Genomic DNA, 70,560 nt, shown 5'->3' with positions numbered 1-70,560 from the left:
TAACTGGCATGCAAAAGAAAGGTTACAGATCTCTTCCAGATGCTCTTCTCTTGCTCTACGTTTAGGTCAGGACATTTGATAGCAATAGCAATGAGCAACTCTTTGGAAACAACCGTGTTTCAGTGCAGACGGATGTCAGATGAGATTGTGTGACAGACTGTGTGGAGTCATCATACCTTTCAGTCACTATTTAGAGTACGAAAGAAGACAAGTTATACTTGGTCCCTATTCCACCCCCTCCCCCTTTCCTGAAGAAACAGAGAGCAAGAAGGTGTGGAAGGAAGCAGGGGATTACAAAAGAGATACTAGATATTACTTATTTTGAAAACAAGAGATTCTCAAGGATTCCTAGTGCAAAAAGGCAAGTACTACTGAAAAGTACAAAGAATTGCTTTCAACATATGTATTTCATTTCATTTCATTTGATGGTTTAGCATTTGTGCAATAGAAGAGATGAGTTTGGCACATAGGTGTGACAGATGTTTGCAACAGGTCTGAGTGAATGTGGAATTTGCCAGGAATGGGGTGAAATAGCTCGCAGCCTCTTTAAAATCTTCTGTTCTGGAGAAAGAATCCTTTGGGAGTGTTTGAGAAATGTAGAAAGATGACAACAAATTCTCTGAGGACTCGAACTGAAATGTAAACCAGAAAAATCAGGGGGTGAGAAAGGCTTGAAGGACTCACTCTCTCTCTGTGCTCTATAGGAGGAAGACTGCAAGAAAGGAAAGAAGCAGAGAAGGAAGGATTCCTTTCATCCAGATGGTGAAATAATCACACTTGGGTTTTGCCATCTTCCTGTCTCGGCAGGATGAACTGAAATTCAGCATGGGAGCAGAAAATGAAACTGCAGTTACTGAGTTCATCCTAGAGGGTTTCTCAGGGCTTGATCAAAGCCTGCAGCTATTTCTCTCTCTGCTCCTTCTGCTCATATACCTGACAACAGTGATGGGGAACGCAACCATCATTTTCCTCGTGTGTGTGGATCACCGCCTGCAAACCCCCATGTACTTTTTCGTCAGCAATCTGGCCTTCCTGGAAATCTGGTTCACATCCTCCACAAGTGTCAAATTGTTTGTGATCCTGAGTTCTGGTAGGAGAACGATCTCACTAAGCAGCTGCTTTGCCCAGTCCTGTTTCTATTTTGCCCTGGGCTGTACAGAGTTGGTTCTACTTGTTGTCATGTCCTTTGACCGCTACGTTGCCATCTGCCAGCCTTTGCGTTATGCTGCCATCATGAAGCCTCAGCTCTGCATCCACCTGGTTGCTGCTGCTTGGGTCATAGGCATCACAGTCTTGAGTTACCGTCTGGTCCTCCTCTACAAGCTGACTTTCTGTGGCTCAAACAAGATCCACCATTTTTTTTGTGACAACTCCCCCTTGTTCACATTGTCCTGCTCTGACCCCAGCCTGCTTTGGAAAATAGACTCTGTTTTGTTATCGTTTGTCCTACTGCGTTCCTTATGTTTAACTCTGGCATTTTACATGGACATCCTTTTCTGTATTCTGCACCTGCCAGCAGCTGCTGGGAGGAAAAAAGCTTTTACTACATGTTCTTCCCATTTCACCACCTTGGCCATTGCATATGGGAGCTGCATTGCTCTCTATGTGTGTCCTTCCGGAGATGTTTCCTTGGAGACAAACAGAACTGTAGCTTTGCTGAACACTGTCCTGTACCCACTCTTAAATCCATTCATCTACAGTCTTAGAAACAAGACTGTGCTACTGGCCCTGAACGAAGCCATTGCCCGTGCAACAGCACAGCTTTTCCCCCAATCCTGATGCATTTCTGGACAGCAATTCCAATGAGCTGCTATGTTAAATATGCTAAATAATACCAGTGCATAGGTATGTAACCTGCAAATACAGCTGCCTCAGGAGATGCATGTTCTTGTTGCGTTGTGTTAGGTTAAGTGAGAAGAAGCTCATCTGCACACACAAAGAAGGCACTACCGATGGCAGGAGGAGTAACTCAGTTAACACCCTGCCCCAGCTGCTCCCAGACCTGTAACAGGGGAGCCACCAGCTCATCAAGAGCCCATCTCCACAAAGCGAAAAGAGCACAGAGGCACAGTGGCAGGTGGGAACCCAAATGACAGGCTCCTGAGGAAGGAACATCTTGTCCCAGCTCCTTCCAGGGCTGCCCTGGGAGAGCCGTCAGCCCCGTTGTCCAGGTGTGAAACCCACCAAGAGGAGTCACTGCGAGCAGCTCTCTGGATCACCATTTGGACTAAGGGAATTGTTGCCTAGGGGCGTAGGACACATTATGGGATGCAGGGGAAGAGCATTTTTGGATTGCACAGGACTTTTATTATGGGAAGTTTAGGGGAGGACCCTGACCAGTGCAGTCTGCCCTGTCTTCTCATTAAACTTAATTTCTAGCTCATTGCTGTGGGGGGGAATCTCTTTTCTGCGTGAACATGTGAGCACAGGGGGATGAGTGCAGCAACTAGAGAAGGACCAGGGGGTCAGACAGACCGTATGTCATTAGTGCCAGCAATTGAGAGACCGGAGTGACTGGACTTAAGAGTTTGTGTGTCTGTCTGTCTGTCTGTCTGTGTGTTTGTGTGACTGGGGTGGTCTGTAGCAGCATCTGGAATGGGGTTGCAACCTCAGAGGCTCGTGCACCTGGGGAGGCTGGTATCCAGGGCAGCTACTGAGGAGACTGAGCATCTGAGCCCAGCTGCTGGAGGGATCCACCCTGTATGGGTATATATAGAGAACAGAACAGAACATGACAGAACAGAATAGCATAGAATAGAATAGTTCAGTTGGAAGGGACCTACAAGGATCATCTTGTCCAAATCCCTGGCCACTTCAGGTCTGACCAAAAGATCAATCATGTTATTAAGGGCATTGTCCAAATGCCTCTTAAACACTGACACGCATGGGGCATCGACCACCTCTCTAGGAAGCCTGTTCCAGTGTTTGACCACCCTCTTGGTAAAGCAATGCTTCCTAATGTCCAGTCTAAACCTCCCCTGGCGCAGCTTTGAACCATTTCCCCACATCCTGTCCCTGGATCCCAGGGAGAAGCAATCAACACCTCCCTCTCCACTTCCCCTCCTCAGGAAGCTGTAGAGAGCAATGAGGTCACCCCTCCGCCTCCTTTTCTCCAAACTAGACAAGCCCAGTGTCCTCAGGAGCTCCTCAGAGGACATTTCTTCCAGCCCTTTCACCAGCTTTGTTGCCATCCTCTGGACGCATTCAAGTACATCCTTCTTCAGTTGTGGGGCCCAGAACTGCACACAGTACTCCGAGTGAGTCTGCACCAGTGCAAAAAACAGCGGGATAATCCCCTGTCCTGGTTTCAGCTGGGATAGAATTAATTTTCTTCCTAGCAGCTGGTACAGTGCTGTGTTTTGGATTTAGGATGAGAATAATGTTGATAACACACTGATGGTTTACTTGTTGCTAAGCAGTGGTTATACTAGTCAAGGATTTTACAGCTTCCCATGCTCTGCCAGGTGCACAAGAAGTTGGGAGGGAGCACAGCCAGGACAGCTGACCCAGGCTGGCCACAGGGCTATTCCATACCATGTGACGTCAGGCTCAGTATATAAGGTGGAGGGAGTTGGCCAGGGGAAAGCGATCGCTGCTCGGGGACGGTCTGGGCATCGGTCAGCAGGTGGTGATTGTGCATCACTTGTTTTGTGTATTATTATTTATTATTATTTATTATTAGTAGTAGTAGTATTACTATTATTACTATTATTACTATTATTACTATTATTATTATTATTATTATTATTATTATTATTATTTCCCCTTCCTCTGTGGTCATATTAAACTGTCTTTGTCTCAACCCATGGGTTTTACTTTCTTTTTCTGATTCTCTCCCCCATCCCACTGTGGGAGGGAGGGTGAGCGAGCGGCTGGGTGGTGCTTAGTTGCCGACTGGGGTTAAACCACAACATCCCCTCTTTTGAGCCCCTCGTTATACTGCACCCCAGGGTGCGGTTTGCCCTCTTGGCTGCCAGGGCACACTGCTGACTCCTGTTGAGCTCCCTGCCAGCCAGCACCCCCAGATCCCTCTCTGCAGGGCTGCTCTCCAGCCACTCCTCTCCCAGTCTATACTTGTGCCCAGCATTATTTCATCCTAGGTGAAGAATCCAGCATTTGTTCTTGCTGAACATGGTGAGAGTTGCCTCCTCTGGGTCATGGATACAGCTGTCAGGCTGCACAGGGCCCAGGAGTGTTCCCTGTGCTGCCCCATGATGCCCCAGCATGTCCCACTGGCCTTCAGGTAGGGTATGACCCCTTCACCACTGCTCTCTCAGCCCGATCATCCAACTGGTGTTTAACCCAGATGTTTATATACCTTTCCAGAACGTAATGTCCTAACTTGGGTACAAGAATAGTGAGGGAGAACACGTCACAAATCTTGCTGAAGTTGAGGTGACCAACATCCACTCTTGTCCCCTCATGCACAAATGCAGTTACTTCATCATGAAGGCGATCAGCATGGTGAGGCATGCTTTACCCTTTGAAAGTCCATGCTGACTGCTTTTGGACACATTCTTCTCTTTAAAGGTCCCAGAAATACCACCCAAGAGATATTGATGGCTTACTCCTCACCAAAGTGAGCTTGTACAGCCTGGGGTTCCCTGGGTTGCTCCTTCGGCTTCTTTCAGAGATGGGTGCAACATTGCTTTGTCCTCGCTCACAAGAGACCTCTACCAATCCCATGACCTTTCCAAAGGGATATTCCACAGAAATATCCGCCTTCCCCTGTAACTTCATTACCACTATTCTGCCTGTTATACGCTGTAATTTCTCTAATCGTTCGTGTATTTTCACCTGTTCTTATACAATAAGTAAGTCATCTTATTTACAATTTCCTGATACAATAAAGTCATCTTACCAGTAGACTGTCTAGACAAAGGCACTTTCCATTATTCTCCAGCTTTCTCCTGCCCTTACTTTTTGTTCATTCAGATACCTTTCAGCTATGCTGCTGCTTTGGGTTTCCGGGAGTTAAAGCTTTCATGTCTTTCAGTAGGACTATTGCCTTTGTAGCAAACTCTTCTGTTATGTTTATCTCTACCTTTCTGTAGCTATCTATGTAAAACATTTCTCATAAGATTATCCCTTGTAGAAAGGCAACCTCATTAGAGGTAGCTTGTAAGTAGCATATGCTTGAGGAGTGTATTGTATTGTTTATGAAACTTTATCATGCTTTTCTTTGCTTGCAAATAGGAAAAATCCTTCTGTGCCTGTGTGCAGCCGGTTGTCTAAGGAGATGAGGTGGGAGATGGCACAATGGAGCTGTAACATCGAGTTGCAGACTTCATTGGAGAAGTCTGATGTAAGGAAAAGTGATGCTCTTGCAGCCTTTCAGTACTTAAAGGTAAAGTACCAAAGCTCAAAGCTCAAAGCTCAAGGACAATAAAAAGGGATTTTTAAGCATCTAAATAGCAAAAGGCAGGTGGGAAATAACATTGGCCCATTACTTGATGAGCAGGGTCACCTCACAAACAGGGACATAGACAAAGCAGAGACGTTTCATGCTTTCTTTGCCTCCGTCTTCAACACTGATGAAGTGTTCTCTGGGCTAGAGAACCATGACTGCAAGAACGACAAACTCCCATCCAACCCCGAACTTGTGCGGGATTTGCTGGTCCAGCTGGATCCCTACAAGTCAATGGGGCCGGACGGGATTCATCCGAGGGTACTTAAAGAGCTGGCTGATGTCATAGCGAGACCTCTCTCAATGATTTATCAGTCCTCTTGGGAATGTGGGGAGGTCCCAGTTGACTGGAAGCTCGCAAACGTTGTCCCAGTCTTCAAGATGGGCAACAGGGATGACCCTGGTAACCACAGGCCTGTCAGTCTCACCTCTGTGCCTGGCAAAATGAGGGAGAAAATTCTTCTGGGAGTTATTGAAAAACACCTGAAAGACAACGCAGTCATTGGTCCCAGCCAGCACGGGTTCACAAGGAGAAAGCCCTGCTTGACAAACTTGATTTCCTCCTATGACAACGTTACCCACCTAGCTGACCAAGGAAAGCCAGTCGATGTCATCTTTTTGGACTTCAGTAAAGCCTTCGATACTGTCTCTCACAGTATCCTCCTGGACAAAATGTCCAGCATACAGCTGGATAAACACCTAGTGCAATGGGTGAGCAATTGGCTGATGGGTTCGGCTCAAAGGGTTATAGTAAATGGGGTTACATCGGGCTGGTGACCAGCCACTAGTGGGGTTCCCCAGGGATCCATGTTGCGGCCAGTGCTCTTTAATGTCTTCATAAATGATTTGGATGCAGGACTTGAAGGACTACTATCTAAGTTTGCCAATGACACAAGATTGGGAGGAGCCGTTGACATTCTCGAGGGCAGAGAGGCCCTGCAGAGGCATCTGGACAAATTAGAGAGCTGGGCAAGCACCAACTGTATGAAATTTATCAAGGGCAAGTGCTGGATTTTGCACCTGGGACATGGCAATCCTGGATGCACATATAGACTGGGGAACGAGAGGCTGGAGAGCAGCCCCGCGGAGAGGGATCTGAGGGTTTGGGTCGACAGTAAGTTGAACATGAGCCAACAGTGTGCCTTGGCAGCCAGGAGGGCCAACCGTGTCCTGGGGTGCATCAAGCACTGCATTGCCAGCCGGGCGAGGGAGGTGATTGTCCCACTCTACTCTGCACTGGTGCGGCCTCACCTTGAGTACTGTGTGCAGTGTTGGGTGCCACAGGACAAAAAGGATACAAAGCTACTGGAGAGTGTCCAGAGGAGAGCCACGAAGATGGTAAAGGGTTTAGAGGGGAAGGTGTATGAGGAGCGGCTGAAGTCACTTGGTCTGTTGAGCCTGGAGAAGAGGAGACTGAGGGGAGACCTCATCACGGTCTACAGCTTCCTCACAAGGGAAGGAGGAGGGGCAGGTGCTGATCTCTTCTCCCTGACGACCAATGATAAGACCCGAGGGAACATCAGGAATATATGCCAGGGGAGGTTTAGGTTGGACATTAGGAAAAGGTTCTTCACCCAAAGGGTAGTGGAGCATTGCAACAAGCTCCCCCGGGAGGTAGTCACGGCGCCAAGCCTGACAATATGCAGGTGAGAGCTACAGCTTTCTTTGCTGAGGTAAGGTGGGGTGGGGAAGGAAGGGTTCAGAGGAGTTTTACTGAGATACTGCTGCTTGGGATGTCTAGCTCACAAGATTCACCAGCGCGAGTGGCAGAGGAGCACGATTCTGCCATTGGAATGAATGTCCGTCTTCAAACCCAGCTGGAAGAGGCAGAGCACGAACTGAAAGCCATGAGAGAAAAGGCAGAAAGAAGTCAAAAGCTGGAGAAGGAAGACAAGGAGGCAAAGGTAGCACTCCAGAGGAAAGAAGAGGAAGGTGAATATTTGCAGAGGGCTCTGTCGCGGCTGGAGTGAGAGTGCACTTGTAAGAGCAATATGTTTATTGATAACAAAGTTTGATAATAAATGTGACAGTGGTTTAACAAGATTCGATGGGAAGATACACTTGATTATTTACTGCCTAGAGGACAGGGCCAGACAAGACTGTCAGGGAGACCCTCCCATTGAGTCATGAGGCTGAGAGAGGACCCCCTTGCTTTCTAAACTCCTTCTCAAAGAGGAGTCTAGGTGCGGCTGGATCCAGTCCTAGTCCCAGATTGGTCAATGGTTTATGTCTAAAGGATTATATATGTGCAATCAATCCTGTATATCACTTAGCTAAGATTTCAAAGTTTAGCATGCTGTTAGTCACTTACCGAGGATCTGTTGCAGCAAGGAATCTCTCAACCTTGAGGAGTAACCTTGAGAGGCGTCCCTGCTCAAGGGGAGATCCTGGCGTGCAGCCCACTGCCATGCAGGAATGCTCAAAGGGCTCTTGGGCTGCTCACTCTTTATGGGGGTAAGATGATTAACTCCTAGTCCTATTCACATACCAACTCCGTATGTTAGTTTCTTCCAAATCTAGCTTGAGCTGGACACTGACCAGCACTGTGGTGAGGTAGACACATTGCCATAAATTAGCCCTTGACTGTTGTGTTGTTATCTGTCTCCCTGGAGGATTCGTCCCCTCCAATCTTGACGGTCAGCCTGATGACATCAGAGTCTCTCTGGAGACAAGCAATTGGTAGCAGGACACAGATGATGTCTGTCCTGTCTTCTTATATCTTATTAAATCTTTTCTTAATGATCTCTCTGTGTGATCTCACTCTGTCCTCTGTATATGTGAACTGGAAGGACTATGTGCCAGCTACTGGGGGGCTGATGTGGGTGGGGTGGGTGCAAGCTACTGGAGTCAACCAGGGGGTGTAGGCACTGGTGTGGGTCCTAGTGCAGCTACTGGAGTGAGTGAGGGTTCTCAGTGCAGGTACTAGAGCAAGTAGGGGTCTTGGCCACCAGGCACCGGCAAGGTTTTGGTAGCAGGGGGGCTACAGAGGTGGCTTCTGTGAGAACCATGTCCAACAGAGGCAATGCCAGCCGGCTCCAAGACTGACCCGCTGCTGGCCAAGGCCGAGCCCAGCAGTGACGGTGGTAGCGCCTCTGGGATAACAGATTTAAGAAGGGGAAAAAAAAAACCCAAACTGCATAACTGCAGCCAGAGAGAGGAGTGAGAAAATGTGAGGGGAACAACCCTGAAGACACCAAGGTCAGTGAAGAAGGAGGGGAGGAGGTGCTCCAGGCACCAGAGCAGAGATTCCTCTGTGGCAAAGACCATGGTGAGGCAGGCTGTCCTCCTGCAGCCCATGGAGGTCCACGCTGGAGCAGATACTCACCTGTCCAAAGGAGGACGTGACCCCATGGGAAGCCCACGCTGGAGCAGTTCATGAAGAACTGTAGCCCGTGGGAAGAACCCACGTTGGAGAAGTTCATGGAGGACTGTCCGCCATGGGAGGGACCCCACGCTGGAGCAGAGGAGGAGTGTGAGGAGTCCTCCCCCTGAGGAGGAAGGAGTGGCAGAGACAACGTGTGATGAACTAAACACAACCCCCCTTCCCTGTGCCCCTGCGCCACTGGTGGGAGGAGGTGGAGAAATTGTGAGTGAAGTTGAGTCTGGGAAGAAGGGAGGGGTGGGGGTAAGTTGTTTCTGGATTTCTCCTTATTTCCCATTATCCTACTCTGATTTGATTGTCAAAGTCAATAAATTAAATTATTTTTTCCAAGACAAGCCTGTTTTGCCCGTGATGGTAGTTGCTGACTGATCTCCCTGTCCTTAGCTCAATCCATGCGCCTCTCATCACATTTTCTCTCCCCCGTTCAGCTGAGGAGGGGCAGTGATCGAGCAGCTTGGTGGGCACTGACATCCAGCCAAGGTCAACCCACCACAGCTGGCCATCTGGTAAATCCTTCCACGCATGTCTCGTGGGTCCCCAAAGTCATCGCTGTGATGGAGGGGTGGGGAAAAGTCCAGGGTCTGCCGGGGTCTGGGCATGTGTAAACCCAGCCAGGCTTGAGGAGGGAGCCCATGCGAACCTCATGAAGTTCAACAAGGCCAAGTGTGAGGTCAGGGCAATTCCCAACACCAATAAAGACTAAGGGATAAATGGATGGAAAGCAGCCCTGCCAACCAGCGCTTGGGGATATTGGTGGATGAAAAATTGGACGTTGAGCCAGTAATGTGCACTTGCAGCCCAGGAAGCCAAGCGTCGCCTGGGCTGCATCACAAGAAGCGTGGCCAGCAGGTTGAGGGAGGGGATTCTGCCCCTGTAGTCTGCTTTGGTGAGACCTCATCTGGAGCACTGCTTCCAACTGTGGGGCCCCCTGTGCAAGAAGGACATGGACCTGTTGGAGTGGGTCCAGCGGAGGCCACGGAAATGATCCGAGGGCTGGAGCACCTCTGCTAGGAAGAAAGGCTGAGAGAGTTGGGGTTGCTCAGCCTGGAGAAGAGAAGGCTCCGGGAAGACCATTTTGAGACCTTTCAATATATAAAGGGGGCTTATAAAGGAGATGGCAAGAAACTTTTTGCCAAGGCCTGTAGCAACAGGGGCAATGTTTTTAAACTGAAAGAGGGTAAATTTAGATTGAACATAAGGAAGACATTTTTTACAGTGAAGGTACTGAGACACTGGAACAGCTTACCCAGAGAAGCTGTGTCTGCCCCATCACTGGAAGCGTTCAAGGTCAGGTTGGACAGGACTTGGAGCAAGCTGATCATGTGGATGATGTCCCTGGTCGGTGTTGGACTCCCAGCAGGAGTGCTGGAGCTCGACGATCTTTAAAGGTCCCTTCCAACCCAATCCATTCTATAATTCTATGATTCCCCCAGGACAGACACAGATTCCGGCAGGAGGATGGGGCTGAGCAGATTTAAAAGCTCAGCTCACCCCTGGATGGTGGTGAATGGCCCTCCCGGTGCTCCCCACTGGCCCCGAGCTGCTGGTGTTTCTCTGCGGAACAAGTGGGCCGTGGTGCCCATGGGGCGACTCCACATGGCCATACTGGTCAAGGTGGGAAGCAGACCCAGCCAGCTGGGGATGACTGCTGCTAATCCCCCTCCCCGGGGTCTGTGGATGTGCTAGGTGTTTGTAGGGACGATGGTGCATTTCCAGTGACTGTAGATGTGTCCAGGTGTACCTCTAGATCCTGCTAAGTTCACTAACAGTGACTTGAATCCCTCCCCAGCTTCCCTTCCCTGTGCCTGGCGGGTTCCCACTGCCTCTCCTGGGAATACAGAGTCCTTGTCTGCCTGAAGATACCTGCATTTAATGCTTTTCTCTTGGGGGATTCCATCCTAGGAGATCTCCCACTTTGTGGGGCTCCAGTCACTTCACGCCCCAAGCACATGCTGTCCCTGGAGATCCCTCAGGCTCTCCAGTCAGCTTGAGATGCATCTCCTTAAGGACAGCATCTGCATGTCACCTGTGGGACAGCCTGGGTATGTAATGCCATGCCCATTGACCATCCAGGCCTTGGTCTCTGACACGTCGCAATGTCACAATGAGCTTTTTGCTCCTGAAACCAAAGAGAAACAGTCCCTTTTGGGAAGAAAATCTCTGGGGCTATTCTTTGCACCAGATTTAGAAGAGGCAGTGCACTAGGGTGATCCCATTTTATTACAGAGATGCTATAGGAGCATCCACGCTAACCCACTCTTAGACGGACATTTATAGGGGCTCCGTGAAAGAGAAGAGGTTAATTCCTCATTAGCAGTGGGAGGAATCCAAATATTTCTGTAGGCACATGAGAAGCGCAAACAGTAAAAATAATTACACTGTTGTGGTTTAACCCCAGCCTGCAACTGAGCACCACACAGCCGCTCGCTCACTCCCCCCCACTAGTGGGATGGGGGAGAGAATCAGAAGGGTAAAAGGGAGAAAACTCGTGGGTTGAGATAAGAACAGTTTAATAATTGAAGTAAAATAGAATAAAACAATTAAATAGGTAAAGCAAAAGCCGCGCACACAAGCAAAGCAAGGAATTCATTCACTCCTTCCCATTGGCAGGCAGGTGTCCAGCCATCTCCAGGAAAGCAGGGCTCCATCACGCATAACGGTTACTTGGGAAGACAAATGCCATCATGCTGAATGTCCCCCCTTTCCTTCTTCTTCCCCCAGTTTCTATACTGAGCATCACGTCATGTGGTATGGAATAGCCCTTTGGCCAGCCTGGGTCAGCCGTCCTGGCTGTGCTCCCTCCCAGCTTCTTGTGCACCTGGCAGAGCATGGGAAGCTGAAAAGTCCTTGACCAGCGTGAGCACCACTTAGCAATTACATAGCAACAACTTAGCACTACTTAGCAAGAACCAAAACACGAGTGTGTTATGGACATTGTTCTCATCCTAAACCCAAAACACAGCACTCTACCAGCTACTAACAAGAAAATTAACTCTATCCCAGCTGAAACAAGGACAGGGCTGCTCTCAATCCATTCACCTCCCAGTCTTTACTGACAGCAGGGATTGCCCTGACCCAGGTGAATGGCCTTGCACTTGGCCTTATTGAATTTCATGAGGTTTGCACGGACCTCCTACTCACACCTGTCCAGGTCCCTCTGGATGGCATCCCTCTCAAGTGAATCAACTAACCAACAACACCAAGTTGGGCAGGAGCGTTGATCTGATGGAGGGTAGGAAGGCCCTACAGAGAGATCTGGACAGGCTGGATTGATGGCCCGTGGCCAGTTGTATGAGGTTTAACAAGGCTCAGTGCCGAGTCCTGCACCTGGGTCACAACAACCCCCAGCAACGCTACAGGCTGGGGGAAGAGTGGCTGGAGAGCTGCCTGATGGAAAAGTACCCAGGTGTGTTGGTCAACAGCCAGCTGAAGATGAGCCAGCAGTGTGCCCAGGTGGCCAAGAAGGCCAATAGCATCCTGGCTTGCATCAGAAATAGTGTGGCCAGCAGGACTAAAACAGTGATTGTCCCCCCCGTACTCAGCACTGGTGAGGCCGAACCTCGAATCCTGTGTTCAGTTTTGGGCGCCTCACTACAACAAGGACATGGAGGTGCTGGAGCTTGTCCAAAGAAGGGCAACGAGGTTGGTGAAGGGTCTGGAGCACAAGTCCTGTGAGGAGCGGCTGAGGGAGCTGGGGTTGTTCAGCCTGGAGAAAAGGAGGCTGAGGGAAGACCTTATCACTCTCTACACCTACCTGAAAGGCAGTTGTAGTGAGATGGGTGTCAGTCTCTTTTCCCAAGTAACAAGTGATAAGATGAGAGGAAATGACCTCAAGTTGAGCCAGGGGATGTTTAGACTGGATAATAGGAAAAATTTCTTCCCTGGAACAGTAATCAGGCACTGGAACAGGCTTCCCAGGGAAGTGGTTGAGCCTCCATCCCTGGAGGTATTTAAAAGACGGGTAAATGTGGTGCTTAGGGACATGGTTTAGTGGTGGGCTTCGCAGTATTAGGTTAACGGCTGGACTTGATGATCTTAAAGGTCTTTTCCCACCTAAACAATTCTATGATTCTATGCTTCTATGATTTCAGGGTAATAACAGCCAAGACTTGCAATGATCTTCACATCTCTGATGAGCTCTTCCTTGCTGGCGAGTATCAGATCCAGGTTTGTGTTACCTTTGTTGGCCCATCTGGCGGCTGTGCTCAGAAGTTGTGCCAAGAAACTCCAGAAACTGCCTGGACTGTTTGCATGCTGCTGTGTTCCCCTTCCAGAAATTGCCAGGGTCATTAAAATCTCCAGTGAGGCCCAGGCTTCTCCATCCAGAGACTTCCTTGGGGTGCTTAGAAAAGACTATGCCCACTTCTTCACCTTGACCATAGGTTCCTCATCTCCCACCACAATGTCACTTTTACTGGGCCCTCCTCTGATCCTCACTCACAAGGACTCACCAGAGCTTTCACTGGCCCCATAGAGGAGCTCCATACATCCAAGTAGCTTCTTCACTTTGAGAGAAACCCCACTCCTGATCCTTCCAGCCTGTCTGTCCTGAAAAGCCTGTACCCATCCATTGCAGCACCCCAAGCTGCGTGACTTGTTCTACCACGCCTTGGCAGTTACTCCATCGATGTCAAAAAGCACAGGCTCCAGCTCGTCCTGGCTATGCCTCTGGCTGAGGGCATCGGTGCACCTTTGGGCTGTAGCACCTCAGGTGCAGCACCAGGCCAAGCTCTGACTTGTCTTAGGGAAACCTGGTACCAAGCGTCCAAGACCGCATGTGTGCAAAGGCTTCGCATCAGAGCAGAGACATGCCAGAGTGGACAGCAGATGGAAAAATAAAGCTGAAATTGGATGCCAAGAGAGTGAGCAAACCCTGCTGTCGCAGGGACATACAGGGCTGGGAAATGCAGCCCTGGAAAGAAATGGGTTTACTTCAGTGGTGCCTCTGCTGCCCCTGAGGGCCTTCAGTGGACGTGAAATTGATCTCCGTGAATGAGAAGGTGCTGCTGACAGGCCCACTGTGAAAACTGTTGGTCTGTTCCTTGGCTGTATCATCAAGGAGGGGAGTAAAGGTTGGTGCAGAGCAAAACCAGCAGCCTGAGAATGTAGGCACCCAAGTGGAGAGCCCAGTGTGATGTGCCCTGTGTTCCTGGACTGCCCTACATCTGCTGGATAGAGAAGGGACAGACCCTGCCACAGTGCAGTGGTGGCTGTCAGTGGCTTGCACAAAGGCACCGAACCTGTCTGCAGTGCTGTCCGGAATGTGATTGGGCAACGTGGGGGTGAAAACCATCATTATAGTCAATGGAGATCTAGTCAAGCCAGCTGATGGAAAAGACAGAGAAACGTAGCTCTCCCTGTGATACAGGACAGTATTTGGTCAGATGGCAGCGCAGGCTGCCAAGGAAATAGTAAATAGGGACAGGTGCAGCTGTGTTGCACATGCCTCGGACAACCTCTGGTACCTCAAACATCACCAGCTATTTCACCTGAACAGCCAACTCCTGACCTACACCTTCATCAATTACCATGGGAGCTGAGACAAGGAACTCACATGCAGGTGCCTATTTAACCCACGCCTGAACTGAGGCAAGAGGAATCCCACATCCCATGGTTTGTGACAGGCAAGGGAGGGAGCTCAGTCCCCTTCCAGCGCTAACAATAGAAATGCAGGATGAGATGCCTCGATTGACTCAGCTGAATCCCTTCTCTCAGCAGGAGTAAAGAAGATCCCTGCCTGTCTTTGTCTGGGTGTCCTGCCTAATAATAAGACAACAAAGGTGATTTTTAGACCTAACTCTGCCTCAGATAGGAGAAATGACACTGCAGGAAAGAAGTGTCTCTCCCCAGCTGAGGGAGGGAACATTCAGCTTGTTTCACAGCAGGTTCCCCTGGAGCCCCAGGGACACCTGGAGGGAGCCCAGAGCGTTGAGACAAAGTGCTGCCTTGGGGTGGTCCTCTGTTGCTCAGGTGGCCCAGGCTCCTGGGATGCAGGGAGCTCATGGCAGTGCTGAGAGACAGCTCTGCCCAGGAGTGGCTCCTCTACAAAGTGCAGCAGGGCTGAGGGCACTGCCCGCAGGCACCGAGGGGAGATGAGTGCAACGGAGAGAGGTTAAAGGCAGTCTGGGGTGGGAGGACAGAGCTGAGCTTGTTCCCAGAGAAATCTTCACAGCATCTGACACAGTAAGTCTCTGGCAGCAGGGCAATGCAGATGAGTATCCTGGACAGGTCTTCTAGAGCTGGCACATCCCATGACTGCTAGGACCTGTCAGGATGTCTGTCTTGGCTTCCCTGGTGTGAAGGAGGAGGACATACTCCAGGGCAGGGCTTCCCTGCTGCACAGTCAGAAGGACAGGGCATGATGGCTGCCTTCTCCTGGGGATGGCTGCAGAGGTGTGAAGCCCGTTGTGCAGCCAGGGTGCCCAGGTCTGTCATTCAGAGGAGGGTCCCTGCACCCCAGGGGGCTGTGTGCCAGGGCAGGGACTCTGCTGCGTGCCAGGATCAGCAGTCAGCCTGCCCAGGGAGCTTCCTTTGCCTGTCAGCACCCACAAGGTTTCACCTGGAGTGCAACAGGAATGCCAAAGCTTTCTACCTTAAAAACACTCCTCAGCTGCAGTGAGGCAACTAGAACAAAATACACAAACCAAAATCCCCACAGCTCTGCTCTGCTGTTGGGTGAAATGGGAGCAACAATGCTGAAAAGCTCACTGGCATCAAAAGTGGATTTAATCTGAGATCACCCTGTGTTCCTGTTTACCGGTTGCTGTAGGGCAGGAGTGACACTTCAAGAGTCCATAGCAGAGCTCCCTGCTCCCAATGGCAACTTCTGCCAACACCACGCAGAGCTCATAAAAGGGACATGACAAAGGTCTACCTGAAAGGGGCAAGGAAGCCTGGGGGGTTTCCATGAGAACTGGAGTAGGTTTTGCTCAGAGAACTCTGCCTTAACTTCTTACTGCCTTTTCCTCCCTGGACAGGTCCCCATGCTCAGAAGCAGCAAATGTCCAATGCCAGCTCCATCACCGAGTTCCTCCTCTTGGCATTTGCAGACACACGGGAGCTGCAGCTCTTGCACTTCTGGCTCTTCCTGGCCATCTACCTGGCTGCCCTCCTGGGCAATGGCCTCATCATCACCACCGTGGCCTGCAACCACCATCTCCACACCCCCATGTACTTCCTTCTCCTCAACCTCTCCCTCCTTGACCTGGGCTCCATCTCCATCATTCTCCCCAAAGCCATGGCCAATTCCCTCTGGAACACCAGGGCCATCTCCTACTCAGGATGTGCTGCACAGGTCTTTCTGTTTGTCTTTCTGATGGCAGCAGAGTTTTCTCTTCTCACCATCATGGCCTATGACCGCTATGTTGCCATCTGCAAACCCCTGCACTATGGGACCCTCCTGGGCAGCAGAGCTTGTGTCCACATGGCAGCAGCTGCCTGGGGCAGTGGGTTTCTCCATGCTGTGCTGCACACGGCCAATACATTTTCCCTCCCACTCTGCCAAGGCAATGCTGTGGACCAGTTCTGCTGTGGAATCCCCCAGATCCTCAAGCTCTCCTGCTCAGATGCCTACCTCAGGGAAGTTTGGGTTTTCGTGGTTAGTATCTTTGTGGAATTTGGGTGTTTTGTTTTCATTGTGCTGTCCTATGTGCAGATCTTCAGGGCTGTGCTGAAGATTCCTTCTGAGCAGGGACAGCACAAGGCCTTTTCCACGTGCCTCCCTCACCTGGCCGTGGTCTCCCTGTTTATCAGCACTGCCATGTTTGCCTACCTGAAGCCTCCCTCCATCTCCTCCCCATTGCTGGATGTGGTGATGGCAGTTCTTTACTCAGTGGTGCCTCCAGCAGTGAATCCCCTCATCTACAGCATGAGGAACCAGGAGCTCAAGGATGCAGTTTGGAAACTGATGACTGGATGCTTTTCTGAAGCAATAAACTGTCCATTTTCTTATGCATATCGCTCATAGTGTAGCTCATTACAGGCTCAGCCTGTCTTCTGGAGGTTTTGGTGGTGGTGGTGGAGGGTTTTTTGCTCTGTTTTACATGTGATAGTGTTGTGCAGAAATTAATGTCATTCTTCATACCATTTCTAATTCCTTATCTACCTTTCTAGTGTTACCCAGAGACTTTTGGAAAGACTGTTGAAATAAGAGCCATGTTCTTTGTGCAATAAAAAAAAAAAGCCTGCAGCAACTTCTTTATCTGAGATCCTTTTTCTGACACGTCTTCTGGTGCTGCAGTGGCACTGCCTGAGTGCAGAGGTGGAGGGGAAAAGAGTGCTGGCACTGCAGCACTGCCAGGGAGCACCAGCGCTTGGACTTTCTGGAGCCGTTCTCTTTTAAATTCCACACTCTCTTTCTGAGCCCCTGCGTTGCTGTAAGGAAGGATTGCTCTTGCAGCTTGGTCACAGGCCTTTTGTGTGGCAGTCCTGTGATTGCACGCAGTGACAGGCAATGGGCACTTCTTTGGCAGAGCTGACCTCCATAATCGAGCTTCCACCATACAAGGGGATCTCCTGATGGCAGTGCCTGAAAGCTCAGGTTTTCTTCCAAAGTTTCTCTCGAGAACAAGCCCAGGAAAGTGCCCTCAAGAGGAAAACACGTTTGAACAGCTAAATGGTTTGAGTATTCAGGGTGGGAGCATGTGGCAGTGTCCTTCCACAGGCAGACCTCCTGGGGGAGATAGGAAGGACCAGCAGAGCAGGCTCAGGTCTGTGCCTGTGTTCACTGGACACCCCAGGGAAGCTGCCCCAAGGCAACCGCCACAGACCAGCCAATAACAATCACCATTTCCAGCACTGCACTCCCACCCCTGCTCATACAGGTTGTTTATCCCTCCACAGTGGGACACCGAATGACTAGTTTGGAAGTCCATGTTTGCGTTGTACAGATGTAAGATCATGGAGCAGATCCTCCTGGAAGACATGTCAAAGCATATGGAAGAGAGGGAGGTGATTAGAGACAGGCAACATGGCTTCACAAAGGGCAAATTGGGCCTGACTAATCTCGTGTCCTTCTGCCATGGAGTAACTGCCTCAGTGGAGAAGGGAAGAGCTATGGATGTCATCTACCTAGACTTCTCTAGGTCCTTTGGTATGGTCCCCCACAACATTCTTGCTGCTACATTGGAGAGATACGGGTTTGATGGATGGACTGTTAGATGGATAAGGAAATGGCTAGATGACCGCATGCAAATAGTTACAGTCAATGGCTAATGCCCAAGTGGAAACAAATAACGGTCCCTCAAGGGTCCGTACTGGGACCAGTACTATTTAGTATCTTCATCAATGACAGAGAGAGTGGGATTGAGCGCACCCTCAGCCAGTTTGCAGAGGACACCAAGCTGAGTGGGACAGTTGATTCACTTGAGGGGAGGGATGCCATCCAGAGGGACCTGGACAGGCTTGAGTAGGAGGTCTGTGCAAACCTCATGAAGTTCAACAAGGCCAAGTGCAAGCCCATTCACGTGGGTCGGGGCAATCCCCGCTGTCAGTAAAGACTGGGAGGTGAATGGATTGAGAGCAGCCCTGCAGAGAAAGACTTGGGGATATTGGTGGGTGAAAAGTTGGACACGGGCCGGTAATGTGTTCTTGCAGCCCAGAAAGCCAGCTGTATGCTGGGTGGCCTAAATAAAAGCATGGCCAGCAGGTTGAGGGAGGTGATTCTCCCCCTCTACTCTACTCTTCTGAGACCCCACCTGGAGCACTGTGTCCAGCTCTGAGTTCCCCAGTACAAGAAAGATATGGACCTGTTGGAGCGAGTCCAGAGGAGAGCCTCGAAAATGATCTGAGGGCTGAAACACCTCTCCTATGAAGAGAAGCTGAGAGAGTTGGTGGTGTTCAGCCTGGAGAAGAGAAGGGTCTGAGGAGACCTCCTTGTGGCCTTTCAGTATATAAAAAGAGCTTATAGGAAAAATGGAGAGAGAATTTATATGAAGGCCTGTAGTGAGAGGCCACAGGGCAATGGTTTTAAACTGAAGTATGTTAGATTTAGATTGGACATGGGGAAGAAATTTATTTATGATGAGGGTGGTGAGACACTGGAAGAGGTTGCCTGAAGAAGTTGTGGCTGCCCCATCCCTGGAAGTGTGCAAAGTCAGGCTGGATGAGGCTTTGAGCTATTAGTGGAAGATGTTTCGGCCCATGGAAGTCTGTTTGGACTAGATGATCTTTAAAGGTGCCTTCTAGCCCAAATTGTTTTTTGATTCTATGGGATGAGTCTGAAGACATGGTGTGCATGTGGTGAGATGAACCTGAGCGAGCACAAGTGTCATCAGCTATTCTTGGGGTTGCTGTGGAGGCTTGTGGGAAAGACAGTGTCTTGAGATCACTTCACATTGAGAGGAATGTCCCCTGGGAAACCACCTGAATGCAGCACTGGGATGCGCTGCCTTGGCCCGAGGTTCCTGTGTCCATTCCTCATGCCTTGGGGCATCTCTAAGGCGTGCAAAGCAGGGTGATACACTGCAGTGCTTAGGTGCTTCCCAGCCTCTGGGAGTGGCAACAGGAGGCCAGGGAGGCACTACCACTCTTGCAATTCACTGCCTCTACGTCTGCAAAGGAAGGACTCCTGTCTCTGAACACCCATGTGTGTATGAGGAGTGCACGAGGCCAGCTCAGATGTGGACACCTGACAGACCCCTGAACTTTCTGTGTGTTACTCCAGGAACAACTCCCACTGTCCCAGTGAGATCCATCTCACCTGCCTCGGATAGGTTCATTGCAAATGTTCCTGGTCTTCTACGTTACCCTCCCTGGCCTTTCTGGACTGTGCCTTCAAATACACAGTATGAAAGAAGCTCGCCTGTGGAGTATCTCACCTGTGCAGTCAGAAGTATTCCTGCTAGCATAAGCAGCATTGCCATCTAGACGGTGGCATTTCTCACCTTTCAGAAGGCACAGAGCACATCTGGGGAGTACGAATACACTCAGAGGCACACACACCTTCAGGTTTCACCTCTCTGAAGTTCCTTCACAATTCCTTTAAGCAACTAGCATAGAAAAAGGAATGTTCTTCCTCCTAGGTGTCCTGCCAGGAGAGAGGGGATAGGAAGGACATAAAACCTTCAATGGAGAAAGGGGAAGGGGACAATCAAAGCTCATCAACGGAGTTACCTGTACTGCAAATAGGGAATGTCCCCAAGCCTTAGAGAAATCCTCCTCTCTCTCATGACCTGCCTTGTGACTGGTGTTGGGCACTTGTCATCATTGTGCTGTTGGTGCTCCACCACCATGCCCCAGACCTGACCACATTGCTGACCAGACTGGACACACCACCACCTCTGCTGACAGCGGTGTTAGTAGTACTTGCTGCACCTTTTGCATGTACTGAGTGTTTCCTGCTGGTGGCCACATCCTACGATCAGTACTGGGCTGTGTGCCACCTGCTTCTCTCTGCAAGACTCATGACCTGGAAGGTCTCTTTTGGGAAGGCAGCTACACCTTGGCTAGGGACATTTCTCTCATCTACAATAGTCACTTCATTCCTGTCCCAGATACAGGTCTGTGGCCCCAGTGCAGTGCGCCACTTCTTCTGTGATTTCACTGGAGCTCTCCTGCAGTGACACCGTGACACTTATGCTCTTTGCTCTCATAACCTGCTTTTTAGATCTGGGCCTCCCCTTCCTCTTCACAGGAGCATCCTGTGCGTGCACCAGAGCTGCAACCCTGGGGCACCTCTCCCACCCAGCATGGACAGGTGGGAGGCCGCCTCCACCTGCTGCTCTCACCTCACTCGTGAAACTGTTTTCTACAGCATCCTCATCCTTGTCTGTCAGATGCCCAGAAAAGCCCTCCCGAGATAGCTGGACAAAGCCCTTTTGCTACACCGTCCTCAGGCCCCTGCTCAATCCCCTCATCTGCAGCCTGAGGATCAGAAAGTTTGGAGGGGAGTGGGACACGGAGAGAAGTGCTCAGAAAAGCTGTGGGCTGCACAAAGAGCCAATTGGAGTTGTGGGCCTGCTGGGAGAAATGACTTCTGGTTCTCTTCTGAACAGGCCCAGAAAACCCAGACAGGTGTGTGCTGTGTCCTGGGCACTCTCCTGGAAGTGTGAGATGTGGAGAAGGTTTCTGGTGCAGAGAGGTGCAAGTGGGGCTGGCTGGTTTCATTGTGAGACCTCTGTAAAACGCCTTGTAAAGGCAAGAGCCATCAGAGAGGTTGCATAGCTGGACTTTAGCAAGGCCTTAACATGGCCTCCCATAGTCTCCTTCTAGCCAGATTGGTGATATCTGGACTAAAGAAGTAGACGATGAGGTGGACGGGAGGATGACTGCACGATCCGTCTCAGATGTCACCACTGGCAGAGTCCTCCTTGTAGCCAGTCATTATCGGCATGTCTCTCTTACCAGCACTTGGGCGAACACTGTTGAACATCTTTATTATCTCCCAGTACGATGGGATGGAGCTCACCTTCAGCTCCCTTGGCAAGCTGAGAGGAGCTCTGGAGCTACCTCATCTAGTTCACCCTGCCTCGAGCACAAGTGTTGGGAAAGATGACATTCAAATCTCTTCTAACCTGAGTTATTCTATGATTCAATCAGTCTTCCGCCTGGAGAGCTTTTTGATGACAGAATAAGCAGAGGAAGGAGAAAAGACAAAGATGCAGAAGCAGAGACATAGAGGGTTCCAACAGAAATAGAGTAGTTCTGAGCAATGTTTCTCCATTTGAATGATTGGTAAGAAAATTTATTTTGATAAGTGGCTGCATAAAGCTATCTGCACACAGCAAGGGAGCATAATCAGCTTGCCAGTACGTGCCCTTCCTGCTGTTAATAAAAAACAATGAAAAAAATAATGAAAATTCATAAAAAGCTAGCCATGCTAGAAATAAAGACTTTCTCAGCTATTACATTGAGTTCTTTTCTGCAGAGGTTTCAACTTTTTCCTAAAAATCTACATTCAGGGCTTCCTTCAGTCATCCACAAAGAGGTGGCCACTGCCCTGTGTAGCTGAAGCATGCATGTGGGAAACGTGTCACAGGACATATGGGAGCCCTTCCGGAGCCTGAGCTGGTAGGCAGGCAGGGTACCTCGGAGTGGTAGAAGGCATCACCTGCCTTCAAGGCTGCTGGGTAGGCTGTGAAGAGGCCTCTCCGGCACAGCAGCACACTGTGTCCCCTTGGATGCTGGCTGTGAGGTCATTTCTGACCAGGCAGCAGTGGGGAGAGAGATACTCTGAGGTCTTGAAAGCCATCACAATGCTCCCCCCAACAAGATGAAAGATGTGGGGAGGTCAGGGGTAGCTGGGGCAAGATTTGGTGGAGGGAAGAGAGCTTTGGCCAATAGAGATGAAAGATTTTGAAGAAGAAAGATGTGTTTGGGTAATTTTGATGCCACCGTGATACTGACTGAGAAAACATTCATGTTAGGCATCTACCCTATTTCTAACCAGGAAGCTTAAGCCCTAACCCTCCCCCTAAATGGCACCCTTCCGCCTGACAGGAATCCACTACTCCAATCCCTAACCTCAAACCTTACCTCTAAACCAAAGCCCCAAACCACAAACACTTACTCTCACCCTATTACTCACTCTAATTCCTAGCCTTTATCCCAAACACTAAAATGCTAGCCTTGACCCTAACCCTCACAACAGCCCTACACAAAACCTTAATCCACAAAGCAAGTCCATGCCCTGACACTAACTAGACAACCTCAGGAGAACACTAAACCCTCCCCCTAAACCCAACGGGACTGAGGCCTTTGTCCTCTTGGCTATGGCAGCAGCCTCTGCCACTGACACCTGCCTCAAAATTTCATTTTGAGGCTCTGGACTTTGTTTCTTCCTCATCCCTGCTTGGGGAGGCCGGGAGGTGTTGCACAGTTTTTCTGCACTTGGCATTGCTCATCCTCACATCCCACTGCCCCCAGGAAGAGCCCTGAGCCAGACGTGAGGGACAGGATCTGCCTTCCCAGGGCCTGCAGGCTAGGACTTGGCCTTGCTGCTTCATCAAACCAACCAAGGGTTTTCTCAGCATTACAGCCCCCTGCACAGTGCCTTTGCCTACCTGCAATCACAGCCTCCAGTTAGCTGCTCTAACGAGCCCTTGGGGAGGCTTTGTCAGTAATGGCCCTCAGGGGGGCCAATCAATGCTTCAAGGTTTTGCTTCTGCCTTTGACTTCTGGAGAGGTTTGTTCAGTCTCCTCTCAGTATCTGAGGTTCACGGACACAGGGCCAACTACAGCATGGGGGCTCATTAAAATACAGAAAGCCCTAACGACCTATTTCTCTTCCTGTAATTTTCTTCAACTCTTCAAGACTTGTCCAGCTAATTGTAGAGTCATTTCATAGTGTAGTTAAGGAGGAAGATTTCCGAGTGCACCTAATCAAAATCCTTTTTTTAAAGGTTATATTTTATTCATTTCAGTTGAGAGCAGAGGTGATAGCAGCATTCTCCAATTGATATGGATGCAGAGGGTCTCCTCGGGAGGTCTGCACAGCTAGGAAAAGCAGTCCCTTGAGGTCTGGCACTGTAGTGACAACCTTGCCCCTTGCTTCCTCCCTTCCTCAACCTCACCATTTCTCTCATTGCTCACCTGGGATTTACATCAGTTTCCTGACATCAGACTTCACTGACCTCTGGGAGCTGAATGTTACAGCTCCATTGCACCATCTCCCACCTGATCTCCTTAGACAACTGGCTGCACACAGGCACAGAAGGATTCTTCCTGTTGGCAAGCAAAGAAAATTAAGCATGATAAAGTTTCATAAACAACAAAATACACTCCTCGAGCATATGCTAAATACAAGCTACCTCTAATGAGGCTGCCTTTCTACAAGGGATAATCTTATGAGAAATGTTTTAGATACATAGCTACAGAAAGGTAGAGATAAACATAATTAAAGAATTGGCTAAACAGACACTTGTCCTGCTGAAGGACAGGCAAGCTTTTAGTCCCTGAAGCTCAAAGCAGCATCACAGGTGAGAAGGATCTGAATGAACAAAGAGTAAGGGCAGGAGAAAACTGCAGAATAAAGGAAAAGGGCTGTTGTCTGCACAACCTGCTGAAAAGATGACTTTAGAAATGGTCGTTGTATCCGGACAGGTGAAAATACAGGAAAGACTAGAGAAATTAAATACAGAACACCATCCAGCATTTATCCGCTTGATCCAGTGCGACCTGGCAGCAAAGGCGGCCAGCAGTGTCCTGAAGTGCATAAAGGGAACCCTCGCCGAAAGTGCGAGGGAAGAGATTGTCTCCCCTGCTCGTCACTCGTTAGGCCACCTGTAAGCAACTGTGTCCATTTTGGGGCCCCCATTTCAAGTGGACTGGGTCTGGCTGGGATGGGGTTAACTTCCTTCATAGCAGCCCATATGGTGCTATGTTTTGCATTTGCGCCTAAACCAGTGTTGATAACACACCCGTGTTTTGGCTATTGCTGAAGCGTGTTTGCACAGTGTCAAGCCTTCTCTGGTTAAACCCGAAAGGCAGCTAAACCCCGCACAGCCGTTCGCTCACTCCCTCGCAGTGGGATGAGGGAGAGAATCGAAAACAAAAGGTAAAACTCATGGGTTGAGATAAAGGCAATTTAATGGGATAGAAAAGAAAGGGAAAAGAATAACAATGATAAAAGAATATACAAAAGAAGTGATGCTGTCCAATGCCCAGCCAGTTCCTGGGCAGCAGACCCTCAGACAGCTTTTCCCCCACCTTTATGTGCTGAGCATGACATCACATGGTACAGAATACCCCTTTGGTGGGCTGGGGTCAGCTGTCCCAGCTGTGTCCCCTCCCAACTTCCTGTGTATCCCCAGCGTACTCGCTGGTGGGGCAGTGTGAGAAGCAGAAAAGGCCTTGACTCAGCGTAAGCACTGCTCAGCAGTAATGAAAACATCCCTGTGTCATCAACATTACTCTCATCCTAAATCCAAAACACAGTACGATACCAGCTACTAGAAAGAAAATTAAATCTATCCCAGCCTAAATCAGGACAATATTCACCCCTTATTCTATACCATCTATGCCATGCCCAGGTCTCACACTTTCCAATACATCCCAATTAATCACCACCATCTTTCCTGTCTTTTGATATAGACACACAGCTATCATCCCCTTAGTCTATGGACCATCCCTCTAAAATGTCCGTTGAGTTCATTCAGTCCATGACTTTAGACTCCATCTGTCATAACAGTCTTTCAGGGCAGGAGAGATGATGGGTGGTGTTGGATTGTTGCATGCGGAAGCCAGTTCTGGTTCCATCACCACTGCGCTTCTCCGGTTCTATCATCACTGCACTTTGCTTGGTTTCATCAAAATTCATTCTTCACTAATCTGGGTGATTCTTACTGTGATAGCCTTGATATGGCATATAGCAACCACAGCAGTGATGACATACAGTATTATGTAGCAATTAACATCATCCAATTCAAACCGTTGGCTATTCTCACCCAAAATCAAATCCCCTGGGACTACATCTTGGAATTCCCCATCCACCTGCATCACCCACCAAGTGCACCCAGGTCCTTGAGCAAAAGCAATCCCATGAATGGGTTTGCCTTTGCTCGAGGCAGGAATAACCCAGACTGTCTTCCCCAGCATATTTTTTATGTGGACTACAGGGGCTTTATCCCCCTCTACGGTACGTAAAAATTTTGACTGGGCAGGGCCAGCTCAATCACCACATCCCCTAGTGTTGACTAGCCAGATGGCCTTTGCTAAATGTGTGTCCCAATGTTTGAACATCCCAGCACCCATTGCTCTCGGTGTAGTCTTTAAGTCCATTGTACTGTTTGATTTTCCCAAAAGCTGCTGCATGATAATGGGATGTGATATATCCACTCAATGCCATGCTCTTGGGCCCAGGTGTCTATGAGGTTGTTTTGGAAATGAGTCCCGTTGTCTGACTCAATTCTTTCTGGGGTGCCATGTCACCGTAGGACTTGCTTTTCAAGACCCAGGACAGTGTTCCGGGCAGTGGCATGGGGCACAGGATATGTCTCCAGCCATCCGGTGGTTGCTTCCACCATTGTAAGCACATGGTGCTTGCCTTGGCGGGTTTGTGGGAGTGTGATATCATCAATCTGCCAGGCCTCCCCATATTTATATTTCAGCCATCGTCCTCCATACCAGAGAGGCTTGAAGTGCTTGGCTTGCTTGATTGCAGTGCATGTTTCACATCCATGGATAACCTGTGCAGTAGTGTGCATGGTCAAGTTCACCCCTCGATCACGGGCCCATCTATATGTTGCATCTCTTCCTTGATGGCCTGAGGTGTCATGGGCCCACCCAGCTAGAAATAATTCACCCTTCTGTTGCCAGTCCAGATCCACTTCAATCTTAGCAGCCTGATCCACCTGCTGGTTGTTTTGATGTTCTTCAGTGGCCCAGCTCTTGGCTACATGAGCATCTAAGTGACGTACTTTTACAGCCAGGTTTTCTACCCAGGCAGCAATATCTTGCCACAGTGCAGCAGCCCAGATGGGTTTGCCTCTGCGCTATTAGTTACTCTGCTTCCATTGCTGTAACCACGCCCACAGGCCATTTGCCACCATGCATGAGTCAGTATAGAGATCAAGTACCGGCCATTTTTCTCCTTCAGCAATATCCAAAGCCAGCTGGATGGCTTTCACCTCTGCAAATTGACTCGATTCACCTTCTCATAGAATCATAGAGTCATAGAATCCTGGAATGCTTTGGGTTGGAAGGGACCTTTAAAGGTCATCTAGTCCAACCCCCCTGCAAGGAGCAGGGACATCTTCAACTAGATCAGGTTGCTTAGAGCCCCATCCAACCTGTCCTTGAATGTTTCCAGAGATGGGGCATCTACCACCTCTCTGAGCAACCTGTTCCAGTGTCTCACCATGCTCATTGTAAAAAATTTCTTCCTTATATCTAGCCTAAATCTAGCCTCGTTTAGTTTAAAACCATTACCCCTTGTCCTATTGCAACAGGCTCTGCTAAAAAGTCTGTCCTCATCTACCTTATAAGAATCATAGAATCATAGAATCATAGAATGTCCTGAATTGGAAGGGACCCACGAGGATCATCGAGTCTGTCTCCTGTCCCTGCATTGGACAACCCCAAAATTCACACCCTATGTCTGAGGGCGTTGTCCAAATGCTTCTTGAATGTTGTCAGGCCTGGTGCCATGACTACCTCCCAGGGGAGCTTCTTCCAATGCTCCACTACCCTTTGGGTGAAGAACCTTTTCCTAACATCCAACCTAAACCTGTACAGGGTGGATCCCTCCAGCAGCTGGGCTCAGACGCTCAGTCTCCTCAGTAGCTGCCCTGGATACCAACATCCCCAGTTGCAGGCACCTGGATATATGAGCCCCCTGAAGCTGCAGCCCCATTCCAGATGCTGCTACAGACCACCCCACTCACACACACACACACACACAAACTCTTAAGTCCAGTCACTCTGGTCTCTCAGTTGCTGGCACTAATGACATACGGGCTGTCTGACCCCCTGGTCCTTCTCCAGTTCTCCAGAAAGCTGGAGAATAATGGAAAGTGCCTTTGTCTAGACAGTCTACTGGTAAGATGACTTTATTGTATCAGGAAATTGTAAATAAGATGACTTACTTATTGTATAAGAACAGGTGAAAATACACGAACGATTAGAAAAATTACAGCGTATAACAGGCAGAATAGTGGTAATGAAGTTACAGGGGAAGGCGGATATTTCTGTGGAATATCCCTTTGGAAAGGTCATGGGATTGGTAGAGGTCTCTTGTGAGCGAGGACAAAGCAATGTTGCACCCATCTCTGAAAGAAGCCGAAGGAGCAACCCAGGGAACCCCAGGCTGTACAAGCTCACTTTGGTGAGGAGTAAGCCATCAATATCTCTTGGGTGGTATTTCTGGGACCTTTAAAGAGAAGAATGTGTCCAAAAGCAGTCAGCATGGACTTTCAAAGGGTAAAGCATGCCTCACCATGCTGATCGCCTTCATGATGAAGTAACTGCATTTGTGCATGAGGGGACAAGAGTGGATGTTGGTCACCTCAACTTCAGCAAGATTTGTGACGTGTTCTCCCTCACTATTCTTGTACCCAAGTTAGGACATTACGTTCTGGAAAGGTATATAAACATCTGGGTTAAACACCAGTTGGATGATCGGGCTGAGAGAGCAGTGGTGAAGGGGTCATACCCTACCTGAAGGCCAGTGGGACATGCTGGGGCATCATGGGGCAGCACAGGGAACACTCCTGGGCCCTGTGCAGCCTGACAGCTGTATCCATGACCCAGAGGAGGCAACTCTCACCATGTTCAGCAAGAACAAATGCTGGATTCTTCACCTAGGATGAAATAATGCTGGGCACAAGTATAGACTGGGAGAGGAGTGGCTGGAGAGCAGCCCTGCAGAGAGGGATCTGGGGGTGCTGGCTGGCAGGGAGCTCAACAGGAGTCAGCAGTGTGCCCTGGCAGCCAAGAGGGCAAACCGCACCCTGGGGTGCAGTATAACGAGGGGCTCAAAAGAGGGGATGTTGTGGTTTAACCCCAGTCGGCAACTAAGCACCACCCAGCCGCTCGCTCACCCTCCCTCCCACAGTGGGATGGGGGAGAGAATCAGAAAAAGAAAGTAAAACCCATGGGTTGAGACAAAGACAGTTTAATATGACCACAGAGGAAGGGGAAATAATAATAATAATAATAATAATAATAATAATAATAGTAATAATAGTAATAATAGTAATAATAGTAATAATAGTAATACTACTACTACTAATAATAAATAATAATAAATAATAATACACAAAACAAGTGATGCACAATCACCACCTGCTGACCGATGCCCAGACCGTCCCCGAGCAGCGATCGCTTTCCCCTGGCCAACTCCCTCCACCTTATATACTGAGCCTGACGTCACATGGTATGGAATAGCCCTGTGGCCAGCCTGGGTCAGCTGTCCTGGCTGTGCTCCCTCCCAACTTCTTGTGCACCTGGCAGAGCATGGGAAGCTGTAAAATCCTTGACTAGTATAACCACTGCTTAGCAACAAGTAAACCATCAGTGTGTTATCAACATTATTCTCATCCTAAATCCAAAACACAGCACTGTACCAGCTGCTAGGAAGAAAATTAATTCTATCCCAGCTGAAACCAGGACAGGGGATTATCCCGCTGTTTTTTGCACTGGTGCAGACTCACTCGGAGTACTGTGTGCAGTTCTGGGCCCCACAACTGAAGAAGGATGTACTTGAATGCGTCCAGAGGATGGCAACAAAGCTGGTGAAAGGGCTGGAAGAAATGTCCTCTGAGGAGCTCCTGAGGACACTGGGCTTGTCTAGTTTGGAGAAAAGGAGGCGGAGGGGTGACCTCATTGCTCTCTACAGCTTCCTGAGGAGGGGAAGTGGAGAGGGAGGTGTTGATTGCTTCTCCCTGGGATCCAGGGACAGGATGTGGGGAAATGGTTCAAAGCTGCGCCAGGGGAGGTTTAGACTGGACATTAGGAAGCATTGCTTTACCAAGAGGGTGGTCAAACACTGGAACAGGCTTCCTAGAGAGGTGGTCGATGCCCCATGCGTGTCAGTGTTTAAGAGGCATTTGGACAATGCCCTTAATAACATGATTGATCTTTTGGTCAGACCTGAAGTGGCCAGGGATTTGGACAAGATGATCCTTGTAGGTCCCTTCCAACTGAACTATTCTATTCTATGCTATTCTGTTCTGTCATGTTCTGTTCTGTTCTCTATATATACCCATACAGGGTGGATCCCTCCAGCAGCTGGGCTCAGATGCTCAGTCTCCTCAGTAGCTGCCCTGGATACCAGCCTCCCCAGGTGCACGAGCCTCTGAGGTTGCAACCCCATTCCAGATGCTGCTACAGACCACCCCAGTCACACAAACACACAGACAGACAGACAGACAGACACACAAACTCTTAAGTCCAGTCACTCCGGTCTCTCAATTGCTGGCACTAATGACATACGGTCTGTCTGACCCCCTGGTCCTTCTCTAGTTGCTGCACTCATCCCCCTGTGCTCACATGTTCACGCAGAAAAGAGATTCCCCCCCACAGCAATGAGCTAGAAATTAAGTTTAATGAGAAGACAGGGCAGACTGCACTGGTCAGGGTCCTCCCCTAAACTTCCCATAATAAAAGTCCTGTGCAATCCAAAAATGCTCTTCCCCTGCATCCCATAATGTGTCCTACGCCCCTAGGCAACAATTCCCTTAGTCCAAATGGTGATCCAGAGAGCTGCTCGCAGTGACTCCTCTTGGTGGGTTTCACACCTGGACAACGGGGCTGACGGCTCTCCCAGGGCAGCCCTGGAAGGAGCTGGGACAAGATGTTCCTTCCTCAGGAGCCTGTCATTTGGGTTCCCACCTGCCACTGTGCCTCTGTGCTCTTTTCGCTTTGTGGAGATGGGCTCTTGATGAGCTGGTGGCTCCCCTGTTACAGGTCTGGGAGCAGCTGGGGCAGGGTGTTAACTGAGTTACTCCTCCTGCCATCGGTAGTGCCTTCTTTGTGTGTGCAGATGAGCTTCTTCTCACTTAACCTAACACAACGCAACAAGAACATGCATCTCCTGAGGCAGCTGTATTTGCAGGTTACATACCTATGCACTGGTATTATTTAGCATATTTAACATAGCAGCTCATTGGAATTGCTGTCCAGAAATGCATCAGGATTGGGGGAAAAGCTGTGCTGTTGCACGGGCAATGGCTTCGTTCAGGGCCAGTAGCACAGTCTTGTTTCTAAAGACTGTAGATGAATGGATTTAAGAGTGGGTACAGGACAGTGTTCAGCAAAGCCACAGTTCTGTTTGTCTCCAAGGAAACATCTCCGGAAGGACACACATAGAGAGCAATGCAGCTCCCATATGCAATGGCCAAGGTGGTGAAATGGGAAGAACATGTAGTAAAAGCTTTTTTCCTCCCAGCAGCTGCTGGCAGGTGCAGAATACAGAAAAGGATGTCCATGTAAAATGCCAGAGTTAAACATAAGGAACGCAGTAGGACAAACGATAACAAAACAGAGTCTATTTTCCAAAGCAGGCTGGGGTCAGAGCAGGACAATGTGAACAAGGGGGAGTTGTCACAAAAAAAATGGTGGATCTTGTTTGAGCCACAGAAAGTCAGCTTGTAGAGGAGGACCAGACGGTAACTCAAGACTGTGATGCCTATGACCCAAGCAGCAGCAACCAGGTGGATGCAGAGCTGAGGCTTCATGATGGCAGCATAACGCAAAGGCTGGCAGATGGCAACGTAGCGGTCAAAGGACATGACAACAAGTAGAACCAACTCTGTACAGCCCAGGGCAAAATAGAAACAGGACTGGGCAAAGCAGCTGCTTAGTGAGATCGTTCTCCTACCAGAACTCAGGATCACAAACAATTTGACACTTGTGGAGGATGTGAACCAGATTTCCAGGAAGGCCAGATTGCTGACGAAAAAGTACATGGGGGTTTGCAGGCGGTGATCCACACACACGAGGAAAATGATGGTTGCGTTCCCCATCACTGTTGTCAGGTATATGAGCAGAAGGAGCAGAGAGAGAAATAGCTGCAGGCTTTGATCAAGCCCTGAGAAACCCTCTAGGATGAACTCAGTAACTGCAGTTTCATTTTCTGCTCTCATGCTGAATTTCAGTTCATCCTGCCGAGACAGGAAGATGGCTGCTGACACGGAAGTCACGGACACAGCACACGATCAATATGATCAAGCAAAATGTCGGTTTATTACATACACAGCTTAGTTAATATAGTTTCTTGCCTTCCTAATCATGCATAAACTTATCGCTAATTGGTTAACTATGGTTGGCAATATGCTGTTCATGCGCTGCTAGCGATATTCTGATTCGTTCATAACAATAGTTCACACGCACCGCCCGCTTCTCCCATATCTTGTTTTCAACATTGCAAGCCAATAGTTTCTTCCTCTTAATCTGCTTGTTTCATGTCTTCCAAACCGCAGTCGACCTTCGCAGCATCCTTGAATTCCTCTTGCGTTAAATGCGGATTAAGTCCACATAGTCTGAGTCTGGGTTGCTCACTACATGTCCTTGGCTTTTCAGATATCCCACAAATCCCCCTTTTTGTTTTTGAGCAATCCAGACTCCATTCATCATACGCTCCACAGCTTTCATGAAATATTTAAAAACACATCTTAATATAAGTATAGTTAATAATAATAATCCCAAGAATAATATAAACCCATGGATAATTAGATCTTTTCCCCAACCTGAAATGCCTAACCCAGCTAACCATGAATTAAAACCTAAAGAGCTAGTCTTTCTGCAATTGTTTTATCTGTTGTCCAGAAATCTAAATCTGACTTTACAATCCTTTGAATATTTTTCAATACTTCTTCAAGATCTGTGGGTTTGGTTTTTAATATTCAGAATCATTGACGTCGTTAGCTATATCTCTGCATGCATGCCTCATGGTGGAGGAGTTACAAACATACTCCCACTCTTTACCGCCAATCGGAGTCCCCACTAAACATGTCATAAATGGGTTGCCTGCATTTGCTGCCGCTAAACAGATTGAATCTTGCCCTGTTTTATTAGCTAGACTTACCCAAACATTTGTACATGGTTGTACTGAAATCCATGAGTGACCACTACCAATGATGGAGAGGAATGACGTGAGAAAACCTATCATGGTAACTCCTGTTGTGGTCCCGACTCTTCTCTCCATGGTTTCACCCAGCGGCTAGGCACCCACCTCGGACCTTCGTCTGTCAAAACACAAACATATCCTCGACCTGTCATCTTAATTTCTGCAGGACCCTTCCATTCTCCAGTTTTTAAGTCACGACATCGTACTTTTACCGATACTGAATCGATCTTCTGTATTCCCGATTGAAATGACATATGGTGTATAACAATTGGAGGAGATTCACGGTCCCCTGTTAACCGTAAATAATTTAAAACGTAAATCGCTTTTGCAAGACGTTCAGCAGGGGCTATTTCTCCCCCCTTTTGTTTTTGCAACAGCGATTTTAACGTAGCATGTGCGCGTTCTACGATCGCCTGTCCTGTAGGAGAGTGTGGTATGCCTGTGATTCTGCGAATGCCCCACAAGTGGCAGAAATGTTCGAATGTTTTAGAGATATATGCAGGACCATTATCTGTTTTTATCTCTTGAGGAATCCCCAAAGCAGCGATGGCTGCACACATATATTTTACAACGTTTGGCTGTTTCCCCTGTTTGAGCAGTGGCCCAGATTGCATGCGAATAAGTATCAATGCTAACGTGTACATATTTTTGCCATCCAAACTCTGTGATGTGGGTGACATCCGTTTGCCATAATTGTAGGGCTCCCAGACCTCGAGGGTTGACCCCAAGACCTAAACCGAATCCTGATTTTTGGCAGGCAGGACAGGATTGGACGATGCCTCGGGCATCTGATAGTTTTAAATCAAATTGTTTCGCCAAGACTTTTGCAGATTGAGGTAAAAATTCATGAGATAAACGGGCCTGCTCAAACAGGTTAATATTTTCATTTTTCCAGATGGTAGCAACCAACTTGTCGGCTATGTTGTTTCCAATCGACAAGCCTTGGTCAAATTGATGGCTACGAATATGTGTCACAAAATAGTGTTTAGCGCGTTGATTCAATAAAAATAAAAGTTGCATTAATAACACATATAAGGTGTTATTCTTCAGTGATTTGATCATAGCGTGTTCTAGGCGCTGTACCGTTCCTACTACGTAGAGCGAATCTGAAATTACATTTAGAGGTTTGTCGGGCCAGCGTTGAAAGGCCCATAACACCGCTCTCAGCTCGAGGGTTTGTAAAGAGTCGGCGGTATGACCTGTAAGAAGTTGATGATTCCATTGATTATTGTCATACCAAGCAATAGCAGCTCGTTTCGATTTTCTACCAGCATCAGTAAATACTGTAAGCCCTTCAACTGGTACTTCTGATCTATAAGGGATGTCTTCAAAGTCCTGATTTTGTAAAAGCGGCAAAATTTTCGTGGAAGGATAGTTATTGGGTACAGTACCCGGATATTCGGCTAAAGCAATTTGAAACATTTCTGATGTTGCTAAAAGCCAATCTAAATAATTCTGTGCTATAGGTACAAACAGGGTTTCAGGTTCTTGTCCTGTCAGATCACAAATCCTTCTTCTACCTTTGATGATCATATTAGCTAATAGTTCAATCCGTGTACAGATGGTATTTTTTGGCTGATAGGATAAAAATACCCACTCTAAAATGTTGATGCGTGGGCTATCTATTTGGATTATCAGTCCTATTAAGTGTTTTCGGTTGGGTGATGAGTTAACAATTAAAAATTGCAAAGGCAAATCACTAATTTTTCTTTGTACAACTGTTGTCAAAACCTTTTTTAGAATGTGATCTAATGCCTGCTCTTGTTCCTTCGTCAGGCTTCGTCGTTCATTGGCTCTGGTTGAGGTTCCCAACAGAGGCATCAAGGGAGCTAGATCATCATTAGTTATTCCACGAACTGACCTTACCCACTGTAAATCTCCCATTAGTTTTTGAACATCTGAGAGCGTCTTAATGTCTGTTTTGAGTATGATCTTCTGTGGTCTGACTGTGCTCCCAGTAATTGTCCATCCTAAAGATTGCCATGGATTTTGTCGTTGTACCTTTTCTGGAGCAATTTTAAGACCTTTCGGGTCTAACGTTTCTATTAACCTTTGTAAAGTTCCTTCCACGTCCATTTTTTCTCCAGCAATTAAGATATCATCCATACAGTGAAAAACTAGTAAAAACGGATGTTTCATTCGGAATGGTTGTAAGGCCCATGCTACAAAATTTTGACACAGAGTAGGTGAGTTTTTCATTCCTTGAGGTAGTACCACCCAATGGTATCTTTTTGCCGGTTCCTGTTTATTGATTGATGGTACTGTAAATGCAAATTTTTCTGCATCTTCAGGATGCAAAGGAATAGTAAAAAAAACCCAATCCTTCAAATCAATGATGAGTAAGTCCCAATTTTCTGGGATCATCACAGGGGAGGGTAATCCTGGCTGTAATGCCCCCATATTTTGCATTACAGCATTCACCGCTCGTAAATCATGCAACAATCGCCATTTTCCAGATTTTTTTGGGATGGTAAAAACGGGTGTGTTCCTAGGGCTTGTGGAAGGCACAATGTGACCTGCTTCTAACTGTTCTTTAACTAAGTTTTGTAAAATATGCAGCCTCTCCTGTTTCAGCGGCCACTGGTCTACCCACACTGGCGTTGTCGTAGTCCAGGTGAGTTTTAAGATGGGCTGCTCAACCATGGCCGCTCCTAAAAATGCTGGGTTACAAGTTTGGCTCCCATTTGGGATAATATATCCCGACCTATAAGAGCTACAGGCAAGTGCATTACATATGGCCTTGTGGTAACAGTGGCACCGTCTTCAAAATTGAATGCTATCAGTAATTTGCTAATCATCGTGCATTGTGCCCCCCCGACTCCCACAACACTGGTAGCTGCAGGTACCAGTGGCCAATGATGAGGCCATTTTGTGATAGGGACAATAGTTACATCTGCCCCCGTGTCAATTAACATTGACAGTACTAAAGATTGTCCATTAGGATGTCTTAACGTTACCCTTTCTTCAGGTTTTCCCTTGGCAATATCTATTGCTAATAACACATTTGGTACTCCTGTGGATCCAAAACCTCCATGCCCACGTACAATTGAATGCGCTTTAGGGACACACGCATGAAATGGTATTAATTGAGCTATTTTAGACTGTGCTGGTATTGTAAGTGGTGGCGTTAAGGTATATACCATAATCTTTATGGTTCCACAGAAATCCGCATCGATGAGTCCTGGTACTCTAAATATACCTTTTCGTGATATTGAAGAACGGCCTGTGAGCAATGCACTCCACCCATGCCCTAGAGGTCCTTGTTGATCTGAATCAATTAATTTAACCTCAGACGTTGTTAAGGTTATGTCTACTGCTGTTGCCAGGTCCACTCCGGCGCTACCGACTGTGGCGGCTGCGCAGCGGTCCAAGCACCCTGCACTTGTGTCTTCACGCGTGGGTGTGGCGCGCTCCGCGCCGCGTTTCCCGATTTTCGACATTCGTGGGTGTCGTGATTATCTTTTTTACAAAAGATCTTTGGTACACCATTTTTCTTTCCAACCTTCAGTATTAATTGGACTCCTACATTCTTTTTTAAAATGGCCTAGTTTTCCACAATTAAAGCACTTCTTGTCCTTTTTTCCCCCTTGCTTTTTTGATACCAACGGCTTCACTGCTGCACCTACAGCTGCGGCCATAACCGTAGCCTTTTCTTGTTCTAACATTCGCTCAGCAGCCTCTAGCAATTGTCCTGTGTTGGATCCTCTTGGCAACACACTGAGTGCTCTTTTTGTTTTTTCATTAGCGTTATCAAAAGCAAGCATATCTAAGAACTTTACTTTCATTCCCTCATCCATATCTGGATGAGCCATAATTGCAGTGTGCAAACGATCAATAAACTTGCCGTACGATTCAGTGGGTCCCTGCCTTACAGAGGTAAAAGCAGGTCTAATTTTCTCATCATGCACGTTAATAAGAGCTTTATAAGCTAACTCCTGACTCAATTGCAATGCCTCGGTAGCAAACTGCGCTTGCCAATCAGGTCGCGTAAAAGGCCCTGCGCCCATTAACATTTGAGCCTGGATTCCGAATAACGGATCGCCTTGTTGTTGAGGTATTGAAGCTGCCCTATCACAGGCGGTTTGCCAATGTTGGAAAAATTGTAGTTGTTGCGATGGTGGTAATAGCATCTGGACAATCATTCTAGAATCATAAGGAGTTAATAACTGTGCTGAAAAAATGTGCTGTAATATAGATTGAGTATATGGTGATTTTAAACCATATTGAGTAACAGCGCTTTTCGCTTCTTTCAATATTTTCCAGTCCAGTGCTTCCCATACACCTCTCCCGTTATTACCAACTACAACAGGAAAAGCCATGGGTAAAACCTGTCCCTCTATCATGGCATCTCGGATAACACCTTTCCATCGCATTGACAGATCTCCAACTCCTCCCACCAACATCCCTTGCCCGAATACACACCCTCCCCCCCCGATGGTTGTTTTGGTGGCAAAGACGGAAAAGCACCAGTTTCCACCGATGTCCTAGTTGGAGCAAAAACGTTGGGTGCTGACCGTCCTGGGTATAATGCGGACAGTGACGTTGGTGGGTTTTCTGGTGGGGCCGCCAATCGCGCTTCTAAAGTCTCTAGTCTTTTTATCAATTCCTGTAATTCAGCTTTCTCCTCTAGAACACCATTGTTTTCCTCCTCCTCTTCGCCACCTGGTGGCAAAGGAGGGTAAAGTGAGGTGGTCGCCACCGGTGAGGGAGGTCGATTTGGTGGATCAGCCTCATCGTAACTCGGAGGCCGATCCGACTGTGGTACATCGGGCGATGGCGGAGTAGCCTCCGCAGCATTTTTTTCTGGTGACTGCACTTCGGTGGTGGTGGGAGCTGCAGTTGCAGTCCCTGCTAGGATCCGGACCCCTCCTGCAACGCGGGCTGGGGTCGCTGCAGGGATTGTCGGACCAGAAAACAACATACTGGTTGCAGAGGTGGGCCTGCCCCCTGGAGTCAAAGCCACGAATGCCGATGCAGCGACTTGCCGCTCCTCCCCCATGCTTTTTAAAGTTTCATTAATCAGTCTCCACACAGTGGGGAATTTGCTCGTCTCTTTGGATCCTTTATTTATTTCTTCCCACAGTTCTGCCCCTATTTTCTCCCATGTCATAGCATCAAAGGCGACTCCAACCGTGCGGATCAAATCCTTTCCTTTTGCCCAGAGCAATAATGCTTTCAGAGTAGACGAGTCATAACTTATACCTCTCGTTGAGAGGATATGTTGGAGGAGCTTAACCACCGCTGACTCTTCTTTTGTCATGGTAGCCCCCATCTCCTCCCTGGCCGCTCACCTGATCAGGGTGAGATTCCACCTTTCGCGCTAGTGTTTCCCGAGTGCCGGGGCAGCACTCACCTTCGGCCGGCTTCCGCCCCCTCCGTTCTCGGTTTCGTCAGAAAATCCAACTCCCTGTTCGGGCGCCACCTGCTGACGCGGAAGTCACGGACACAGCACACGATCAATATGATCAAGCAGAATGTCGGTTTATTACATACACAGCTTAGTTAATATAGTTTCTTGCCTTCCTAATCATGCATAAACTTATCGCTAATTGGTTAACTATGTTTGGCAATATGCTGTTCATGCGCTACTAGCAATATTCTGATTCGTTCATAACAATAGTTCACACGCACCGCCCGCTTCTCCCATATCTTGTTTTCAACATTGCAAGCCAATAGTTTCTTCCTCTTAATCTGCTTGTTTCATGTCTTCCGAACAGCAGTCGACCTTCGCAGCATCCTTGAATTCCTCTTGCGTTAAATGCAGATTAAGTCCACATAGTCTGAGTCTGGGTTGCTCACTACATGTCCTTGGCTTTTCAGATATCCCACATGTGAGTTCACAAAAACCACCTAGCTTCATAGATTTGCTATTTAGAAGCCTTACCCGTGTATGTAAGGAGGATGCCGATGCGAAAGCTCCCATAGGCTTGAGAGTTGCAGGGATGGGTAGCAAAAGCAAAATGAGCTGACAGAGGCTTAGAGGGTCATGCAGAATGAGTCACACTCTGCCTGGAGGCCTGGAACAAGTGGGCACTGCAGAGGTTTGCATCTTGAATGCATGCCTCAGCCTAGCAGATGGGGATTCCCCCTGATAGGGGTGCCTTGTGCTGGTCCATCCCCATGGGTCTCAATGGTGCAGACTCTGCTTGAAGACATTCCTGTAACCCAAATATGTTAGGATTAATGCAGAACTGGCTTTTCAAAATCAAGCATTTTATTCACATTGCCTCTTTGCTTTGACATCTTCTCACTTTGACCACACTCCTGAAATCTCTCTAGGAAGCCACATAAGAACTGACGACTAAAGGAAAATTATATCCAGGCTCTGCTCCTTCAAGTGCTTTGTGTGGCAATGAGCCCTCTGGTGCCGAGTTCCTGAACTGCAGCTCCTGAAAGACTGAGCAAGCCTCCAGAGGAGTAAAAGCAGCACAGCTGAAGGTTTGGGAGGGTGTTAGCAGGCCCTGCTGAAGGCCATCACTGAAGAGACCATGCAGGGAATGAGCAGACAAGGTTCCTGTCCCTGGGGGCTGGTGAAGCAGGGAGTCAGAGGCACTTGGCACAGGAGGACATTTCAATGTGGAATGTTTTCCCACTGTGAAAGCCCTTGATGTGCTTCACCAAACAGGATGGCCAAGCCCTGACCCCCCCATCCCCCGCAGAGGGGGATCCTTTCCCTCTTGTGATGCTCTGGGCTCTTCCTGGGGAAATTGTGGTGTGGGAGCGTGTGATGGCAGGCGCAGGTCAGTGGTAGGACACCTGCCAGGCTCTGTGGAGGGTGGGTGAGGAGGAGGCAACAAGGCGCTGGAGCTGTAAGGACCTCATGTCCTCTCGTGGGTCTCAGTGGAAGAGACAGAAGCCATAGCTGAGTGGACAAGGGCCTCAGTTCTGTTGGGGTGTCAAAGCCCCACCAAGGCCCTTGGCCATCCCCACCACAGCTACAATGACCTGTGCCTGTGCTTGCTTCCTTGCTTCCAGCACCAAGCTCCGTGTCTCTGGGCATTTGCCAATGCCTCTGAGTTCCCCACAACCCATCCCGTTTCTTCCAAAGCCTTGCTAATGCTGCTTTCTCACCCAAGAGTTCCAAGCCCCAGACATGCTAGAATCCTCTGTTTAGCTCCCCATCCCAGCACTCAACTGCCCATCCTCCTGCTTCTGCTGCCTCCAAATCAAGACTCAATGTATTTCACTTCAGCATGACAGCCCCTGACATGTGAAGTCTTCTTCCTGCCTTCAATGCACTCACTGCTGCACCTGCACTGCTCTCCCCCTGCATGCCCCTGTGTCTCACCAACCCTTCCTCTTCCCCTGCAGTGGTGGGACCTCACCCCAGGAGGGCTGTGCATCCTCCAGGCTCAGGGAGGTTTCCTGACACCCACCCAAGTGTGAGGAGTGGAGGAGGGGAGGAGAGCCAGGTCAGCTCACGGGGCACGACTGAGCACAGACACCCCAAGCAGTGGGCGTTCCCCATCTGTCAGGCTGAGCCATGCACATGCAATGGAAATGCCTGTATCATCCCTGATTTGCACAGGAGGGGCCTTCCTTCCTGAAATCTTCCCAGGACAATCTTCTTCTTCCTCCTCCACCATCAGACATCCACTGCTTTCCATTGCTGGCTTCAGACATGATTTTAAGGATTTGCTAACACCATCAGCCATCAGCTTGTTTCTCCCTGACTTCTCCCAACCCTCTTTCCCAGACACAAGGCCAATCACTGCTGCTCAGGGCCACTGACTCTTCAGAAGAGGCCTTGAGCATTTTGGATCTTCCTCATGCTTTTTATAATCTTCCTGCTTTTTAAAAAAAAAAAAAAAAAAAAAAGATCCTGCCGTTTTTAGGGAAATCACAGAAACATCCAAGGGAATGACGCTTTGGGCACTGTCATGGCATTTGGGAAACTGTACCATGCTCTCTTGTCCCTCTCTCCTGGACACTTAAAGAGGACTCACATTTCTGTGAACTTAAATTTTAGGTGTTGCCAGGAATCTCAGGAGGCATGGCATACAGATTCCAGGGCTCAGGGACCTGTCAAATGCCTCGTCTTTCTTTCCGCAATGATGGCTTCAATGCTCAGGTCATTTCTGGACTCTCTACCTGGATGCTGACATTCCTTGAGCAACTGGCTCTGAAAGGATTAACACTGTAGGCTCTTATTTTTGGAGGGTATAAAGACAGTAAAAGAGAAGAAGTTGGCTTTGGGCAAAGGAAAGGGGAAGCAAAGGATGTGGTCATGACTGTTTGGGGACACCTGTGAAGCAGCCCTCAACCTGATGTGAATGACTTCTGGGGTCAGGGAGAACCTGAGCGCTCTCTCTCTAATTGGAAACCATGAAAGGGAAGGAAGGACAGCATCATTCAGGCTGGAAGGGACCTCGGGAGGTGTCTGGACCAACCTCCTGCTCAAAGCAGGGTCAGACAGAGTACTCAGGCCTTTATCCAAGCACATCTTGATCACATTCAAGGATCCCAGTGCACGCTCCCTGGGAAACAGCTTTCACTGCTTGACTATCCTTATGCTGAGAAAGTTTCTCTCTCTAGCCTGACCCTCTCTTGTTTCAGCCCATGGCCTCTTGTCCTTGTGTCATGGACATGAGCCTGACTCCGTCTTTGTGGGAACTGTGTAATGCTGCTACATGTTTCTCACAAGATCTTCTCTACTCCTGTCTGAACAAGCCCAGCTCTCTAAGCCTCTTCTTACAATAAAAGTTCTCCTATCCTACTGACCTTGGTGGCCCTCCACTGACCTGGTTCCAGTACGTTGAGGTCTCTCTGGCATTGTGGCATGTCAAAACCTAGGAAAATATTCCAGATATGGTGTCAAAAGTGCTCAGCTGTGCTCTGGTTCATACAGCCCAGGATGCTGTTGGCCCTCTTTCCTGATTGCTCCTCTTTTGCCTAATGGAACCCAAGGACCACCAAAGGCTTTCCACAGAGCTGCTGCCCACCTGGGCAGTCCCTGGCCTATGTTGTGTCATGGGCTTAGTCGACCTCAAGAGCACAACTTACTGCCTATCCTGAGGTTCCTATTGGCCCATCACTCCAGCTTGTCTCTGTTCTTTGGGATGGCCACCCTGCCCTCCAGTGCAGTGTCTGCTCTCCTCAACGTGATGTCTTCTACAAATGTTATGAAAAAGCACTCTCTCATCTCCTCCGGGTCATTAAATACATGTTAAACAGGGCAGGTGGCAGCACAGAGCCCTGCAGGACCCTACTAGCTAGATGCCTCCAGGCAGAGTGCCACGCATTCACCACCTCCCTCTGAGCCTGACCATCCATCTGGTTATTTACCCATCTACTCATCCACCGAGGCAGACCAGAAAATCCTAACTTGGGCACAAGAATATTGTGGAGGGGTAATGTTGAAAAGTTCACTGACTTCCAGGTGAAAAGACAACCACTGCTCACCCTGGGTCCAGCAATCCTGTCCTTTCAGCACAGAAAGCAAAGAGGATGGGGAGAGACAAGCTCCCCTAGGTAGATCCAGTCCCGTTCTCTTTCAGACACCCAGAAATGGGATCCAGGTGAACATGACCTGGGGCACAGCCATTTGCTCCTCTGCACATCCTTTGGGCATTTTAGAAAGGTGCATGCAACGTTTGCATTTTCCCCATTGTCAAGGAGTTTGCACAGACTCCATGACCTTTAAAAGATGAAGGAGAGTGGCCTGGCTGTGCCATTGGCCTGCTCACTCGGCTCCCTGTGATGCTGCCCCTCCTGTCCCATACACTGGGAAGCATTTGCTCAAGTGATCCCTGACTCCATTTCCCATCCACTGCTGGTTGATCTCCTCCAGAGTCCTGCCCTGAGTCACAGAGGCCTGGGAGACCTTGCTGGGGAAGGCTGAGGCAAAGAGGACACACAGAATCTCACATCTATCTACACTTGCTCTTCCTAAATTCAGCAGTGGCCACACAGGATCTTTGTTTCTTCTTTAACTGTTCCTGAAGCAGAAAACACTCCTTCTGGTGCCCTTCAATTGCCTTTCAAGTTTAGACTGAGTTTCCATCTGGACCCTTGCAGAGCTTGGAGGATGCTGTCCTTGAAGAGCAGCTGTCCTGAGCTCTGCCACCATGTCACAGCTCTGTTTGCTCAGGAACAGCTCCAGCTCCTCCTGCCTGTGCCCCTGGCTGAGGGCACTGCTGCACATTTGGGCTGAAGCACTGCAGCTGTGGGACCAGGCAAGCTCTGACTCGCCATAATGAACCCTGGTACAAAGCATCCAAGACCCCGTGGGTGCAAAAGCAGAGACATGGTGTGGGCAAAACAGAGCTGCATGTCTTCCTAGCCCCAGGTGCCTATTTCATTGAACTGAGGATAAGTCCCCATCTTGAAGAAATTAGATCTTTCCTTGTCACCTTCCTGGGTGTCCTGCCTAATGATGGGACAAAAAAAGGGGATTCTCATGCCAAAGTCTTTTCCTAATATGAGAAATGACAGTGCTGGAAGTGTCTCTCTGCAGCTGAGGGAGGGAACATCCGTGATGCCTTCAGCCTGTTTCACAGCAGGTTCCCCTGGAGCCCCAGGGACACCTGGAGGGAGCCCAGAGGGGCAGAGAAAGTGGTGCCTTGGGCTGGGCCTCTGCTGCTGAGCTGGGCTGGGCTCCTGGGATGGAGGGAGCTCCTGGCAAGTGGGCAGCACTGCAGAGAGACAGCTCTGCCCAGGAGCAGCTCCTCTGCAAAGCACAGCAGGGCTGAGGGCACTGCCTGCAAGTGCTGAGAGGAGAAGAGTGAGGCAGAGAGACTGTAAAGGCAGTGTGGAGTGGGAGGATGCTGAGAGCTCACTGCATGGGAGAGATCTTCACAGCCCTCTACATGGTAAGTCTCTGGCTGCAGGACAATGTAGCTGGTGTTCCTGGAGGGATCTCCAAAGGCTGCCACATCCCACAGCCTATATGATTTTCAGGAGGATTCTCAGAGTTTCTCTAATGTAGAGGAGAAGGACGTGCTGCAGAAGAGGACTTCCCTGTGCGCTGTCAGAAGGCTAGGGCATGATGGCTCCCTTCTTCTGGGATTTTGAAGATCGGTGTGCACCTGTGGGTGCCCATGCTGTCCTTCAGAGCAGGGTCACCACGCCCCAGTGGGCTGTGCACCAGGGCAGGGACTCTGCTGTCTGACCGGGTCAGCACGCAGCCTGCCCAGGGAGTGCCCTTCAAAGCTGCGGGGAGAACCTGTGGGTGGAAGCAGGGCAGGATCCCTCTGCTGCCCAGAGGGTGCAGCGTGGGTCAGGGCTGCTCAGACTTCTACATCACCCAGCGGACATTTGCAGAGGGACATTTTAAAGAGGGATGTCAAGGTAGGAGATTGCCTGAAAGGGAAGAAATCTGTGCTTTGAGTTTTTCAACTCTTGGTTGTCTGGGTGGGCAGTGGGAGATGGGAATTTATTTCTCTGCTCTGCAGAAGGCAATGAGACCCCAGTTCTCACTAGGACTTGTCTGAGCTGCTCCTTAGCCCCTGCACACACAGAGATGCCCCTGGGCAATGCCCTGCTGCCAGGAGGTGCCTGCAGGGCGGAGCTGAGCACACAGCAGGTGGGATGGGCTCTGTGAGCATGGAGAGGGAGGAGATGTGGGGACAGAGAAAGGGATCGTGGCCAAGAAGAGCTCCAGGCAGCAGAGACATGGGCAGCTGAGAGCAGGGCTGAGGGACAGAGCAGCTGTCCTCACTCTGCACTAAGGGACAGTCCCTGTGCCCAATCTCAGCACCCACAAGGTTTCCCTTGCAGTGCAGCAGAAATGCCAGGCATTGCTGCATTCAAACCACTCCTCAGCTGTGCTGGGGCAACTAGAACAGAAGGCACAACCCAAACTCCCCACAGCTCTGCTGTGCAGTCAGGTGAATTGGGAGTGACAATGCTGAAAAGCTCTTTGATATCACAAGTAGATTTAATCTGAGATCACCCCGAGTTCCTATTTACCTGTTGCTGTATGGCAGGTCTGAGTCCTGCAGAGCCCCCAGCAGAGCCTCCTGCTCCCTGGGGCACCCTCAGCCACCACTAACCACAGCTCACCAAAGGTCTTTCTGAAAAGTGAAAAGCAGTTGGAGAGGTTTCTATAAGAAAGTCAGTAGATTTTTCTGAAAGCAGTCTGCCCTAACTTCTCCGTTCTTCTACCTCCTTGAACAGATCCCCATGTGCAGAGACAGCAGATGTCCAGTAACAGCTCAATCACCCACTTCCTTCTCCTGGCATTCGCAGACACGCGGGAGCTGCAGCTCTTGCACTTCTGGCTCTTCCTGGGCATCTACCTGGCTGCCCTCCTGGGCAATGGCCTCATCATCACCACCGTAGCCTGCGACCACCGCCTCCACACCCCCATGTACTTCTTCCTCCTCAACCTTTCTTTACTTGACCTGGGCTCCATCTCCACCACTGTCCCCAAATCCATGGCCAATTCCCTCTGGAACACCAGGGACATCTCCTACATGAGATGTGCTGTCCAGGTCTTTCTGTTTGCCTTCTTGGTAGGAGCAGAGTATTATATTCTCACCATCATGGCCTATGACCGCTACGTGGCCATCTGCAAACCCCTGCACTATGGGACCCTCCTGGGCAGCAGAGCTTGTGTCCACATGGCAGCAGCTGCCTGGGGCTATGCTTTTCTCGATGCTGTGCTGCACACTGCCAATACATTTTCCCTCCCCCTCTGCCAAGGCAATGCTGTGGACCAGTTCTTCTGTGAAATCCCCCACATCCTCAAGCTCTCCTGCTCACATTCCTACCTCAGGGAGGCTGGGCTTCTTGTGGGTAGTGTCTTTGTGGGCTTTGGGTGTTTTGTTTTCATTGTGCTGTCCTATGTGGAGATCTTCAGGGCCGTGCTGAGGATCCCCTCTGAGCAGGGACGGCACAAAGCCTTTTCCACGTGCCTCCCTCACCTGACTGTGGTCACCCTGTTTATCAGCACTGGCATGTTTGCCTACCTGAAGCCCCCCTCCATCTCCTCCCCATCCTTGGATCTGATGGTGGCTATTTCCTACTCAGTGGTGCCTCCAGCAGTGAACCCCCTCATCTACAGCATGAGGAACCAGGAGCTCAAAGACGCACTGAAGAAGCTCATTCAATCCGTAGTCTTTCAGCAGCAATAAGCATCCCATGTCTCTTCACAAGTGATTTCCAATGCATCTGGGGAATCTCCTGTGCTTTGGGCGTTTTATCTATGATAATTCTGTGTCTCCAGGAATGTCTGCATGCACTCCACTTCTCCAGAGGCATGAACCCAGTGTGTCTGACACAAAGGTCTTTGCACATGTGTCTTGCCCAATGGCACAGCTGGCCTCCCACGTCACATCTCTGTAATACAAGGGGATTTCCTCAGTGCCGGTGTCTGGAGGATGGGCTCTTCTTCAAAAGCTGAGGTCAGGAACAGGCTGAGGAAGTTGTCCCCCACGAGGCTGTGCTGCTGTGCTGGTGTTCTCCATGGGCTGAGGGCAGTAGGGCTCAGGGCGATGTGTTCGGGAATGGGACTGGAGGGAGCTTTCACTGGTGGCCTCGCTATTCGGCCACTTCCAGCACTGGCCAATCTCCACAGGTTTATGGGTGAGTTTGGCTGCACGGCCATTTTTGCCTCCTCCTGCCGGGCTCAGGGCCTGCACTGGGGGAATGGCCAGCCCTGCTCGACCTCTCTCCTTGTCCAGACCCTGGCAGACCCTGGGTCAGGGATGTCTGCGAAAGCCCACATGGGGTGTGGATAGGGCTGGGTAGGTTCCAGGACGTGGGGGAGGCTGTGTCAAGTAGGAGAAACAGAAGGGGGACAGGGTACAAAGCGATGTTGTCCTGGTTTCAGCTGGGATAGAGTTAATTTTCTTCTTAGTAGCTGGTATAGTGCTGTGGTTTGGGTTTAGCATGAGAACAATGATGAGAACAACACACTGATGTTTTGGTTCCTGCTGTGTTAAGTTGTTGCTAAGTAGTTGCTAAGTAGTGCTCACACTGGTCAAGGACTTTTCAGCTTCCCATGCTCCGCCAGGTGCAAGAAGCTGGGAGGGGGCACAGCCAGGACAGCTGACCCAGACTGGCCAAAGGGCTATTCCATACCATGTGACGTCATGCTCAGGATATAAGCTGGGGGAAGAAGAAGGAAGGGGGGGACGTTTTGTGTGATGGTGTTTGTCTTCCCAAGTAACCGCTACGCGTGATGGAGCCCTGCTTTCCTGGGGATGGCTGAACACCTGCCTGCTGATGGGAAGGAGTGAATGAATTCCTTGCTTTGCTCTGCTTGTGCGCGCGGCTTTTGCTTTACCTATTAAACTGTTCTGTTTTATTGTACTTCAATTATTAAACTGTTCTTATCTCAACCCATGAGTTTTCTCCCTTTTCCTCTTCTGATTCTCTCCCCCATCCCATTGGGGGGAGCGAGTGAGCGGCTGTGTGGTGCTTAGTTGCTAACTGGGGTTAAACGATGACAGTCCTTTTTGGCACCCAACGTGGGGCACAAACACATGACCCTGGGATTTAGAGTCCCATGCTCTACCAACTGAGCTCATGCAGATCACGCAAGAGAATCTCTTCCTCACTCCGGATACACCCTTTGCCATCGATACCACTCCAGGGTTCTGGCTATTGCTGAACACTGCTCGCAGAGCATCAAGGCTTTCTCTCTCAAACACCCCCTACAGAAGACAGTAGGCTTGGGGGGGGGGGGGGGGGGCAAGAAAATGGGAGTGAAGACAGCCAGGACAGCAGACCTGAACTGACCCAAGGGCTGTTCCATAGCAAAGGATGTCGTGCTCAGCGATAAAACCTTGGCAAAAGCAGGAGGAAGGGGTGCTGTTCGTTGTTATGGTGTTTGTCTTCCCAAGCCAGTGTTATGTGTGCTGAGGCTCTGCCCCCCAGCAAGTGGCTAAACATCTGCCTGCCCCCTGGAACTGGTGCATGAATTCCTCTTTTTGCTTTGCTTGCACACATAGCTTTTTCTTTTCTTATTAAGGTGTCATTCTCTTGATCCATGAGACATTTTCCTTCCTTCTCTCCATCCTCTAGGAGAGGGCAGTGAGTGAAAACCAGGGTGGGTCTGGCTGAGGTCAACCCACCACAACAATCATAACCTACGCTCCAAGTGGGGCCTCACCAGGGTTCCCTGGGATTGTGCAGCCAGGATGTGGGATGCACTGGGGTCCCTGCATGGGCTCAGGGGAGGGCCCGTGGAGACACCCAACACCCAGCGCAGAGGGACTGAGGTGGTGCCTGTGGGCTGACAGTGGGGCAGAGTGTGACAGATGCGCTTGAACCCTTGACCGGACTGCTTCGGTTTCCCAAGTAACCGTTACACATGATGGAGCCCTGGTTTCCTGGGAATGGCTGAACACCTGCCTGACGATGGGAGGTAGTGAATGAATTCCTTGCTTTGCTTTGCTTGTGTGCACGGCTTTGGCTTTACCTATTAAACGGTCTTTATCTCAACCCATGAGTTTTCTCACTTTTACTCTTCTGATTCTCTCCCCCATCCCATTGTGGGGGAGTGAGTGAGCGGCTGTGTGGTGCTTAGTTGCTGGCTGGGGTTAAACCACGACACCGCCACAGGGTGCTGCAGAACTCTGGGCACTCACCCCACAGCCCCAGCCCCTCTGAAGGGCACAGCAGCTCCTCTTGGGCAGGGAGGAGTCTCGGCCTGCCCATCAGCCCCAGGGCTGGAGGCTCACCATGGCATGAGGAAATGGAGGTTAGGGAAACGGCAGGAAGCATGGCCTCTGGTCCAGGACATGCCCACCACAGACTGACCATGCCCCATCATTGTCAGCCCCTCTCCCCACGCCAGCACAGGAGTCCTGGCCAGGGGACAGAGCAGCCTGCCCCGAGTGGGTGCCTGCAGAAAGAGGTTTCTCTTTCTCATGGATTCTCCCCTGCAGCCATAGAAATGCTCCCTTGCTCTTCTCCACGGTCATCCCTGCTCTCCAGAGAGCCTTTCCCCAGGTCAACATGTCTGTGCTGGCCTGACCAGACATTCCTGGTTCCTGCAAGGCCCCATGTTGGCATTGCTGCTCTGCAGAGGGAGTGGGCTGTGGTGCCCTGGGGCCATGGGGTGACCCTGCACTGGCCATGCTGGTCAGGGTCAGAAGCAGACCCAGCTGGAGCAGGATCACTGCTGCTGAGCCCTTTTCCATCATCCCTGATTGCTCAGGAGCCAAGGACAGGGCTGGGCAGGACCATGGGGTGTCTCTAATGGCACACAGGGCAGGGGATGGCTGCACTGGATCCAGCCCATGGGGTTTCCAAGAGGTTGCCCTGAAACACTCTCCAGTCTTATGGCCCTTTGCCTGCTGTCTCCTCACAGCCTCTCCTGGTATTGCAGGACCCTTGTTAGCCTATGGGCTCCTCACGTTCACCTTTTCCTCCAGGACACTCCTCCTTGGATGGTCACTCATTTTATGAGGTGCCACTCACCGCCCACCCAGGCTCACACACTGTCCCTGGAGATCCCCTGAGCTCTCCTGGCAGCTCTCAGTTCCTCTTCAGGATGGCATCTGCCATCAGCCCCACTGCAGGTGGGACAGCACCAGGCAGATAAGTCAAAGACCGGTTGATCTTTCAGTGGACATATGCAACCAAGAAGGGAGGTCTTCATCCACGCCTTGGTCCCTAACACATCACCGTGGGACTCTGAGATTGTCACCCTGAATCCATCAGAAGCCCAGAAGAGCAAAAGTCCTTCTGAGGGAGAACCTTCTTGGGTGTATTCCTGACACCAGCTTTGGAAGAGGCCTCCAGCCTTCTGGCCCTGTCCTGAGGAGCCCCTTTGGTTATGATGGTGCTTGCATGGAGACCAGCTCTGATAGAGTGGTTCACGTGGCCTGCTCCTGCCCTCAGCCACAGGGATGCCACCGTACAGATAACAGGACTGTCACAAGTCGCACGAGACCTTAGGCCATGATGGTGAGAAGGGCACACTCCAAGGAAGAAGAAAAACAGAAAGACTTGGGCAGCACTTCCTGCGTAGGAGATGTCCCTGGTGTTCCAGAGGGAATTGGCCATGGATTTGGGGACAGTGGTGGAGATGCAGCCCATGTCAAGAACAGAAAGGTTGAGGAGGAAGAAGTACATGGGGGTGTGGAGGCAGTGGTCGCAGGCTACGGCAGTGATGATGAGGGTGTTGCCCAGAAGGGCAGCCAGGTAGATGCCCAGGAAGAGCCAGAAGTGCAAGAGCTGCAGCTCCCATGTGTCCGCGAATGCCAGGAGGAAGAACTGGGTGACAGAGCTGCTGTTGGGCATTTGCTGTTTCTTGACATGGGGGCACTACTCAAAAAATGAAGGGACAGGTTAAAATCAAGACAGACTCCTCTGAGCAAAACCACTCCATTTTTCATCGCAATACCCTCCAAGTGAAGTGCATTTCCTTTCTCTGGTCTGCGCTGGCTGAGTGCGGTGTACCGAGCAGGACCTCTGCTCATGTGCTGCTGAGGAGTCAGCTTTGCTCTGCTGCAGTGGCTACATGGGAGCTGGTTTGTGACAGCTCCATTGCTCTCAAGGAATGTCAGATGTAATCCACCTTTAATGGAAAAGTTCAATATCTGCACTCATGACTCCGAAGAGTGTGGGCTGCAGAAAAGAGGCTTAGCAAGTCTTTATAATAATTTTGTTTGTGGTTTTTATTTTCCACCATCACAACCACTGGGTATCCTATTTAGGGATAGAAATCCTCATTTTTATGACTGTAAATGTAAGAGTCCTGAGACAGGACATACAAAAGGGCTCAGATATTTGTAGCTTAGTGCAGAGTCAGGAGAGCTGCAGTGTTACAGAATCATGGAATCATAGAATTATTTAAGTTGCAAAAGGTCTTTAAGATCATTGAGTCCAACTGTTAATGTAGCACTGCCAAGTCCACCACTAAACCATGTTCCTAAGCACCATGTCCACGTGTCGTTTAAATACCTCCATGGATGGGGACTCAACCACTCCCCTGGGCAGCCTGTTCCACTGCTTGACAACCCTTTCGGGGAAGAAATCTTTCCTAATATCCAATCTAAACCATTTCATCTTGTCCTATCGCTTGTTACTTGGGAGAAGAGACCGACTCCCACCTCACTACAGCCTCCTTTCAGGCAGTTGTAGAGAGCAATATGGTCTCCCCTCAGCCTCCTCTTCTCCAGACTAAACAACCCCAGCTCCCTCAGCCGCTCCTTATAGGACTTGTGCTCCAGACCCTTCACCAGCTTCGTTGCTCATCTTTGGACACGCTCCAACACCTCAATGTCCTTCTTGTAGTGAGGGGCCCAAAACTGAACACAGGATTTGAGGTGCGGCCTCACCAGTCCTGAGTACAGGGGAACCATCATTTCCCTAGTCCTGCTGGGCACACTATTCCTGAAACAAGCCAGGATGCCATTGGCCGTCTTGGCCAGCTGGGCACACTGCCAGCTCATAGTCAGCCAGCTGTCGACCAACACCCCCAGGTCCTTTTCTGCCAGGCAGCTCTCCAGCCACTCTTCCCCAAGCCTGTAGCGTTGCATGGGGTTGTTGTGACCCAAGTGCAGGACTCGGCACTGAGCCTTGTTGAATCTCATGCAGCTGGCCTCGGCCCATCAATCCAGCCTGGCCAGGTCCCTCTGTAGGGCCTTCCTACCCTCCAGCAGGTCAACATTTCCTCCTAACTTGGTGTCGTCGGCAAACTTACTGAGGGTGCACTCGATCCCCTCATCCAGATTATTGATAAAGATATTAAGCAGAAGTAGGCCCAATACTGAGCCCTGGGGAACACTGCTTGTGGCCGGCCACCAACTGGATTGAACTCCGTTCACCACCACTCTTTGGGCCTCATCATCCAGCCAGTTTTTTACGCAGCAAAGAGTACGTGGGCCCAAGCCATGAGCCGCTAGTTTCTCCAGGAGAATGCTGTGGGAAAAGTTGTCAAAGGCTTTACTGAAGTCCAAGTAGACAACATCCACAGCCTTTCCCTCATCCACTAGGCAGGTCATCTTGTCATAGAAGGAGATCAGTTTGGTCAAGCAGGACCTGCCTTTCATAAACCCATGCTGACTGGGCCTGATCCCCTGGTTGTCCTGTACGTGTCGTGTGATGGCACTCAGGATGATCTGGTCCGTTACTTTCCCTGGCACCACAGTCAGGCTGACAGGCCTGTAGTTCCCCAGGTCCTCCTTCCGGCCCTTCTTGTAGATGGGCGTCATATTTGCTAACCTCCAGTCGACTGGCACCTCCCCACTTAGCCAGGACTGCTCATAAATGATTGGAAGTGGCTTGGTGAGCACTTCTGCCAGCTCCCTCAGTACCCTCGGGTGGATCCCATCTGGCCCCATAGACTTTGTGTGTGTCTACATGGTGTAGCAGGTCGCTGACCATCTGCCCTTCCGTTATGGAGGCTTCATTCTGCTCCCCGTCCCTGTCTTCCAGCTCAGGGGGCTGGGTACCCAAAGAACAACTGCTCTGACTATTAAAGATGGCGGCAAAGAAGGCATTAAGTACCTCAGCCTTTTCCTCATCCTTTGTCACTATCCAATAAAGGATGGAGAGTCTCCTTAGCCCTCCTTTTGTTGCTAATGTATTTATAGGAACATTTTTTTACTGCCTTTTACGGCAGTAGCCAGATTAAGTTCTAGTTGGGCTTTGGCCCTTCTAATTTTCTCCCTGTGTAACCTCACAACATCCTTGTAGTCCTCCTGAGTTGCCTGCCCCTTCTTCCACAGATCATAACTGTCCTTTTATTCCTGAGTCCCAGCCAAATCTCTCTGAGCTCTCTCTGCCCACCAGTCTTTTTTCCCATCTGTGCTGCCCTTTCGCTTGTGCTGCCTTGAAGATGACTTCACACGCAAATTTCTCTTTAAAAACCCCAAACAACAGAACTCGTATGGCAGCAGGGGAGCACTGGTTCAACGGGCAGATCTGTAATCTCTGTCCCAGCCCAGAGACGGAGTTGCGTTGAAGAGAGCAGGACAGGACCCCTCACAGAGAGAAGCAAAGGACCCTGAGAGGAGAGTGCCAACCCCCAAGGAAAGGCTCAGCACTCCCTAGGATCCTACAGGAGAGCTGTGCCTTTCTGGGGGCAGCTCGCAAGCCCAGCAGGACAGGCAAAGCAGAGAGTCAGGGGTCCCGAAGATGACATGTTCCAAAGAAAGAGCCCAAGCACTGCCCAGCAGACAACGCCCAGAAGACATCTACAGTGAAAGACAACAAGAGAGCTGCTGAAGAGCACCTTCCCCCACTGCTTGTTTGCAGTGTCCCCCCACCCCTTGCCCCTGTCTCTGCTGCCTGGAGCTGTCCCTGCCAGGAGCTGTTTCTCTGGCCCCAAGCCTCCTCCCTCTCCATGCTCACAGAGCCCATCCCACCCGCTGTGTGCTCAGCTCTGCCCTGCAGGCACCTCCCAGCAGCAGGGCACTGCCCAGGGGCATCTCTGTGTGTGCAGGCTCTGATGGGAACCTCAGACCAAACCTGATGAGGCTGGAAAAGTGCTACTGGTGCTGTCTGTAAGCCACGGTATGTTGACTTCTGATACTGCCTGGTTTATTCACTTCGAAGAGTAAAAGAGTTGCAATTTCAGTGCCTCCTCTCAGTGCCTGCAGGCAGTGCCCTCAGCCCAGCTCCTGGGCAGAGCTGTCTCTCCTGCCCACTTGCCATCAGCTCCCTCCATCCCAGGAGCCCAGCCCAACTCAGCAGCAGAGGCCCAGCCCAAGGCACCACTTTCTCTGCCCCTCTGGGCTCCCCCCAGGTGTCCCTGGGGCTGCAGGGGAACCTGCTGTGAAACAGCCTGAAGGCATCACTGATGTTCCCTGCCTCAGCTGGGGAGTTAAATTGCCTTCCACCAGGGTCATTTCTCCCATCTGAAGAAGAGTTAGGTCCAAGAATCACCTTATCATTGTCCCATCTTTAGGCAGGACACCCAGGCAAGGACAGGGAATGATCTCATTTACCATTGCTGAGGGAAGGGATTCAGCCCCCATTCCATGTCTGTAGTCCTCAGCGTCCCCCCATGCACAGCACAAACCCAGAGGAGGTGGATTCCTCTTGCGTCAGTTCAGGTGCGCACACAATACACACCTGCATGTGAGCTCCTTGGCTCTGCTCCCATGCTCATTAATGGAGATGGAGGCCAGGACTGAGGTGTTCAGATGCAAAGACCTGGTGACACCTGAAGTTCCAGAGGTGCTCCAAGGTACATGGAGCCAGCTGCAAGCCCTCGTGGAGCAATGCTGAGAGACAGGGCAGCATCTGGGGACGTCTTCTTGGAGGCTGGTGGGGAATCTTTGGCCAAATGAAATGACATCAGATGCCCCCTTTCAGGACGATAGAACCTGTCTCTATTTGTTATGTTCAGGGCAGCCTATGCAGGGATTCATCTGCTGAAATGGAGTCATGTACCATAGGCAGAGCTAAGTTTCCCTCTGTCTTTTCATCAGCCACGTTTACTAGATCTCCATTGACTCTAATGGTGGTGGCGTGAAGAACATTCTCCCATTGCCTCATCAAATTCAGGGCAGTTATTCTGTGTAATGCCATTTCCAGGCCCGTAATGTCATGTGAGGTGCCAAGGCTCTCACACGCAGCCACAGGCATTTGTCAGGAACAGCGATGGTCCTGTACAGGAAAGCCATCCCCATTCAGAGTGAGTGTGTGTCAGACACGTGGCAGCATCGCAGGCAGATTCAGTGCCTTCGTGCAAGGAACTGATTGCCAGCTCTGCAGTGGGGCAAGGCCTGTCCCTTCTTTATCCAGTGGATGTAGGGCAGCCCATGACTAGGAGGAACATCACACTGTGGTCTCCGTGCTGTGGTTTTCTGAGGTTTTGCCAGGACATCTAAAGAAAAGGTACGCTCCTCTGGACAAAATGCTGAGGTGTCCCCAGGAGTCTCAGGAGGCATGGCACACCAATTCCTGGGTTCAGGGAGCTGGTCCAGTGCCTCATCTCCATCGCTGCAATGGTGACATCAATGCCTGGCTCATGTGCAGACTGCGTACAGGGATGCTGACATTCACTGAGCAACCTGCTTGGACCTCAGAGCTGGCCCTGCTTGGAACCAAAGGCAGGACTAGAGACCTCCTGCGTACAGAACAATTCCACCCTGAATTGTCCCGGGAGCCAGTGCTGGAGAGACCCTCACTTCCAGCTGAATCCTTCCTCCTTGGGCACACTGCAAGCCACAAGTGCGTGGAACAGATGGTGGGAAAAGGGACTACTGGGGGTGTCTGGTCCAGGCTCCCACCAAAGGGTGGGGAACCACCACATGTGGGTCAGGTTGGCTGTGACTTTGTAGAGCTGAAAGCTGAAAACCTCCAAAGATGGAGATCACAGAGAGGCTCTGCGTGTCCTGCTGCAGTGCAGCATCACCCTCCTAGTCAGTTTTTCCCGAGGCCCAGTCTGAAGCCCCCAGGAAGACGCTACTTTGCCGATGGCTCCCGTTTTGCCTAAATAAATCCAAGGACCACCAGAGCCTTTCCCACAGAACTGCTGCCCAGCCACACAGCCGCTGGCCTCTGTCATTGCCCGGGATTAGTGCACCTCAAGGCAGGACTTCAAATTTGTCTTTATAGGAAATCACGATGTTACATTTTGCCCATCCCTCTGGCCTATCTTTGTCCTTTGCAGTGGCAGGTCTGCTCTCCTCAATATGGTGTCTTGTACAAATTTCATGAAAACACACCCACTCATCCCCTCCAGGTCATTAAACACACATTAAACAGGGCAGGTGGCAGGACAGACCCCTGCAGGAACCTACTAGACAGGTGCCTCCAGGCAGAGTACCACACATAGATAAAGGCCTTCTGAGCCCAACAATCTGTCTGCTTATTTACCCATCTCCACATCCACCCAGGCAGAGCAGTATATCCTAACTTGGGCACAAGAATATTGGAGGGGGGGTGATGTTGAGAACTTCACTGTCTTCCAGGTTAAAAGACAACCACTGCTCTCCCTGGGTCCAGCAATCCTGTCCTTTCATCACAGACAGCAAAGGGGATGGCGAGAGACAAGCTCCCCTGGGTAAATCCAATCCCTTGTCTCTCAGACACCCAGAAATGGGATCCAAGTGAACACAATCTGGGGCACAGCCTTTCGTTCCTCTATGCATCATTTGGGCATTTTTGAAAGGTGCTTGCAATGATTGCATTTTCCCCATTGTCAGGGAGTTTGCACAGACTCCATGGACTTTGAAGATGCTGGAGAGTGGCCTGGCTGTGCCATTGGCCTGCTCACTCGGCTCCCTGTGATGCTGCCCCTCCTGTCCCATACACTGGGAAGCATTTGCTCAAGTGATCCCTGACTCCATTTCCCATCCACTGCTGGTTGATCTCCTCCAGAGTCCTGCCCTGAGTCACAGAGGCCTGGGAGACCTTGCTGGGGAAGGCTGAGGCAAAGAGGACACACAGAATCTCACATCTGTCTACATCTGCTCTTGCTAAATTCAGCACTGGCCACACAGGATCTTTGTTTTTCCATTAACTCTTCCTGAAGCAGTAAACACTCCTTCTGGTGCCCTTCAATTGCCTTTCAAGTTTAGACTGAGTTTCAGTCTGGACCCTTGCGGAGCTTGGAGGATGCTGTCCTTGAAGAGCAGCTGTCCTGAGCTCTGCCACCATGTCACAGCTCTGTCTGCTCAGGAACAGCTCCAGCTCTGCCTGCCTGTGCCCCTGGCTGAGGGCACTGCTGCACATATGGGCTGAAGCACTGCAGCTGTGGGACCAGGCAAGCTCTGACTTGCCATAAGGAAACCTGGTACAAAGCATCCAAGACCCCATGTGTGCAAAAGCTTTTCTTCAGAGCAGAGAGATGACATGGACAAAACAGAGCTGCATGTCTTTCTAGCTCCAGGTCTAAAGACCCAGCATGAAATGCCTGTTTCATTGAACAGAGGATAAGTCCCCATCTTGAAGAAATTAGATCTTTCCTTGTCACCTGTGCCTGTCTAATGATGGGACAAAAAGAAGGGGATGTGCATGCCAAGAGAAATGACACTGCTGAAAGTGACTGCTGGAAGTAAGTGTCTCCCTGCAGCTGAGGGAGGGAACATCAGTGACTCCTTCAGCCTGTTTCACAGCAGGTTCCCCTGGAGCCCCAGGGACACCTGGAGGGAGCCCAGAGGGGCAGAGAAAGTGCTGCCTTGGGCTGGGCCTCTGCTGCTGAGCTGGGCTGGGCTCCTGGGATGGAGGGAGCTGATGGCAAGTGGGCAGCCCTGCAGAGAGACAGCTCTGCCCAGGAGCAGCTCCTCTGCAAAGGGCAGCAGGGCTGAGGGCACTGCCTGCAGGCACCGAGGGGAGATGGGAGAAGTAAGAGGGATGTTACAGGCTGACTGGGGTGGGGTGATGCTGGGAGCTCACTGGAGGAGAAACCTTCACCACCTTGAACACAGTAAGTCTCTGGCAGCAGGGCAATGCACATGAGTGTCTTGGAGGAGTCTCCTAGACTTGGCACATCGTGCTGCAGATAGGAATTGGCAGGATGGTTCTCAGGGTTTCTTTACTGTGGAGAAGGACATGCTCCAAAGCAGGGAAACCCTGCCACAATGTCAGAGGACAGGACATGACGGCTGCCTTCTCCCAGGGATGTCTGCAGGGGTGTGCATTCAGGGGTACCCAGGGCTGTCCTTCAGAGCAGGGTCCCTGCACACCTCGGGGCTGTGTGCCATGGCAGGGACTCTGCAACCTGCCAGGGTCAGCACTCAACCGGCCCAGGGATCTCCCCAAGGAGCTGTGGGGAGAAGCTGTGGGTGGAAGGAGTGAGCCCTGGCAGGGCAGGATCCTTCTGCTGTCCAGAGGGTGCAGCGTGGGTCAGGGATGCTCACAGTTCTACATGACTCAGAGGACATTTGCAGAGGGACATTTTAAAGATGGATGTCAAGGTAGCGGATTACCTGCAAGGGAAGAAGGCTTTGCTTTGAGGTTTTCCACTCATAGTTGACTGGGTGGGCAGTGGGAGATAGGAATTTATTTCTCTGCTCTGGAGCAAGCAATGAGACCCCAGTTCTTGCTAGGACTTGTCTGAGCTGCTCCTTAGCCCCTGCACACACAGAGATGCCCCTGGGCAGTGCCCTGCTGCCAGGAGGTGCCTGCAGGGCAGAGCTGAGCACACAGCAGGTGGGATGGGCTCTGTGAGCATGAAAAGGGAGAAGATGTGGGGATCAGGCATCTCCCTGCTATCCCCTGCCATGCCGATGCTTTCCTTTTAGCAACCGCCTGGTCTCCTCACTCACACAGCAGAGCCTATGCCCTTAATGTCATTGAGACTTGGTCATGATATACCTTCCCAGCAGCCTGACCACCAAAGAGAGTTAAAACTCAAAGGTCTGACTGTGTCTCCCACTCCTGCCTCTCTTGGCAGGGCTCCTTTGGCATGTTCTCCTCTTCTCCCTGACGCCCTTCTTACTGTTACACTCACTGGTGTGGGGGGTGAGGATTCAAGTGCAGCTCAGACACCAACGCTGCGTGTGCTGTCATGCACATATGGCTATGGAGGAAAAGCATCCAGCTCACACCCTGTTCACCTGTGGGGCTCTGGGTACTGCAGTGTGTGTGGCTGGCACTGATCTCACCCTCCCTTCAGGACATAACAAATTCAGGACAGTTGACTCTTTCCTTGGGAGGTCCTGCTGGGCTGCAGGCTGCCCTCCCATAGGGCACAGCTCTCCCAGGGCATCTCTGTGTTTTGCAGGAGCCCCCTGGAGAAGACACCTCGGTGCTAAGGCCATTGAAATGCTGCTGGGAGGCTGCCTGTGGGCAGCTATTATGAGCCCTCTGTGTCCCTGGTTGGGAGGGCAGAGCTGAGATCCTCCTCAGGTACGGTGAGATGGGTGAGGGGCTTGGAGATCTGCACTGGGAAACTGGATTCCCCTGCTCCCAGCAGTGGCCTCTTCTTTTGGGGGGAAAACCCGAGTGCGATAGTCCTCCAGGTGGAAGAGCTGCCAGCACAGGGCAGCTGAGAGCAGGGCTGAGGGACAGAGCGGCTGTCCTCACTCTGCACTAAGGGACAGTCCCTGTGCCCAGTCTCAGCACCCACAAGGTTTCCCTTGCAGCGCAGCAGAAATGCCAGGCATTGCTGCATTCAAACCACTCCTCAGCTGTGCTGGGGCAACTAGAACAGAAGACAAAAAAATCCCCGCAGCTCTGCTGTGCAGTCAGGTGAATTGGGAGTGACAATGCTGAAAAACTCCTTGATATCAAGATTGGATTTAATCTGAGATCACCCTGTGTTCCTGTTTACCTATTGCTGTAGGGCAGGACTGACCCCTGCAGAGCCCCCAGCAGAGCCTGCTGCTCCCTGGGGCACCCTCAGCCAGCACCAACCAGAGCTCACCAAAGCTCTTCCTGAGAAGTGAAAGGCTCTTTGGGGGCTTTCTGTAAGAATCTGAATAGATTTTTTTGAAAGCAGTCAGCCCTAACTTCTGACTTCTTTTACCTCCTTGAACAGATCCCCATGCCCAGAGGGAGAAAATATCCAACAGCAGCTCCATCACCCACTTTCTCCTCCTGGCATTCGCAGACACACGGGAGCTGCAGCTCTTGCACTTCTGGCTCTTCCTGGGCATCTACCTGGCTGCCCTCCTGGGCAACGGCCTCATCATCACTGCCATCGCCTGTGACCACCGCCTTCACACCCCCATGTACTTCTTCCTCCTCAACCTTTCTGTACTTGACCTGGGCTGCATCTCAACCACTGTCCCCAAATCCATAGCCAGTTTCCTTTGGGACACCAGGGCCATCTCCTATGCAGGATGTGCTGCCCAGGTCTTTCTGTTTGTCTTTCTGATGTCAGCAGAATTCTGTCTCCTCCCCATCATGGCCTATGACCGCTACATTGCCATCTGCGATCCCCTGCACTACGGGACCCTCCTGGGCAGCAGACCTTGTGTCCACATGGCAGCAGCTGCCTGCGGCAATGGGTTCCTCTATGCTGTCCTGCACACTGCCAATACATTTTCATTCCCCCTCTGCCAAGGCAATGCTGTGGACCAGTTCTTCTGTGAAATCCCCCAGATCCTCAAGCTCTGCTGCTCACACTCCTACCTCAGGGAAGCTGGGCTTCTTGTGGGTAGTGTCTTTGTGGGCTTTGGGTGTTTTGTTTTCATTGTGCTGTCCTATGTGCAGATCTTCAGGGCCATGCTGAGGATCCCCTCTGAGCAGGGACGCCACAAAGTCTTTTCCATGTGCCTCCCTCACCTGGCCGTGGTCTCCCTGTTTGTCAGCACTGCAGTGTTTGCCTATCTGAGACCCCCCTCCATCTCCTCCCCATCCCTGGATGTGGTGGTGTCAGTGCTGTACTCGGTAGTGCTTCCAGCAGTGAACCCCCTCATCTACAGCATGAGGAACCAGGAGCTCAAGGATGCCTTGTGGAAACTGATCCAATGGGTGCTGGTTCATTGACAATAACCTGCCTCCACTCCTCTCCACATTTCCCAGAGTTTATCTTAGGCCACAAGTCTGCTTTCTTCTCTTTTCATAATTCTACTTTGAGATAATTTTCTGGGTTTATACTCCTTCTGTGGAGGCTTGATCCTGTTGTGCCTGACAACACTGTGTCAGATGTGGCCTGTCAGATAGCAGCTCTTCAAGTAAAGGGGATCTCCTGGATGTAGTGCCTGAAGGCTGGGCTCTTCCTCCAAAGTTCCTTCCAAGAAAATGTCCAAGGAATTGGTCTTTTAATGTTTCTGTTCTCCTTTTGTTCTCGGTGGTTTTGGGGTTAAGCTCAGGGTAACGCTGGGTTCCATTGGATCAAAAGTTCTGGTATTAAATGTTCTCTTCTTGGTGTCCAATGGCAGGGGAGATGCTCCATCAGCTCCCCATTTTTTCTCAGGTTGCTTCTTGTATGACAGGACAGATGGCACATACCAGACTGTCTAGAAAATACTTCGGAGAGATCAGAAGAGGAGAGGATGGGGGTTCACCACGTGCCCTGGGGTTGGAATGAATGGAGACTCAGAAGCTGAAACATCCTCAAAGGTGAAGCCCCACAAAAGTAAAGCACTGAATCGACATATCTACAAACAAGGATTCTGCAGTGCCATGGGAATCAGAGGGGACTCAGCAGGCACAGGGAAGGGAGAGTGGAGAGCTGCAGGAGATGCCTGAGGGCCCCCAGGGCCAGGAGTCTGGTGCTGTCCTGGGGAGTGGGGCTGGTGGCAGTAGAGGAGGGGGAAAATTAAGTGGGGCTTGGGGATCACCTACAAGATGAGTTCAGGAGAGCCAGAGAGTGCCTAGCCTCTGTTTCCCCATGGCCTTGTGGCCAGCACCAGCTCTGGGGCTGATGGGGAGCCTGAACCCCGCTGTCTGCCCCCCAGCAGCTGCTGTGGCCTTCAGAGGGGCTGGGGCTGTGGGGTGAGTGCCCAGAGCTCTGCAGCAGCCTGCGCTGGGCAGTGCCATGGAGCCAGCCCAGGCTGGGCTGCTCTGCTGGGCTGGGCTGGGCTGGGGAGAGGGCAGGGGAGGTGGGGAGAGGTGGGGAGGGGCTGGGCTGGAAAGAGCTCGGGAGAGAAAAAGGCCAGTGTAGAGCTAAGGTGTGTGAGTGTGCAGGGTAGGGGCAGCCAGCACTCCCAGTGCAGAGCCAGGCGTCATGGTGAAGGAAGCAAGGCATCAAAGGTGCAGAAGAGAGGGGCCTCAATTGGCCAGGCAACACGTTAGGTGAGAGCTTGTATTTGGGTCAAGGGAGAGACCAGAAAGAAGGACATTGTTGTAAGAATTGGCTTTGGTTTGACCCTGGCCAGACAATGAACACCCAGAATCAATTGCTCACTCACCGCTTACACTCCCAGCAGGATGGGGGCCAGAATCAGAAGTGACAAAAGCGAGAAAACTCATGGGGCAAGACAAAGACAGTTCAATATGGAAAGCAAAAGCTGTGTGTGCAAGCAAAGCAAAATGAGGGATTAATTCACTGCTTTCCATGGGCAGGCAGGGGTTGAGCCGTTTACAGGAAATTGGGGCTTCATCACGTGTCTCAGTGACATGAGATGACAAACATCATGACCGTGAATGTCTTCTTTTCATCCTCTTTTCCCTGAGTTTTTATTGCTGAGCATGACATTTTGTGGTATGCCATATGCCTTTGGCCATTTTGGGTCAGCTGTCCCAGCTTCCCACATGCCCCCAGCCTACTTGCTGTGCAGGCAGAGTGTGGAAAGGAGAAAACCTACATTTTCTGCAAGAACTGCTCAGCAGGAGCCAAAACACTGGTGTGTTATCAGTGCTGGCTTAGCTACAAATCCAAAGCAGATCCCATGTGGTCTGCTATGAAGAGAATTAACTCCAACCCAGCCAGATCTAGGACAGAGTTACAGGTCATACAGTCAGGGTGAGGAGTGATCAATGTCTAATTTAAATGACCTGAGGAAATCTGTGGATCACAGACCCTGGCTTTTATGGGGGACTCAGTCTCCCCGGTATTCACTGGTCAAGTAAGACAGCAAGATGCCAACAGTCCAGGAGGTTTCTGGTGGTGTTTGTGGAAAAGTTCTTAGCACAGCTGCCAAACGGGCCACCCAGTCTGGTGCTCACCTGCCCCTGGTACTCCCAAAAGAGGAAGAGCTGGTCAGGGATGTGAAGACCAGTGCCAGCCTTGGCTGTAGCAACCATGAAATTGTGGTCTCTCAGATGCCCAGGGAGATGGGGAGGGAGACCAGCAGAGCACAGACCCTGGATACCAGGGGAATGAACCAGGCCTAATGAGGGCGCTGGCAGGTGGGAGCCCATGGGTGCAGTGTCAGGGCCCTGAGAGCATCCATAGGCCTTCATGGCCCTGACCAGCCTCACCTGGGGCCTCCACCCACACCTCTGCCTGTGGGGCAGGGAGACCATTGAAGCCCAGGCCTGAGTTTCAGCCCCAGCTTGATCTATGCTGGAAGTGCACGGGTCTCCAGACACAGCCATAGACACAGCCTTGCCTGTCCATGGACCTTGTTGATTTGGACTTGCAGACTCACTTCCCAGCTTGATTCTTTATTGGGTGTACAATGAAATGAGATTCACTGAGTGGCCCTCCAAGTGCCAGGCCCCAGCTGATTCACAGAGGCCTAGGGCCTTTCTGCTTCCTTTCTTCCCATCACTTGGTCCAGTTTTGGGAGGAGAGGAAGGAAAAGCAGGTGAGGCTTCTGTGTGCCAATGACTGAAATGGTGGAGCAGAGCCATCGCTTCTGAAATGATCTCAAGGCTGTGTTAGGTCAAAAGTGTTATCTTCTGCTCCTATCTCTGTGGCCTTAAATCTTCAGCAGGAACCTGGAAGCTCTGAAATTCTTTCACCTCCCTCTCTTTTAGCAATTAAGTTGATAGTACCCAAGTCAGAGGCTTTCTTTCAATTCTGTTTACAGCCTAAAGCACCCCGTGGGCTGCAGATATGCCAGGAAACTTGCATAACAATCACACTCCTCTGGACAAGAAGGTAGGTATTCCCAGGAATCTCAGGAGGCATGGCGTACTGATAGCTCTGTTCTGCGAGGTGGTCAAATGCATCATCTCCATTTCCGTAACAGTGGCTTTGATGCCTGGATCGTGCGTAAACTCTCTCTGTGGATGCTGCCATTTACTGAGCAACCTGGTCTGGCCTCAGAGCTGGCCCTGCTTTGAGCTAGGCTTTGGACTCGAGAACTCCTGAACTCCCCAACACTCTGAAATGTCATATGAGGTAGAGACCCTCACCTCCAGCTTCCTCTCTTCTCGTCCAGCACGTGGCAAGGCACAGGTTCTTGGAAGGGTTGGCGGGGAAAAGACTGCTGGGGTTCTCTAGTCCAGCCTCCAGGCTGGCTGTGACCTTGTGGAGCTGAAACCTGAAGAACTCCAAAAGTCAAGATCACAGCAATGCTCCTCCGAGTCCATTTTATTTTTCCTAAGGCTCAGCCTAAAGCTCCCAAGAAACAGTTTGTGGCTGTTGCTTCTGTCCTATCATTGGCCACTGAAGAAGAGAGCTTGGCTCCGTCATCTCTCCAGGTTGTTAAGAGGGTTCCCCATGCCTGCACTTCAGCAGGCTAGAGAGGGACAGACTCTCCTCACAGCTCGTGCTTTAGGCCCCTAGCTTCAACTCAGCAGACCTCCTCTCAACTCTCTCCAGTTTATCCACCTTTCTTCTGAAATGTGAGGCCCACTGGTCCCTATGGCATCTGTCATGGTGCCCAGGCTCTTCTCCTCAGGGCACTCCTTAGCTGCTGCATGGAGTTGTTCTGCAGCTTTTCCTTCTAAACCTTCAGGTTTCTGTTGGCCAAGTCCCTTGGTGTGTCAAGGTGCCTCTGGACTGAACCTCCAACAGTCCAGCTTTTGAAGTCCGTGTGCTGATGTTCATCCTGAGTCGTGGTGCCTCTAACAAGATCAGAACTTCAGTAGCTGCAGGACGCTACAGCTAAGAAGAGAGTAGTAGTGTAATGGGGTTCCTAATCAAGGTAGAAAGCACTGTGGTAACCATCTCAGACCTCAAAGGAAGGTGCAAAGAGAGCAAATCCAGGGTCAGTGAGGAAATGGTGAAAAGGGGTTGGGGTTTTGCATGGGAGGGGATAAGGATGGTTAAAGAGCAAGGCTTGAGTGAAAAAGGGAGTGAAAGGTGCAGCAAAGGAAATGATCAGTGCTGTTGGGGGATACCTGGGAAGCACTCCTGCATCTGAGCAACGTTGCCTAGAGGAGGACAAGAAAGCTGCAGCCGGTCTGACTGGACTAACATCTGACTTACTTCCATGGTCACAGGCAACCTGAGAGCTTTCCCTACTGTCATCAAGAGCAGACCCAGAGGGGAAGGAACCACAGCATCCTTTATGTTCCCAGTCTCCTGAATGGGACTTCAGGAAGTCTCTGGTCCAGCCTCCTGCTCACAGTGGGATCAGCTGTGGAGTCACAGCATGTTGCTCAAGGGTTTATCCAGTGGGAGCTGGAAAACACCAAAGGACAGAGAAGGCACAGTGTCTCTGGGCAACCTGCTCCAATGCTTGGACACCCTCATGGAGAAAGAGATATTCCTTATCTTCATCCTGAACCATCCTTATTTCAACATCTGCCTGTTGTCCATTATCTTTCTGCCCAGCACCACGGTGACAAGACTGCTGCACCTTCCTGAAAACCTGCCCCTAGGGAGTGGTAGGCTGCTACAAGGTTCCCAAGGCCTTCCTTTCTGCAGGCTGAGCAAGGCCCTTTCCCTCCGTTTCTCTTCCCAGGCAAGTGCTCCAGCCCCTGGGCAGCTCTCTGCTGAACCTGCTCTGAGTTATCAGCATCTTTCCTGTTGTGGTGGGTTGACTCTGGCCAATAGCCCAGCAGCCACACAGCCTCTCACTCTGTTCTCCCCTTCCTTATTGGGATGGAGGTGAGAATAGGAAGAAATAAAGCCTGAAAGTTGTGGGTCAAGACAAAGACAGTTTAATAGCTGAAGGAAAGAGATAAAAACCCAACCAACCATACAATGCAAAACCAATTACTCACTGCCTGTTACAAGCAGACTGATGCCTAGCCAGCCTCCCAGCAAGAGAAACCTGGAATGACATAAAAAGCCCACCTCCTTCTTATTCTGCCCCAGTTTTTGTTGCTGAGCACAACATCATACGGTATGGGATATCCCTTTGGTCAGTTGGGATCAGCTGTCCTGGCTGTGTCCCCACACCAAACTCTTGCCCACTCCCAGCCTACTCGCTGGGAGGGAGCAGAGTGAGAAACAGAGAAGAACTTGATGCTGTGTAAACCCTCTTAAGCAACAGCCAAACCACTGGTGTGTTATCAACAGTGGTTTAGGCACAAATGCAAAATATATCAGCATTCTGGCTGCTATGAAGAAAGTTAACCCCACCCCAGCCAGACCCAGCACACTTGAACTGGGGGCCCAAAAACTGACACGGTTGTGTACTGGTCTAATCATCACTGTCTAACAAGTGATGAGCAGGGGGAGACAATCGCTGCCCTCACTCTTTTGGTGAGGGTCCTCTTTATACACTCCAAGACTCTGCTGGCCACCTTTGCTACCAGGTTGCACTGCTGGGTCATGTTTTGCCTTCTGTCCCCCACCACCACCAGGGCCTTTTCCACAGAGCTGCTCCCCAGCCAGGCAGTTCCCAGCCCCTGCAACTGCAGGCTGTTAGGCTGTCCCAGGTGTAAGACCTGGCCTTTGTCCCTCTCTCTCATGAAGTTCCTGATGGGACAGTCCTACTGCCTATCAGGTTTGCCCTGGATGTCATCCCTAAGGAATAGGAATTGTCTTCCCAATTTAGTGTCATCAACAAATGTGGTGAGAGTTGCCTCCTCTGCATCATGGATACAGGTGTTAAACTGCACAGGGCTCAGGAGAGTCCCCTGTGCTGCCCCACAATGCCCCAGTATGGCCCACTGGCCTCCAGGTAGGGCATGACCCCTTCTCCACTGCTCTCTCAGCCTCATCATCCAACTGGTGTTTCACCCATCTGTTTGTCAACCCATCCAGACTGTAATGGCCTAATGTGGGTACCAGGATATCGAGGGAGACCATGTCAAAAGTTTTTCTGAAGCTGAGGTAAACAACATCCACTTTTTATCTCCTCATGCACAACTGCAGGCTGTCAGGTTGGTGAGGCATGATTTACTCTTTGTAAGTCCCTGCTGACAGCTGTTCTCTTTTAGGTGCCCAGAAATGTCACCCAAGAGGACTCTAACTGATGGCCCACTCCTCACCAATGGGAGCGCGTACAGCCTGGGGCTCCCTGGGCTCCACTTTTTCAAAGATGGGTGCAACATTTGCTTGTCCTCTCTCACAAGAGACCTCTGCCAATCCAATGGCCTTTCAAAAGGGATGTCCCAAAGAAAGGTTGATTTTCCCCTGTAACTTCACTACCACTATTCTGCCTGATGCGCCACGTACTGAATTTCTCCAATCTTTTGTATATTTTCCCCTGCCCAGGATACAATGACCATCTCTAAAGGCATCTTTTTAGCAGGCCGTCTACGCAGAGGCCCTTTCCATTATTCTCCAGTTTTCTGCTGCCCTTACTCTTTGTTCATTCAGATTCCTCTCACTTATGCTGCTGCTTTGAGCTTCAGGGAGTAAAAGCTTACATGTCTTTCAACAGCCTAATTGTCTCCTTAGACAACTCTTTAATGATGTTTATATCTACCTTTTTGTACCTATCTAAAGCACTTCTCATAAGATTACCCCTTGTAGGAACGTAACCTCATTAGAGGCAGCTTGTACTTTGCATATGGTTGCAGAGTGTATTTTCTTGTTTAGGAAGCTTGATCATCCTTGACTTGTCTTTGCTTGCAAATAGGAAAAACCCTGCTGTGCCTGTGCGCAGCTGGTGCAAAGGAGCTGTAACATCCAGCTGCAAACTTGAGCGGAGAAGTCTGATGTAAGGAAAAGCGACGCAGGTCCCAGGTGGCTGATGAGAGAAATATCGGGGCTGGGGAGGTGAGGAGTAAGGTTGTCCATCAGTGTTGGACCTCAAGGGCCTGCTTTTCCTAACTGTCCAGGCCCCTTGAAGAGACACTCTCGATCAGTATCAATTGAATATAAATTTCTAAACTGAAAAGTAATACAACAGACCCTTTAAAATAATTTTTGTTAGGTGCTCTTTGTAATCTTTCTCCACTATGAAACCTCCCCCCTTAGCTGTACAAGTCTTGAAGACGTGAAAAAAATGACTGGCTGAGACATGGCTTGTCAGTATTTTAACGAGCCCCATGGTGTATTTGGGGCTGAGTCCATGAACCTCAAGTGCTGTCAGGCAATTGAACAAAGCTCTCAAGAAGTCCCAGTCAGAAGCAAAACCCGAAGTACCCTGAAGCATTAATGGGCCCCACTGAGGGCTCTTACTGACAAGGCTTCCCCAGGGACTCGTTAGAGTGAGTAATTGGAGGCTGTGATTACAGGTGGACAAAGGCAAAATGCAGGTGTCCCTGATGGTGAGAAAAACCTTGGTTTGTTTTATGAAGCAGAAAGGCCAAGCCCTGACCACAGCCCTTGGGAAAGCAGAGCTTGAAACCCTCAAAGGTTCTCCTCATAGGCCTCAGTGGCAGAAGCAACTGCCACAGCCAAGGGGACAAAGACCCTGGTTCTATTGGGCCTTTCAGCCTTGCCAGAGCCCTCAGTCTGCAGGCTGCCCTACACTGTCCCACGCCTGCACCTCTTCCCCTTCAGGCTGCTGACATCCGTCTTGCTTTCCCACCTAGCTCTCACCCTGGCATTTCTATACCTTCCCTGATGGCTCTCCACCCATCGCTGGCTGTTGCTTGAAACACAAAGCCATGGGCTGATCCAGACTCCCTCTGGGGGACCTCTTGCACCACAGGTCTACCTGTTGAGTGACATTTCTTTGTCCTCACCTCCAGTCTGAACCTTCCAAGCTGCACTTTATGCAGAGCTTTCCTTCTCTTACCACTACCAAGAAAAGATCCATCATCTCGGAAACCACCCTTCAAGTAGCTGTAGGCTACTCCTATAGTGTCACTTCACCAGGTTGAAGAGTATCCCTCAGCCTCTCCACACAGGCCTCAAACCCCATCCTGGCAGATCTCCTCTGGAGCCTCTCCGGTTCCTGCTCTTTCCTCCAGAACAGGGAGCCTCGCACGCAGACAGGCTAGTCCACATTTGGTTACACCAGTGCTAGGTCTAGGGGGATAGTAACTCCCTTGTCTGGGTGGCCATGCTCCCCCTAAAGCAGCCCTAGATGCACTTGGCTTTATTAACTTTGAGCATGTGCCACTGTGTCATATGGCGTCCCTCGAAACGCCCAGGCCCTTCTCCTCAGGGTCCTTCCTGAGCTCTGCCCATGGACTTGTTCCTGATCTCCTGACTTTGCAGTAGACTGGATGACCCTTCATTTGTCTAAGCTGGGCCCCAGATCACTTCTCCTTTCAACCCATTTCTTCATTCCCCAGTGCAGGCAGGGGGTGTAGAGCAGGGGCTGATAGAACCCACTCTCCCTCCATTTCATATATACAGTTTGTGTTGCTGTAGGCATGATAGTCAAGAGAAGGTTTAAAGGGAAATTGGAAGGAGGCCATTGCAGTGGCTCTGCAGATCGGTAGAAGAGATGTTTCCCAAATTAACAAAGAGTCATAGAATCGTTGAAGCTGGAAAAGACCCTTTAGATCATTGAGTCCAAGCATTAACCTAGCGCTGCCAAGTCCACCACTAAACCATGTCTCTAAGCACCACATCTACCCTTCTTTTAAATACCTCCAGGGATGGGGACTCAACCACTTCCCTGGACAGTTTATTCCAGTGCCTGACTACCCTTTCAGAGAAGTAATTTTTCCTACGCTCCAATCTAAACCTCCCCTGGTGAACCTTGAGGCCATTTCCTGTTCTCCTATTGCTTGTTACTTGGGAGAAGACACTGACACCCACCTGGTTACAACCTCCTTTCAGGTAGCTGTAGAGAGTGATAAGGTCTCACCTCAGCCTCCTCTTCTCCAGGCTAAAAAAACCCAGTTCCCCTAACCGTTAAGACCTGTTCTCTAGACCCTTCACCAGCCTCATTGCCCTTCTTTGGACACACTCCAGCACCTCAACGTCCTTCTTGTAGCGAGGCGCCCAAAACTGAACACAGGATTCGAGGTGCGGCCTCACCAGTGCCAAGTACAGGGGCACGATCACTACCCTAGTCCTGCTGGCCACACTGTTCCTGATACAAGCCAGGATGCTACTGGCCATCTTGGCCACCTGAGCACACTGCTGGCTCATGTTCAGCCAGCTGTCGACCAACATCCAGAGGTCCTTATCCTCTGGGCAGATTTCCAGCCACTCTTCCCCCAGCCTGTAGCGTTGCATGGGGTTGTTGTGACCTAAGTGCAGGACCCAGCACTTAGTCTTGTTGAATCGCATACTGTTGGCCTCAGCCCATCGACCCAACCTGTCCAGATCCCTCTGAAGGGCCTTCCTACCCTCCAGCACATCAACACTCCCACCCAACCTGGTGTCATCTGCAAACTGACTGAGGGTGCACTCGATCCCCTCATCCAGATTGTTGATAAAGGTATTAAACAGAACTGGCCTCAGTACTGAGCCCTGGGGAACACCACTTGTGTCCAGCCACCAACTGGATAGAACTCCATTCACCACCACTCTTTGGGTCCAGCCATCCACCCAGTTTTTTACCCAGCAGAGAGTACAGCCATCCAAGCCATGAGCGGCCAGCTACTCCAGGAGAATGCTGTGGGACACAATGTCAAACGGTGTCAAACATGCAGTTGTGCTGGAGAGCTCTCGCATCTCGCATAGCACTACAGGCCTGTATTTGGCCGTTGAGTAGCTGCCCTAATGGCAATGTAGGGATGTCCATAAGACTTCTGCCATTACAGTCCATGGTGATCTAGTATATGCAGCTCATGGAGAAGATGGCTGATGGCTATGGCAATGGCTACATCTGCCCCCCTGACTACCTCAATAGGCTGCCCTGAACATAAGGAGTAGGGAAAAGTTCAGATGTCCTAAATGTGGGCATCTGCTGTTGGCCAAAGGAAGTCCCCTCTAAGCTCAAAGATGATGCCTCCAGATACTGCCCTCTCTCTGAACCGCTGCATTACAGCTTGCAGTTACCTGCACAGATCTTGGACCACCTCTGACACTTCAGATGTCACGAGGTGTTTGAGTCTGAACAGTTCACTCCTTGCCTCCATCCCCAGCAATTACCATGGGAGCTGAGACAAGAGGCTCCCAAGAACCAGGTTCCTATTTTGTGTCCACCTGACCGGAAGCAAGAGGAATCCCACCTCCTGTGGGTTTGTGCAGCCGTAGGTGAGAGCTGAGGTCCCTTCCAGCCCCAGGACTACAAACAAAGGATGAGAAGCCTCAATTGACTCAGCTGAATCCCTTCCCTCAGCAGGGCTAAAGGACCTCTGTCACTGTCCAGGTTTCCTGTCCCATACCAGAAGTAAGGAAAGGTGATTCTCATGCCCAATTCTCTCTCTGATAGGAGAAATGACTCTGCTGGAAAGAAGTATCTCTCCAGAGGTGGGAGAGGGACCACAAGTTATTACTTCAGTCTCTTTCACAGCAGGTTCCCTGGAGACCCAGGGACACCTGGAGGGAGCCCAGAGGGGCAGAGAAAGCGGTGCCTTGGGCTGGGCCTCTGCTGCTGAGCTGGGCTGGGCTCCTGGGATGGAGGGAGCTGATGGCAAGTGGGCAGCACTGCAGAGAGACGGCTCTGCCCGGGAGCAGCTCCTCTGCAAAGCGCAGCAGGGCTGAGGGCACTGCCTGCAGGCAGCGAGGGGTGAGGAGATAAGTAACAGAGATGTTAAAGGCAGTCTGGCACGGGAGGACAGGTGAGAGCTCACTGGGGGAGAGATCTTCACAGCCCTTGACATGGTAAGTCTCTGGCTGCAGGGCAATGCAGATGGGTTCCTGGAAGTGTCTCCGAGACCTGGCACATGCCACAGAGGACAGGACCTGTCAGGATGGCTCTCCTGGTTTTTCTGGTG

The 70,560-nt window shown here is 50.4% G+C and overlaps 5 protein-coding genes across 5 annotated transcripts; 4 read left to right on the top strand and 1 right to left on the bottom strand.

Moving 5' to 3' along the window:
• Nucleotides 1-825: 825 nt before the first annotated feature.
• On the top strand, nt 826-1,779 carry LOC309603581 (olfactory receptor 6E1-like; the record flags this gene model as incomplete). The annotated part of the gene is made up of 1 exon (XM_082338391.1): nt 826-1,779. The coding sequence occupies one exon, from the start codon at nt 826-828 to the stop codon at nt 1,777-1,779; it is 954 nt and encodes a 317-aa protein (XP_082194517.1).
• A 14,010-nt stretch (nt 1,780-15,789) lies between these two features.
• LOC309603575 (olfactory receptor 14A16-like) lies at nt 15,790-16,755 on the top strand (the record flags this gene model as incomplete). The annotated part of the gene is made up of 1 exon (XM_082338386.1): nt 15,790-16,755. One exon carries the CDS (start codon nt 15,790-15,792, stop codon nt 16,753-16,755), a length of 966 nt encoding a protein of 321 aa, XP_082194512.1.
• Nucleotides 16,756-30,427: 13,672 nt separating this feature from the next.
• Nucleotides 30,428-31,309, bottom strand: LOC309603568 (olfactory receptor 6E1-like; the record flags this gene model as incomplete). The annotated part of the gene is made up of 1 exon (XM_082338383.1): nt 30,428-31,309. One exon carries the CDS (start codon nt 31,307-31,309, stop codon nt 30,428-30,430), a length of 882 nt encoding a protein of 293 aa, XP_082194509.1.
• A 13,123-nt stretch (nt 31,310-44,432) lies between these two features.
• Nucleotides 44,433-45,368, top strand: LOC309603565 (olfactory receptor 14J1-like; the record flags this gene model as incomplete). Its single annotated transcript, XM_082338382.1, has 1 exon — nt 44,433-45,368. The coding sequence occupies one exon, from the start codon at nt 44,433-44,435 to the stop codon at nt 45,366-45,368; it is 936 nt and encodes a 311-aa protein (XP_082194508.1).
• Nucleotides 45,369-58,006: 12,638 nt separating this feature from the next.
• On the top strand, nt 58,007-59,580 carry LOC309603574 (olfactory receptor 14C36-like; the record flags this gene model as incomplete). The annotated part of the gene is made up of 2 exons (XM_082338385.1): nt 58,007-58,010; nt 58,628-59,580. 2 exons carry the CDS (start codon nt 58,007-58,009, stop codon nt 59,578-59,580), a joined length of 957 nt encoding a protein of 318 aa, XP_082194511.1.
• Between the last annotated feature and the right edge of the window lie 10,980 nt (nt 59,581-70,560).

The sequence above is a fragment of the Platalea leucorodia genome, assembly GCF_965183815.1.
Source record: "Platalea leucorodia genome assembly, contig: HAP1_HAP1_SCAFFOLD_128, whole genome shotgun sequence".
In the NCBI taxonomy this organism is placed as follows: domain Eukaryota; kingdom Metazoa; phylum Chordata; class Aves; order Pelecaniformes; family Threskiornithidae; genus Platalea; species Platalea leucorodia.
This window is presented reverse-complemented; position numbering and strand designations above follow the sequence as displayed.